Here is a 51,442-nt window from a genome sequence, read left to right on the forward strand (position 1 = left end):
AATAAATTAAGAAATAAAACAAACAACCTGACTAAATCCTTAAAAAATTTTTTTATCAATGACAAAATAGAGGAAAACACAAATAAGCCACGTGAGCTCTGGAAAATTCTCAACAACCAGCTTCCTGGATGCAGCCAGAAACTTAAAACCAGACTCACCAACATCAACATCAAGGAGGGTGACGCCCTCATTACAGACAAAATAGAGGTAGCAAGCAGACTTAACATCTTTTTCACCAGCATAGCCACAACTCTCGTTAACAAGCTATCCCAACATTCTGGTCGCTTTGGTGTAGAACACATTAAAGCCTTCTACAGAAAGCTAGGAGTAGTCAACAACAATTTCAAATTAGAAATGGTCTCAGCTAACGAGGTGCTTAATAAATTGAGCGCGCTCCACCCAAACTTGGCCACCGGCCTTGACAATATCCCCTCCAGATTCCTCATGGACTCTGCCACCACCATTGCCCCAATAATCACTCATATAATAAACCTCTCAATCAAACAAGGCCAAGTACCCAAGGATTTCAAGATAGCAAGAGTAACCCCCCTTTATAAAAAAGGAAGCAAATTAGAACCTGGTAACTACCGACCTGTTTCTATTCTCAGTTCCATTTCGAAAGTAATGGAGAAAATAGTTTATGAACAGGTTGATAGATACGTTGCTACTAATAAACTAATGTACAAATTCCAATCTGGCTTCAGAACTAACCACTCCACTGACACATGCCTTCTCTATCTGACCGACCACATCAAACATGAGGTGGACGCGGGCAAATACTGCGGCATGGTCATGCTGGACATTCAGAAGGCCTTTGACACCGTTAACCATGCTATACTGTTGGATAAGCTCCGAGCAATCGGATTCGGCGAAACCTCATCAAGCTGGATGCAATCTTACTTGGAGGGGAGGAAACAGGTGGTAGAGGTGAACGGCACCGTGTCCCCTCCCCTCTCAGTAAGCTGTGGAGTCCCCCAAGGCAGTATACTAGGACCTTTACTGTTCCTAATATACGTAAATGACATGCCATCAGCATGCCACTGTGAATTGTTCCTGTTTGCGGATGACTCGGCCCTGCTAGTATCCGGCAAGGACAAGTCACAGGTGGAACAAATCCTCAGTGCTGAACTCCTCAATATTTGCACCTGGCTCGCTGACAACAAGCTATCCATACACTTAGGTAAAACGGAATCCATCCTATTTGGGTCCCATATCAAACTTAAGAAGGTCAGTGACTTCACTATAAAAGTGGGTGACATTGTTATCACCAGGAAGGATGAGATCACCTACCTAGGTTCCATTCTAGAGGCTAATCTTTCCTGTGATAAAATGGCAACCAAGGTGATCAAAAAGGTCAACCAAAGAACAAGATTCCTCTACAGAATCTCCTCTCTGGTCAACAAAAACACCTTGAGGATTGTAGCGGGAACTCTCATTCAACCCTTCTTCGATTACGCTTGCACCTCCTGGTACACCAGCACCTCCAAAACCCTCAAATCTAGACTCCAAACATCCCAGAATAAGCTAATCCGGTTACTTTTAGACCTCCACCCCAGATCACACCTCAATCCAACCCACTTCTCCAAAGTGGGCTGGCTCAGGGTGGAGGACAGAGTAAAACAACTTGCACTGAGCCTAGTCTATAAAATCCGCTACACCTCCTTGATACCGAAGTACATGTCAAACTACTTCCTTAACGTAAATGACCGCCATAACCACAACACCAGGGGGAGCTCCACAAACCACGTTAAACCCAGATTTCGATCTAACAAAGGTCTTAACTCATTCTCTTTCTATGCCACATCAATGTGGAATGCACTCCCAACAGGTATAAAAGTAAGTGCATCTCTATATTCCTTCAAAACCGCTCTAAAACAACACCTCCAGGCAACTTCAACACTTTACTAATACCCTCCTCCATTCACATCCCATCTCCCCGGATTATAAACAACTCAAATGTACTTCTAATGTATATACTTGTTCTTATGCTATCTGAACTCACTATGTTCTCTGCTGGCTGTACATATCCTACTGTAAGACCTACACTGTTTCAATGTCCACATTTCTCTGTTGATGACCGAAGTTCTGATATCAACCAAAGCTCCTCATCCCACCCTACCGGATTGTAAATAATGTAAATAATTCAATGTACATACTATGATGATTAACTTGTGTGATGACTGTATTATGTTGATAGTATATATTTGTACCATGAATTGATTAACGTGGACCCAGACTGAAACAAGTTGAAAAACTTATTCGGGTGTTACCATTTAGTGGTCAATTGTACGGAATATGTACTGTACTGTGCAATCTACTAATAAAAGTATCAATCAATCAATCAATCAAAACACACTGCACATACGCACACGCAGATTGTATTACACGCACGCACTTCTGAAAAGTTGTATTACACGCGCACGTGTAATATAGAAATGTCACAAAAGTCTCGTGTAAGTAAACAGCCTATCGATGGTTCTTTCTGATTAGGGACGGACATCACAACTACAAACACGTACGTGGATCTGAATACGCACTCAGATTAATACACAGACAGACAAATTAGTACACACACAGTTGGATTACACACGCACAGATTGAGGTACATGTTTTCAAATAATTTTGCTACAGTAATACTTCCATAAGAATGGTTGATTTTCATTAAACATGACAGTATTACGAAAATACAGTTGGCTACTATGTTGGAATAGAATAGAATGGAATAGAAATCCATAGGCACAGTTGAAATACAATATAAACAAATAACATGTTGAAAATATATACATAAATGCATTGTAAGTTACTGGGACAGAATCATTTTAATGAAAGAAAGAAATCATGAAAACCATGTGCAGGTGTTGTACTAAGCACTGCTACTCTGCACCATACTTAGCGCAGAATGAGTCGATAACGCCAACCAGGGACGTTAAATAACTTTGTCAGAGCTGCTGATGGTGTGTTTGACGGAGAGGCGGCTGGAAGGAGATACTGCTGAATTCCACTCTCCAAGGTAAATGCTTTACATTAACATTATATTACTTAATAAAAAAAATAGTGTACTTGTTTGTATTAGACTGTATTGTGTTGTTTCATACAATATTTATAATCTCAAAGTGTGTTTTTTTTTGGTAAAAAATAAAAACTGTTACATGTTAAAGTTGTGATGTTTTGGGAGTCAAACTGTTATGATTTCGTATTGTACGGAACTCAAGATGTAGAAAAGGAGGCCAACGTGCAATTTAAAGTCTTTATTCCAAGGAGGTATTTAACCAAAGGCGACGGTGGCGAGGTAGGGAGCACACCATGGAAAAAACAGCACACAAAACACACAAGAACTGGTGGTCATACCTGGCACAGTAGGGCCAACCATACAGGCGGGAGACATCGGTGCCAACGCGGGAAGGAGCCTCGGAGGGCGAGTCACGGGAAATATTCCAGCGGTGAAGAAGTACGTCTGTTCAGGAACAGGAGCACTAAGCGTGAAGAAACCGACGCCTCCCAGCTGCCACTACTCAGCTTAAATAGCCCTGATGTGATTAGTGGCCGGTGTGCCCAAAATCAATGCCACCTGAGGATCGTCCATTGTAGGAAGAGAGAGAGAGAGCCAGAGAAGCGAGGAGAGCGAACACACCAGAGAGCAGATAATCATCACACAAACACAAGTTGAATTGCTTTGCGTTTATATCAGTGGGCGACACTTTTTCACAATAAAAGTTTTCCAAGGTACGAGCTGCGTCACCAAAGCAATCAAAGGCATATCCTGAGGTACTACTGTCATTTATATTTGACCCATGAAAGAAAACCCAAACTGAATGAAAGTTCCATTCAGTGGTGCAAAAAGAATACTTCAAATGAAATGATGTCATGCATGCCAACGATGAACTTCTGACTGTACTCACTGATGAGTAAATACATGAATTATTACAAGAAACATTAATGGGAATATGTCATTATTGTTATGCTGCCAAAGAAAAACTACCAGCTGCAGTCAATAATGATCACCACAGGCAAGTAATAGGGCCTTGGCCTAAAGACGTTATAGAATTTTCAGAATCATTTATTGAAGGGTTTAGGTGACTGGCTGAGTGACTGACCAACTAAAAAACAAACTAACTAACAAACTAACTAACTAACTAACTAACTAACTAACTAACTAACTAACTAACTAACTGAATGAGTGACTGTCTGACTAACTAACTGACTGTCTATCTAACTGACCTACTAACTGACTGACTGACATCCTGACTAACTTACTCACTAACTCACTTATTGACTTTGTGATCAAAACTTACATTATGACTGACTGACTGACTGACTGACTGACTGACTGACTGACTGACTGACTGATTAACTAACTAACTAACAAACTAACTAACTAACTAATCGGCTGACTGGCTGACTGACAAACTAATTCAGTCATTTACTCACTAACTGACTTATTGACTAAGTGGTTAAAATTTACTTAATGACTAAATGGCTGAATAATGACTGACTATCTAACTGAGTAACTATCGAACTGACTAACTAACTTACTGACTAACTAACTGACTGACTAACTGGCTAACAAACAAATGAACAACTAACTAACTAACTAATCGACTGGCAGACAAGATAACTAACTAACAAACCAACTAACTGACTTACTCACTAACTCACTTATTGACTTTGTGATGAAAAACGGCTGACTGACTAACAAATGACCGACTATCTCACTGACTAACTATTTAACTGATTAACCAACCTACGAACTGACAATTCAACGATTTAACCAACCAACAAAACTAACTAAATACACACCCAACTAACTAACTAAATATCTACCTTGCAAACTAACTAAATAACTAACCATCTAACCAACTAACTTACTGAATAACACACTAACTAACTTACTCACTAAGCAACGTAGTGACTAACTACTAGACTGACGGACTAGATTACAAACAAACTAACTAACTAACTAACTAACTAACTGACTGACTTAGTGGCCCATTGACTGATTGGATAACTAACTGACTAGATAACTGGTTAACTAGTTAACTGACTGGCTTACTAACTAACTGACTAACTGACTCATTATACTACACATTTGTACACATCTTTGGAACAAAGGCCCAAATGTTTCCAATGATGTGTGTAATGATGACAATACCTCGTTACCATGGACACCATCATTGAAATATCAACGACAGTTTGTGATTGGGCTTCAACCGTACTAGATGCTAACATGAAACAGTACCAAGCTGTGGAGGTTGAAACCATCCAGTATTTACTGGATAACGCAGAAGGAATGCCAATGGATAAGGAGTTGAAATGCATGAAGAAAAGGCGTGAATCCATCAGTGCTAACAAGGTTTCTGGAGGGTGGGGGTGACTAACGGTGAGCATGGCCTTAATCAGGATTTCATGTTGGCCTCCCTGTTGCTTTGAATGGAGGCGCTCCTCTCTGTTTGCTGATAGCGCCAGAAGTGTGAGGGCGGCAGGGTCAGGGGTCGCAGGCCGCTGAATGACGTGACGTTGCCGCTTCAGCCACTTCTGTTCACTGACCCACAAAACACAAATCCAGCCCCCGCTGAGAAGCACTTTTTGTGCTGTCATCGCCCTCAGAAGATGCTGACGAGCGGGTGAGCGGGTGGGGGGTGGAGTGCTGCGAACCAGCAGGCCGCTTGCTCTGTTCGCCCAATCAAAAGAAGACGCCCGCATTGTGTGGAGAGCTTTTGCATACTTGCGTGTTAGAGGGGGTGTTAACCTTTGACACCGTCGACTTGGCGACGACAACAGAAAGCACTTCTCGTGGGCTGCGCATTAACGCACGCCGAGGTAACGCCTCACGTATCAAAAGCGCAAAAAAAAAGGGAAGAGGAGAGAGAGGCGCTACTTGAGATGGAGGCTCGTTCACGCTGGAAAACTATAAGTGTGCTCGCACATCTCAAAGTGAAGCATTTCTCAAAGTGCTTACACTCATGAAACAAAAACAAGGAGTACATTGAAGAATCATGCAAAGCATACTTCACACAAAACCTGACAAGTAAGCACTTTGGTGCAGGGCTTTTTCAGTTTTGTCAACAATGCACAAAAGGGCATTTTAAAAATATCCATTCATCCATTTTCTATCGCTTGCCCCTCTCGGGATCGCGGGGGGTAGCTTATCCCAGCTGCACTCAGACAGGAAGCAAGGTACACCCTGGACTGGTCGCCACCTCCCCGCAGGGCCAACACAGATAGACAGACAACATTCACGTATGCGGGCCAATTTAGTGTTGCCAATCAGATATCCATCCATCCATTTTCTACCGCTTATTCCCTTTTAGGGGTCGCGGGGGGCGCTGGCGCCTATCTCAGCTACAATCGGGCGGAAGGCGGGGTACACCCTGGACAAGTCGCCACCTCATCGCAGGGCCAACACAGATAGACAGACAACATTCACACTCACATTCACACACTAGGGCCAATTTAGTGTTGCCAATCAACCTATCCCCAGGTGCATGTTTTTGGAGGTGGGAGGAAGCCGGAGTACCTGGAGGGAACCCACGCATTCACGGGGAGAACATGCAAACTCCACACAGAAAGATCCCGAGCCTGGATTTGAACCCAGGACTGCAGGAACTTCGGATTGTGAGGCAGACGCACTAACCCCTCTACCACCGTGAAGCCCGCCAATCAGATATATGTGCAGTAAATATGACAAACTCAGGAGGTCGGTTTCTATTAAAGCCTTCTAATTCTAATCTTTAAAAATTGCACATTCTTAGGTGGAACAATAAGTTACAGCACATCCGGAAAGTATTCAGCCTCATTCCAAAATGTAATAAATTCATTAGTCCTCAAGATTCTACACACAATACCCCTTAATGACAATGAGAACATTTAGTTTTTTATACATTTTGCTTATTGCAAAATAAAAAATACACATGATGGATAGATGGATGTGCATAAATATTCTTTGTTGACGCACATTTGGCAGCAATTATAGCCACAAGTCTTTTTTAATACAATGCCACAAGTTTGGCACATCTATTTTTGGGCAGTTTCGCCCATTCCTCTTTGCAGCACCTCTCGAGCTCCGTCTGGTTGGATGGGAAGCGTTTTAATCCATCCATCCATCCATTTTCTAGTGCTTATTCCCTTCAGGGTCGTGGGGGGCGCTGGAGCCTATCTCAGCTACAATTGGGTGGAAGGCTGGGTACATCCTGGACAAGTCCATGATATAAAAAAACCTGGTTGAATTTTCAATTGTGTGTAAGTATTTTTTTAATACTTTGTTATTATACTGAACAAGAATAAAAATGCAACACTTTGATTTTTGCTCCCATTTTTAATGATAAATGTGTTGTACTTGTATAGCGCTTTTCTACCTTCAAGGTACTCAAAGCGCTTTGACACTACTTCCACATTTACCCATTCACACACAAATTCACACACTGATGGAGGGAGCTGCCATGCAAGGCGCTAACCAGCACCCATCAGGAGCAAGAGTGAAGTGTCTTGCTCAGGACACAACGGACGTGACGAGGTTGGTACTAGGTGGGGATTGAACCAGGGACCCTCGGGTTGCGCACGGCCACTCTCCCTCACCGCGCCATGCCGTTGAACTCAAAGATCTAAAACTATTACTATATATACAAAAGACCTATTCCTCTCAAATATTGTTCACAAATCTTTCTAAAACTGTGTTAGTGAGGATTTCTTTTTGCCAAGATAATCTGTACCACCTCACTGGTGTGTCATATCAAGATGCTGATTAAACAGCAAAGTTATTGTACATGTGTGCCTTAGGATTCCCACAATGAAAGGTCATTCTGAAATGAACAGTTTTGCATAATTGTGGTTGTGGAAGGGGGTCAGAAAAGCAGTCAGTATCCGGTGTGACTGTCATTTGCCTCACATAGTGCAACACATCTCCTTGGCATAGAATTAATCAGGTTGTTGATTGTGGCCTGTGGAATGTTGGTCAACTCCTCTTCAATTGCGGTGCCAAGTTGCTGGATATTGTCAGGACCTGGAAGACGCTGTCGTATACGTCAATCCACAGCATCCCAAACATGCTCAATACTTGATATGTCTGGTGAGTATGCTGGCCATGCAAGATCTGGGATGTTTTCAGCTTCCAGGAATTGTGCACAGATCTTTGCAACATGGGACCGTGCATTGTCATGATACAACATGAGGTGATGATCTCGGGTGAATGGAACAACAATGGACCTCAGGATCTTGTCACGGTATCTCTGTGCATTCAAAATGCCATCAATAAAATGCATTTGCGTTCATTGTTGATAACATATGCCTGCCCATACCATAACCCCACCTCCACTATGGGCCATTAGATTCATGACATTGACATCAGCAAAACGCTCTCCCACACGTCACCACACGCTGTCTGCCATCATCTGTGAAGACAACACCTCTCCAACGTGCCAGACACCATTGAATGTTAGCATTTGCCCACTCAAAATGGTTACAGCGACAAACTGCAGTCAAGTCGAGAAACCGATGAGGACGACGAGAATGCAGATGAGCTTCCCTGAGACGGTTTTGTCGCAGTTTTTGCAGAAATTATTTGGTTATACAAACTAATTGTTGCAGCAACTGTCCGGTTGGCTGATCTCAGACAACCATGGAGGTGCACCTGCTGGATGTGTAGGTCCTAGGCTGGTGTGGTTATATGTGGTCTGTGGTTATGAGGCCGGTTGGATGTACTGCCAAATTCTCTAAAACGCCATTGGAGACAGCTTATGGTAGAATTTTTTTTACATTCAATTCGCAGGCAACAGCTCTGGTGGACATTCCTACAGTCAGCATGCCAACTGCACGCTCTCTCAGAACTTGCAACATCGGTGGCATTGTGCTGTGTGATAAAACTGCCCATTTGCGGAGAGAATGAGCACGTTCAGTGGAAGGCTCAGACTCCCAAAATGTAACACAGAATGACACAGGAGGTCCTTCATACTACAGCCATCAGACTGTATAATGCATATATTCCTTCTTGACTGCACTTAAATGTAGAATATATGTAGAATATATTTATACTATTCATCTATTATATATTTATATGTCATATATTATTTATGATTATAATTGTTTATTGTGTGTGGTGCTGAATTTCCCCCAGGGATCAATAAAGTATTTTCTATTCTATTCTATTCTATTCTATTTCAGAGTGGCCTTTTACTGTGGGCATCCTAAAGCACCCCTGTGCAACAATCATGCTGTTTAATCAGCATCTTGATATGCCACACCTGTGAGGTGGGATGGATTATCTTGGCAAAGAAGAAATGCTCACTAAAACAGATTTGGACACATTTGTGAACAATATTTGAGAGAAATAGGTAATGCATAGGCTTCACAGTGGAAGAGGGGTTAGTGCGTCTGCCTCACAATACGAAGGTCCTGCAGTCCTGGGTTCAATCCCAGGCTCTGGATCTTTCTGTGTGGAGTTTGCATGTTCTCCCCGTGAATGCGTGGGTTCCCTCCGGGTACTCCGGCTTCCTTCCACTTCTAAAGACATGCACCTGGGGATAGGTTGATTGGCAATACTAAATTGGCCCTAGTGTGTGAATGTGAGTGTGAATGTTGTCCTGCGATGAGATAGCGACTTGTCCAGGGTGTACGCCGCCTTCCGCCAAATTGTAGCTGAGATAGGCGCCAGCGCCCCCCGCAACCCCAAAAGGGAATAAGCAGTAGAAAATGGATGGAAGGTAATGCATAAATGTTACTTGTTTAAATTAAAATAAAGCAATTACAATTTATTAATACAACCCCTTCATCACAAAAGTGCCTCAAAGGGCTTCAAAGACCATCACATCGCCTGATCCGAAAACTAGGAAGATTTGAATGTACTTCTATTTATGCTGAATGTTTCCGAATGCAATTAGACAAAAGCCATGCTCGAGGAAACTTCTAGTGTTAAAGTACAAGTTTTGTTTGTCAGCTAATAAAGTGATTGTCGTCCAAAGGTCAGCACTTAACATGTTGATATTTTGTGTTTGTTTGATTAATGTACACTAACAAGACAACCGTTGATGCTTTGTTTCTTTTTGCACGCCGGCCGTCTGCTCTTGTTTTCAAGTGTACCGTGCTTCACAGAACGCGGACTTGAATCAGAAATTCCTCCAAATAAGAGTTGCTAGGCGACAGCGTGTTCTTTGTAGACACATATTCATAGACACCTTGTAAAGTTTCTTTATGAGGGACGTCTCATTAGTAGTTATATATGCATACTGGGACACATCCCCCACTTGACCCCTCCTTTCCCAGGCGTGGGAAAGACAAGTCCTTGCATGGGACTGCAAGGATATGGACAATTACTTCTTCAAAAGATTGTCCAAATGCAACACTCAACCTCAAAACTTTAATATGAATTGCATTTATTACCCTTTCGGGCAAGTAAATATTGAGGTTCGGATGGCACAAAATATAATAAATCCACCTTTATAATATTACTTAAATGTTTCAATAATTTTAATTTTTTTATATTTTATTTACATTTTTTTGAATTGATTAATAATAGTTGATTATAATAGAAATTAAGTACATAAATGTGTTAATGAATTTGTCATTTACTTATTTATTATAAAAATACATGTGTTATTTAATGATTTTCTTTTTCTTTTTCATTTTTAAGTAATATTTAATCATTTCATTAAATATTGATTTAATTGTTTCATGACATATTAACTATTTATTTAATTATTGCATGATTTATATAAAAATGTCATAAACATACAGTGTCTTTCAGCACTTCATAAATGTATTTTATATGTCCAACTTAGTCATCAAAGTCACTGGGCAGGGCTAACAAGAATCTAGTCCAATAATTGCTTTGGAGCGTTGACTATCTTTGCAAACATGGCAGCCTAGGAGGATATAATCAAACTTTTTGGGGAGTTGCTGGTAGATATTTTAAAACCTGTTGAGTATGTGAAGCAAGACCTGGTGAATCAGAGCATGCAGCATAAGAGGAGAGGAATTTATTACAGTTGTCTTAAGTTATTTCCACACTTCCAGACCAAGTACCAGCACTCCACCGCTTCGCTGGGCCAAGTTCCACAGATGGAAGTGCCAGGTAACCAATTAGGTGTTAGGACCCGCCTACTGACTTTGACAGCTGAGTTAGAAAGATATTTGAAATCAATAAATAAATCATTAAATCAAACTCAATATTGAATTAAATAATAACATTATCAAATTTACTTTTATATTAAATACATTTAATAACACAGTATGTATTTAATTAAATGTTCAATTACATGTATAGTTAATTAATTATATATTTAAGTAACCATATAAGGATGTATTTATTTACTGTATCTGATTGTGTCCCATCTGATCCTCCATAAGTAAAATTGCAGGGTTGAAATGGAAAAGTGAAGCATATTGTGTGTGACGTAGTATATGTATACTCATGTAGTATTTATTATCGCTCATGTATTTTTGTACTGATCATTTAATATGACTTTTGTTGTGTAGAGTATGAAGTGCTTCCCACAGGTCTGCAATCATTCCATAACACTGTGTTGTGAGGGTGGGAGGGCGGGTATGATGCCATTATTTAATTTGCATAATTGGCCATGACGCATGTGCATGTTATTTTAATGTATTCTTTGAAGAGACAAAAAGTTGAAAAACAGGAAATTCAAAAATGTGTATTTAAACAGACAAGTGAACCTTCTCTTATTTAAATTGTAAAACTGTAAGGATATTAGAATAGAATAGAATAGAATAGAACAGAATAGAATAGAATAGAATAGATTAGAAAGTACTTCATTGATCCCTGGGGGAAATTCAGCACCACAGTTCGCTCACAGTAGACAATAATAATAATAAATAACATATGACATATATAATATATGACTAATATAAATATATTCTTGATATATTATACATTTAAGTGCATGTGTTCCTTCTTGACTGCACTTAAATGTAGAATATATGTAGAATATATTTATATTATTCATATATTATATATATAATATATGGTATATTACTGTCTATTGTGAGCGAACTGTGGTGCTGAATTTTCCCCAGGGATCAATAAAGTACTTTCTATTCTATTCTATTCTATTCTATTCTATTCTTCTTACAGTTTAAAGTCAACAACATGGCCACTTTCAATACGCGCACAAAGCTCTTCTTGTTTTGATTTTTTCCTGTTTTACTTGCTCCTGACTCATATTACTTCATGGAAGGTAACTCTTCTCTACAACTGGCCACTGGTGCATCTGACCACTGATTGGTCAGCTGCTGTGTGCTGTCAATCATTGCGGTGTGATGCTGTCACGTTAGCAAGAAACAGCAGTGCCAATGAGCTGATCAATGATCAAGTTGGAAGTTAAAAGGGAAACGGACATTTTCCGCTTGGTGCAAGTGACTCCATTGACTACAGCGTAATTATATTTGGACGGCAAAAACTGACTTTTGACCAAAAAATTATTTTCAAATATGAAGTTATTCGACATGAGAGTTGCAGCCGTGTCCATTAAGTTAAAGTTAAAGTACAAATGATTGTCACACACACACTAGGTGTGGTGAAATGTGTCCTCTGCATTTGAGCCATCCCCTTGATCACTCCCTGGGAAGTGAGGGGAGCAGTGGGCAGCAGCGGTGCCACGCCCGGTAATCATTTATGGTGATTTAACCCCCAAAGCCAGTCATTTATTTTCATATGAAATAAATACAATATAAAACTCATATGACACGGCACAATGTAGATCAAGTATACCATTTACACACTGTAATACATACATTTATTTAAAAAAAAAAAAAAAAAAAAAAAAAAAAAAAAATATATATATATATATATATATATATATATATACTATGGTTTATGTACTTTACAGACACGTTTGTGCGGTAAACTACAGTAATTAACAAAATGTAAGTGTATTTAAAAATTCTGAAAAATGTCTGATATGTTCATGGAAAATAGTGTACTGTTCATGTTATTTACATGAAAATATGGAAAATAGTGTACTGTTCATGTTATTTACATGAAAATAATATCTCATTGGTAAAGGCATTAAGTGTGCAAAGGTGGAATGTGACAACGTGAACTCTGGTACTTTAAAAAAATTGATGTATTTGTGTTTTGTAATATTTTTTCAAACCTATTTGTTTTCTTTAAGATGTTGTAGTGTAATAGGAAATGTGCATCTAAAAATGAGCAATAACAACACTGCTGATATACTAAAACTAATACTTGTTAGACTCGTACTAGATTTTTGTTTCAGCTGACCACATAATTTTCATCCTGAAGGTCTTATATTTGTCCATGTGATGTCAGATGAAACAAAAATTGAGCTGTTTGGCCACAATACCCAGCAATATGTTTGGAGGAGAAAAGGTGAGGCCTTTAATCCCAGGAACACCACCCTACCGTCAAGCATGGTGGTGGTAGCATTGTGCTCTGGGCCTGTTTTGCTGCCAATGGAACTGGTGCATTACAGAGACTAAATGGGACAATGAAAAAGGAGGATTACCTCCAAATTCTTCAGGACATCCTAAAATTATCAGCCCAGATGTTGGTTCTTGGGCTCATTTGGGTATTTCAACTTGACAACGCCTACCGTCAATCATGGTGGTGGTAGTATTGTGCTCTGGGCCTGTTTTGCTGCCAATGGAACTGGTGCTTTACAGAGACTAAATGGGACAATGAAAAAGGAGGATTACCTCCAAATTCTTCAGGACAGCCTAAAATTATCAGCCCAGATGTTGGGTCTTGGGCTCATTTGGGTATTTCAACTTGACAATGACTCCAAACACACGTTAAAAGTGGTAAAGGAATGGCTAAATCAGGCTAGAATTAAGGTTTTTGGATTGGCCTTTCCCAAATCCTGATTTAAACGTGTGGACAATGCTGAAGGAACACCTCCATTTCAGAAAACCAACAAATTTAGCTGAAGTGCACCAATTTCGTCAAAAGAGTGGTCAAAAATTCAACCAGAAGATTTCCAGAAGCTTGTGGATGGCTACCAAAAGCGCCTTATTGCAGTGAAACTTACCAAGGGACATGTAACCAAATATTAACATTGCTGTATGTATACTTTTGACCCAGCAAATTTGGTCACATTTTCAGTAGACCCAATGTCAGCCATGACATTATGTTCTTTACAAGTGTATGTAAGCTTTTGACCACGACTATATATATATATATATATATATATATATATATATATATATATATATATACATACATACATACATGTATGTATGTGTATATATATATATATTTATATATGTATATATATATACATACATACATGTATGTATGTATATATACATATATATATATATATATATATATATATATATATATATATATATATATATATATATATATATATATATATATATATATATATATATATATATATGTACATATGAATATGGGCTTCACGGTGGAAGAGGGGTTAGTGCGTCTGCCTCACAATACCAAGGTCCTGCAGTCCTGAGTTCAATCCCAGGCTCGGGATCTTTCTGTGTGGAGGTTGCATGTTCTCCCCATGAATGCATGGGTTCCCTCCGTTTATTCCGGCTTCCTCCCACCTCCAAAGACATGCATAGGATAGGTTTATTGGCAATACTAAATTGGCCCTCGTGTGTGAATGTTGTCTGTCTATCTGTGTTGGCCCTGCGATGAGGTGGCGACTTGTCCTGGGTGTACACCGCTTTCCGACCGATTGTAGCTGAGATAGGAGACAGCGCACCCCGCGACCCCAAAAGGGAATAAGCCGTAGAAAATTAATGAATGGATATATATATATATATATATATATATATATATATATATATATATATATATATATATATATATATATATATATATATATATAAACAATATCAACAGGCACTTCTTTCTGACTGAAGGCCACCATGCTTCCTCGCGAACAGGTGTCGCCCCGCCCCCCACCCCGCTCTGTGACTATGGGATCACATCCGCATTCCACAGGGGGCGGAGCTATGACGCCACCTGTTTCTGTGAATGGTCTGCCCGGCTCGTGCAGCGTTCAGTGTGGCGCGAGGCGCGTGGGAGCTAAAGACGGAGGGGGAAACATCGTGAAAGTTTTCTTTATAAAACATGGATCTCCCTCGACGACAATTCTTCTCGTTTTTATTCTTCAACACTATATTCGTCAGCCTCCAGTCCAAAGAACGTAAGTGACGTTTTTTTTTAAATTGTCAAACCATAAAAAAAGGTAAAGTTTTAACCAATGACTCGTGATGAGTCAGGAGATTGGAATTTGAACGTCGTCAATTCAAGTGTGAATTTTCTTCCGTAAGACTGGGAAAGACAAGTGTTTGATTTTTTCTCACTGCTTTACTTTAAAAAGAAAACGTGCAGGTCCATTTTCAATGTTATACATGACATATTAGCAGTGAACAATTTTGAATGACGTTTTGATACATAGTTACAGACAATGAAAAGCTCTACTGTATAATCTTGAGCATCCTTTGTCAATGCCCTTCTAAATCAGGGCTCTCAAACTTGTGGCTCTTGGATCATTTGAGGCTCGCATCCCCATATTTTGTGGCCCTCTACTTAAAATACCAGTAGAAAGAAAAACAAGTTGACTCTATATGCTTGATTGTGTTTCATTGTATCCATTAGAGGTTGACTGAAATGAAATTTTCGTATTAAACGGGAATAGCAGGTCCATTCTATGTGTCAAACTTGATCATTTTGCGGTATTGCCATATTTTTGCTGAAAGGATTTAGTAGAGAACATCGACGATAAAGTTCGCAACTTTCGGTCGCTAATAAAAAAGCCTTGCCTGTACCGGAAGTAGCAGACGATGTGCGCGTGACGTCACCGGTGTGAGGGCTCCTCACATCCTCACATTGTTTATAATGTGAGCCATCAGCAGTAAGAGCAATTCGGACCGAGAAAGCGACGATTTCCCCATTAATTTGAGCGAGTATAAAATATTTGTGGATGAGGAAAGTTGGAGTGAAGCACTAAAAAAAGAAGAAAAAAGAAAAGGCGACAGCTCCAGGCGGCGGCAGTGGGAGAGGTTCAGATGTAATTAGTCACATTTACTAGGACATTTATGGAAAATCCCTTATCTGCTTATTGTGTTAATAGTATTTTAGTGAGATCATGAAGTCATACCTGAAAGTCGGATGGCTGCGGTGAACGCCAGTGTCTCTGAGAGAAGCCGAGGAGCCAAGATCACAGCTGCCTTTTTGAGCTGCAGGATGAGGTCGCGTAATCCACTCAAGTCACCGGTAAGAGCCGACTTAATATCACAATTTTCCCATCCAAAAACTTGCTGGTTGACGTAGAGAAACATGTTCGCTTGACCGCTCTGTGTTAAAGCTTCACAACAAACAAAGAAACACCGGCTGTGTTTCGGTGCTAAAGGCAGCTGCAATCCACCGCTTTCCACCAACAGCATTCTTATTTGACGTCACCATTATTAATTGAACAAATTGCAAAAGACTCAGCAACACAGATGTCCAAAATACTGTGTAATTGCGCGATGAAAAGAGACGACTTTTAGCCATAAGTGGTGCTGCGCTAATATGTCCCCTCCAACCAATAACTTCACAAACACGTGTCATAATACGCGTCATCATTCCGCAACGTTTTCAACAGGAAACTCCGCGGGAAACTTAAAATTGTAATTTAGTAAATTAAAAAGGCCGTATTGGCATGTGTTGCAATGTTAAGATTTCATCATTGATTTATAAACTATCAGACTGCGTGGTCGGTAGTAGTGGGTTTCAGTAGGCCTTTAGAACGTATTCGATTGGATTTCCAAGTCTTAAAGTATGTGAAAATCTAAAGATCACAAAATTTAATATGGACAATTTCAATTTTGAATATTCCGCTTCGAATGTCTTCGGCAATTCCCGTAGATCTGGGTTGAGGTGACGTCACAATGTGAACGCTTCTGCACTCCGACCATGTTAGATCAGTCATACTGGAATTATGCAAAAATTACAAAATGATGTTTGGATTGATTGAATCTTTTATTAGTAGATTGCACAGTACAGTACATATTCCGTACAATTGACCACTAAATGGTAACTCTCGAATACGTTTTTGAACTTGTTTAAGTCAGGGTCCACGTTAATCAATTTGTGGTATGTGTTGTCTATCATTCACAATCCCTTTCTAAGACATGAAGACATGTTTTTCTTTTTTTTCCTGCACTTTATGTCACATCTATGGATCATGTTTTGTTTTGTCATGTTATGTTTTTGATTTTGGACAATCAGTCACGTTTTGCGCTTCCTGGTTTTGTTTGTTTCCATGCCAACCTCATTAGTTTTCACCTGTCACGTCCCTGTTCTCAGCCTCACCTGTTTTCACTAATCATCAAAGCTATTTAAGTCACTCTTTTTCTTGTCTTCGTCCTGGGATCCTCACACTCGCACGCACCCTATCCATGCTGTTCAAACCTCCACGTCCACAGTTTCATGCCGAGTAAGTTTATGTATTTATGCCACAGTGCTATTTTTGTTTTGTATGTTCATAGTTCATTCATGCCAATCGAGCAAGTGTTTTTGTTTCCTGTTTATATTTTGTAGCCAAGTTTTATACCTCCTTGTGAGCGCCCTTAGTTTGATTATTTTTGATTACAGTGTTTGTTTATTTAATAAATCATGTACCTGAATTCATGCCTGACTCGTCCCACATCATCCTTGCATCGAGGAAGCACAAACATCCACAGCCCAAACTTGACACTTTAAGTCGTAAAAAAACCCCATAAAAAGTCAGCTAAAAAGTGAGTCAATGGGGGCTCTCTATTTCGCCCACAACGCTCTATAAACAATCATCCAAAACCCACCAACAATACTTTTTGCATATGGTGACCTGGATATTAACCAATTAGCAATATTATTATTACTATGTTTTAGCGGTCCACTGATAGCAGGGAGGTAACTCACTTTTTCTGCGGCATTGAGACGCCAAGTATGGTGCTGCTGCATTGTCGCTGCAAAGTTATTCTAGATCATCTGAATCAATTGCGGGAATCTCTGTCAGATTGATAATATTTTTATCATATCTATTTGCACGCAAACTTTGTAAGTCTTTTGGTGTTATAAATCAGATGTATATGATAACAACTTCAAAATAGATGCAACTTTTTTTTTTTCAATTTTACTGGTACTTCACCTTCCTAGTTTAGTGTAATTTTGTGGCCCACACAGCCTGCCAGGCTAATAGCTAAATCTATTATGGTAGTCTTAAAATCCCACTAAAAAGAACAATAACCACAATAACGATGCAATCACAAAACATACAGCTCAGCAAACAAACAAAGAGTAACTTCCTGTAACCAAGCTGAAGTGTCTTTGACCATTTCTCAGGGAACTTAACAGTGTCCAAATGTATAAGGTTAACCTTTATTTGAAATTTAAGGCCTATAATTGCTCAGGGTCTCGGGGGCTGCTGGTAGAAGTAAGTTCACTGTAATAATAATGGATTATATTTATATAGCACTTTTCTAGACACTCAAAGCACTTCACAGAGAAGTGGGAACCCATCATTCATTCACTCCACATTCACACCCGGTGGTGGTAAGCTACATTTGTAACCACAGGTGACTGATGACAGCGTGACTGCCAGTTTGCGCCTACGGCCCCACCACCCATTATTCATTCACCAGCGTGAGTGGCACTGGGAGCAAGGGTAAACGGTCCTGCCCAAGGACACAACAGCAGTGATTTGGATGGCAAGAGGCGGGGAGCGAACCCGCAGCCCCCAAGTGTCTGGCGAGGCTGCTCTACCCACCACACCATTTTTACTGTACATGATTTATTCTGCAGTGATGGGAAAATAATTACAAAGTCCTCACAATACTGCAAACAAGGGCATATGGGATAATGCCCAATGTTAGGGCTGTCTAATTTAACGTGTTAACTCATGCGATTAATCACTAAACATTATTGCATTATCATGTATAAGTGTAGATTAATCGCAAAATGTATATGCTCCTTTAGCTTGACCGCAGATTTTTACCTGAAAGGCAGAGCATGTTGCTTTACGGTGATCAGATCAATGCATACGTCAGTGCAAAAATAAGTGAGAGGATTCCGACTAGTGTGTTTGCTTGCAAATTTCACTTGAAAACAAACCCTTACGTGCATTCCAGTAAAGCATTTTAAAAATGTTCTTCAATGTAATGAAAATGCATTTGTGTCAAAATATGGGGGTCTTTTTTTATATAGCTAATTTATATCATGCAATATTTTAAAACATTGTTTGACATCACTATTTGTAACACAACCCCTAAATTGCTAGCATTTAAATTCTCCCCTCATCGCTAAAATTAGTATAAATATAAAGCTATTTTTCAACAAAAGAGGAAAGATTTTACCTACATTTAAGGTAACAACATTGCTAACACATTTTGCATATCAATATATGGAGTAAAACTTCTAATGTACTAAAAACCCATGACAACAACGGTGTCTGTATTATTATTATTTTTTTGTTTCGTATTTATTTGTTCCTCAGGTTTAGAATAGTTTACCTAAATTCCGCATGTTATGGAAATAGCTGATCAATGGCATCGGGGCGTGGGAGCACCTGTGTGATGCCCAAACATGTCCCGTTTAGTTTCACTCGTCCCACACATTCTTGCTTTTATTCTGCCATGGTGTCCATGCCTTGTTTTTGTAGACACGATTAGAGATGTTTGTTGGTGGTGGGGGACACGCTTAATAAGGTGTTTAAATCTTACCGACATGCTTGATTAAACTGTCAAAGGGCGGCATGTGGCCCCCCCGCCCCCATTAAGCTGATGGCCCCTAAACTCACCACTATGGACACAGGACACATTTTGCTTGTGTCCTCCTAGCATTCCTGTGCCAATGAGCATATTAGGAGAACAGTGTGTCAAATACAGCTGGAAAAAAACTTTTGTGCCGTTTTTTTGCTCACCCTTGACTCAGTCATAGGAAGTAAAAGGTCAATTTCTTTTGCCATTAAACGTGCTAAAGTTATATATTTATCTTACATTTTTTCAAGGTGTAACAATGTAAATAAGTTTTATTGTAACTCATTGTAAGGATTTTCTGTTTGTGTTTAGATATATTGCTGGATATGAGGTCTTCAGGAGGAGAGCTGGGCTGGCTGACTTTGCCATATGAGAACGGGGTGAGTATTTATACCTCAACAAGCATTTTTAAGACCGCGGGTCAAAGACTTTCTCTCTGTGATGTGCTAACTGACGACTACCAGGGCCCCTCTCCTTGTTATTTACCTAAAAAGTTACCTTTTGGGAGGCTTTGTTGTATTTAAATCTTTTCTAGGTTCGTCAATATTGCATTTGAGAGTGTTTTCATATGAACACAACAATCCAACTTGGCAGTATGTTTGTAGAGTTGCGGGTGCCAGTAACATATCTCTATCTATAGTTTAGTGGTTTTCTATCTAAAAAAGGCAGCAGGACGTGGCTCTGTCGACTGTGTGGGATGTAGATAGTAGCTGCGCTCTAAAGAACAAAACTTATTGAATGTTCTTTGGCCCAGGAATTCCCCTCCCTTCCCTGTCGGAAGTTTTGCTTTCATTTCAGTGTACTTACAGCGTATAGCTTTGTTTTGATTACTGTTGTACATCACACCACAGAAATTATAGTATTTAGTTCCTATTCAGTAACTAAGAAGAACTCATTTGACAGTAGATAAAATCTACTGCTAAAAGTATGTTTCATTGCACTCATTTTAATTCCCTGATATAAGTTTTTTTTTTTAAATAATACGGTTTTCATATACCATCTTTGTTATCGCACAGCCAAACAAATCTGTTTGCCTCGAATCAACATACAAGTAAAAACGTGTTCGACTTTTGTACGCGACACTTTTTGTATGTTTCAACTATTTTCTTATACTCTTGGTTATTGTACGGCCAAACATTTCACATAACGAAGTCGTCCGTTAGTCTGCCTATAATTTTATGAAATTGAGTACCCAAACAAAGAAACCACGCATCTCTCACAGGTGCAGGAAAAAAAATCAATCCACATCCTAATTGTTATTATTTATTGCAATTCTTAATTAATTAATTGATTTTTCAAACTTTTTTTAGGCCATCTTGGCGTTTACTCAGCGCTTGTAGATGTTAAATGTCAGCAGCCAAGAAGAGCTTTTGTAACCTGTTTTGAAAAGGTTTTATTATAATTTATATACCAAATAATATATTCCAAGAACTGCCATGAATCGAGAATTGATTTTGAATTGAATCATCACCCCAAGAATCAGAATGGAAATTAATCATGAGTTATTGTAAGATTCACATCCCAACTGTCTCTGTACTTTTTTTCCCCACAAGCTTTCAAAAATATCAAAGTGACGTTAAATGTTGATTTCAACAGTTCATTCATCATTTTATTGTATGATATTATGTTGATATTATATCATTTATATGTACATATTTTGGTTGTCTGGAACAAATTAATTTATGGGGAAAAAAAAATTGGTTTTCATGTGTTCCGGTTTTCTTTAGACTTTTTGGAACAGATTACTTCTAAAGTAAACCAAAATAATAATGTTCTACTTTAATGCACCACAGTCTGCAACTTAGGTAATAATAACTCTGTACTACGCTTCATTTTCTATCTTTAATTCAAGCTAGTTAAATGTGTCCCACTATTCCCGTAAAAAAGTAGTTCAATTTCAATGCTGAGAAAGAAGTATTTTCATCTTACTACCAGTCATTGCTTCCCTATCTCTTAAAAGTCTTTAATTGCAGCGCAACAGCAACTATAAAGCGCAATGTTAGTTGGTGTATCCACAGTAGTGATTGTTGGATTTGTGTGTGCGTCACACACAGTGTGTTTGTGGAAACCCACACACGGAGACTCACACACACACACGCGGAGAGCAGCACATGTCCAGGCCAATAATCCTCGTGTGTAAAAACTGTGCTTTATGGGCTCCTCACTCAGCGGCCAAGGACGAGGTGTCTGCTTCTTGAAAGCAACAAAACTTAGGAAAAAAATGTCTTTTTTTTGTGGTTGTGACCTCTCAAAGTTGACAATGTCCCTGTGTCTTCCAGTGGGAGATTATGCAGACGGTGGTGAACGGCTCCCTGTTCTATACCTATAGCGTATGCAGCATAGACTCCACGGAGCAAGAGAACTGGCTGCGCACAACTTTCATCCAGCGGCGCCCGGGCACTGCGCGCGTCTCTGTGGAGCTGCGCTTCATCGTGCGGGACTGCAACACCATTGACGGTGCTTCCGTGTCCTGCAAAGAGACCTTCAACCTTTTCATCTCTGAGGTGGACGCCGATGTGGGGACCAACTTCCGCAAAGGGCAGTTCCGCAAAGTGGCCACCATCGCTCCGGATGAGGTCACACGCGGTGTGCTAAAGGTTAACACAGAGACCAGGACGGTGGGATCCTTGTCCAGGAAAGGCTTCTACCTGGCCTTTCAGGACATGGGTGCGTGCGTAGGAATCCTCTCCGTCCGCGTGTACTACAAGACCTGCCCATCCACGGTGAAGAGCCTGGCGGCCTTCCCAGAGACGGTGGCAGACGCTCTCAGCGAGGTAGAGGGTGCCTGCGTGGAGAACGCAGTGAGTGGGTCCACCCCACGCATCTACTGCACGGCAGAGGGTGAATGGGTGGTTCCCGTGAGACAGTGCCAATGTCTGGCAGGCTACGAAACCACCGGGGACTCGTGCCAAGGTAAGAAGCACTTACACATGCTGTCAGTCATGTACAGTAGGATAAGACACAACCGCTGCTCGCGATAGCTGTGAATAATGTGTGCGGAGGAGGAATGTTTATTATTAACATGTCTGCTTTGTTTGTCTGACACCCTGCTAGTAAATCATGCTGAGACATGGAACAGACCTGTTTGGTTTCATTTTGGTTGGCAGCAGTTACAGTTGCTTCAGTTATATTTACTTCAGTCAGTTACTTTAGTGACAGCTACTGCAGTCACAGTTGCTTCATTCACATATATTTCAGTTAGTTCATTTAGTTACAGTTACCTCACTCAGTTACTTCAATTACTATTGCTTCAGTTGCATTGGCTTCCGTTTGGCCGTTAAGAGACTGTGTTGCTGTTTTATGGACTCGATGTGGCCGAGCACAGCCCACAGAGATGTACGCTGCATCATACCACATCTACTTTTAGTATGTTGTACTTTTACGGGAAGAAGTATGATTGTCCAAGTTCTCTGTGAAGATGAAAGAGCTGCTGGAATGGGAAAAAACCAATAGAAAAACCTGGCAAAGATTCAAAGTAGATTTTTGCACCTACATTTAATTTATATGGATGCAAGTAGTGAGTCACACTATAATCACTCTTCAGTTTCCCCTAAATCTTAATCCGTGTTCTTAGCAAAGACATTTTGGACAATTTTATGCTTCAAACTTTGTGGGAATAATTTGGAGAACGCTCATTTCTATTCCAGCACGAGCGTCACACAGCAAAATTGTAGCATCCATAGAGGCAGGCTATATTTTACCACTGGTATTCCAACGCTACAAAATGATTATTATAATAATAATAATGAATCAGACAAATACTGAAAGGCTCTAAGATAGCTTGAAATAACAGAATGAATAAGTGTGTGTTAAGAGTGTTAAAGCAGAAAGTAAGCAGATATTAACAGGCTACACAAAAGGGGAGGTTAGATCAATCCATTTATCGGTAGTGTCGATACCATGGGTAGTATCATTATATGATCGATACTAGAGTAATTACATTGATATTTTAATTTTTACAAAATAATCGTTAGCTAATTTTTTATGTATACAATTTCAGGGAATACTTCCCTGGTCAAAGGAAGCCATTAAGGGCACATACTAAATGATTCAAAAGAGTATAGATAGTAGAGGTGGGAATTTTTTTTGGCCCCGAACATTTAGATTCCGATTGAGGTATTCGAGTCGAAATAACAAGATTGTGATTTTTTGGGGTATAAATTGTAATAAAACATTTTCAAAACAGGTTGCAGGTTGCAAAAGGTCCTCTTCGCTGCTAACGTACGACTTACTGTATACGTGCAGTGTTGTCCTAAAAAATATATTTTTTTACATTTTATTTAAAAAAAATCACCCAATGTTATTTAATCTTATAAAAAAAAATTGAGCAACCTCAACTCCAACCCAGTCCCAGCTATATCATAATTAGGACAGAAATTTACCAACCATTTGAGAAGACATTCAAATACAATGTTAATTATATACGATACTAAAAAAAGGAAAACTATCCATCCATCCATCCATCTTCTTCCACTTATCCGAGGTCGGGTCGCGGGGGCAGCAGCCTAAGCAGGGAAGCCCAGACTTTCCTCTAAAAATGTGTAAAAGTATCAAAAATAATAATAATGGCAATAATATTTTTTTTAATCCAAAAATATATCCGTAAAAAAATTTTTGCAAAAAAAAAAAAAAAGTATATATATTACTTTTTTTAAATCGATTCTCAAAAATGTATGAATCGATTTAGAACCAGGATTAATAGAAATTGCAGTTTGGACGTGAATCAATTTTTTTGAAGTTTGTTGTCCCTGAGGGAAAGGAGCACCATCTTATTCATTATAAAAACAAACAGAAGTGGAAAAATAAAATACATAACTGTGGTGTTGCTACTGTATGTGTTTTTGCTGTGAGGGTGGAAAATGGCCTTTCTTTGGCATGCCAGGGTGTGGTGTATGTGTGAGCTCTGTGGAGGAAGTGTGGGAGGACAGGAGGGAGAAGAGGAAGGAGGGAGGAAGGGCACGGTTCTGTGCGGGGATTTCTGAAAGGAATTCCTTCACCCTGGCGTCACCTTGCTGCTCTGATTGACTAAGGAAAGGCCATGTGAGTTTGTCAGAGTGACTACCTGAGCGCCGCCGCTTCTCCTCGCATAGCATTTGTTTGCGTTGGTTGCCAAGGCAACCAGAACCACAGATTACAGGGATGGGGCTGGCACGCCTCTCTTGAGTCAGCCTGTGGTTTATGACTCCTGCTCTTTCCAGTCACCTTGACTGGCGCACTCTCCATTCCTCCATGTGATCATTCAGAGCACTGACGGGCGATGAAAAGCATTTCACAGAGGGAGGGGTTCTTCTACTGAAAGCGTGGAGGAAGTTCTGGCAGAGGAATGTTCTCTCTTGACCACTGACAAACTCTGAGCCGAGCTCCGGAAACACACGTTGTGCATGAATAGTTGAGAGGAAGACAGCAAATATTTCCGAGGGATTAAAAAGATTTCAGGGCTCGGAGTTTGACCTGGTATTGGGAATGAAAACACTGCCGGCCTTTGTTTCACTACTGTAACGCCACCACTTCATTCCAGGCTTTAGGTGTCAGGGAAAGTGATCTTCCCGTTGACTTACGGTCTGCATGTGTCTTCACTGAAGAGCCCAACTGTCGTGGGAACAGGAAGCGGGCAAGCAGAGGAGGAATGCTGACTGACACAAATAAGCAGGTTGTCGGACGCTGCAGTTGGCGCTGGGAGGGCGGTTAGGTCCATGGCCGCTTAGTTAGGTGTGGAGTGTAATTTAGTCAAGAGGATTAGTGGAGCAACAGGACAGCTGTTACTTGGCTCGCTTTGCTTCCCTGTGCTCTTTCATCCGGTTGTTAACACACGCAACCAGCAGCCTAATCCGTGTTCCCTTCGTTAGAACAATAGAGTGACACAGCCAACGAAAGATTCAATTAACAGATGCAACGATGCGGAACTCCAGTCCTTTTCACTTGTGTGCTGTGGTCAAAAGGAGTGCGGGACAATTAGAAGCTTAAACGTCCGTCAACTGGTGAAAACAAGTTTAAGGAATGAAGCTTTCAGTGCAGACATTGCTCTAAGGACACAGCTCAACTCCACATTCAGGATGTTGTTCACGCGTGGCACACATGGCGCTCTTTTACGAGCAATGTAACATGTTTATGGCTCCACTCTGCCCAGACCGACACACAATAGATGAATGGAGCTGGACTTTGTGCTATGTGACAGAGGTCCTGGCACTGCAGCTCAAGATTAAAATGGGCTGGCCCCCTTTTCTTATGCAGAGAGACCCCCACACCCACCCAGTGATCCCCCAGAGAGAACTTCTGTTGGTGCCCCACTTCAGCACTTTTCCTCACATCCCCTTTAAGTCTTTCTATTCATCTTGATTCTGCCTGCTCCTTTTGTGTCGCCACGGTAACACTTTATAGTATGTATGTATACGTATAGGTTGATCAATGGACTACAGGGTGTCTAGCTCAATGATCAATACTCCTTACAATGATCTGATAGTGCACTGCTGGATGGACAGATGCTTAGGAGGCAACCAGTGGATGCTTCACGAATGGGGAAGAGAATTTCTTATTTGACTGTGATGAGAAAGTATGCATGTTTCCATGCACACTAAAAGTCACACTGGGCTCCAATTGCGTTTCCTCTTCCTGAAACTCTTCAAGCATACGTGTCATCGTTTGCTGTGAGTGGAAAGAAAGCGGAAAGAGAGGAAGCGTCCGTGCATGCCTGCTTTATGTCCAGTCGCCACCTTCTCTAACCTCTCATGGCCCGGAAAGGCTGCTGGCTTATCGCTAAAGCGAAGATGTCCACCACTGCATGCCACCAGTGTCTGATGTGGCGCTTCCTTTGGCAAAAACACTCAGGTTATCTGCCAGAGCTCACATTGCCTGATGGATTTCATGTGTGACCTGAGAGCAAGCCTTCAGGTGGAAAAGGCAAGTGCAGGCACATCGTGAAGGAAATCCCTCTTCATTCCTGGGCATACAAAGAGCCAGTGATTATAGGTTACTCACAACAAAAGCTTCCTGTTGGCTGAAAGAACTAGCATTACACACACAGCCGCATTGTTTCCTCTTTTTGCCCTCATTTAATCCGAATTCAAGCTAACACCTTCTTTTGTCTCTTTGACACAGAATGCAAGCCGGGCTACTTTAAACCGTCTGTGAGCACGGAGCTTTGTCAGGTGTGTCCTGACAACACCAAACCATCTGCAGCTGGCGCCACACTCTGCCATTGTGAGGACGGTTTCTTTCGCTCGCCGTCAGACCTGCCGACATCTGCCTGCTCTGGTAAAAAAAAGGCACTCGCTGATAACATTAGCAGTTGCTACCTCGAGCCGTTCAGACTAACTCCCCTGTCATCCATTTGTTCCTAAAGCTCCACCCAGTGCTCCTCGTGACCTGACCTGCACCACCCTGTCAGCAGACGGCAGGCTCCAGTTGTCCTGGAGTGCACCACGGCTGAGCGGAGGGCGCAGCGACCTGAGCTACAGCGTGCGATGTCAGCAGTGCGAAAGGGCCTCATGCGCCCCTTGCGGCGAGAAGATCCGCTTTGAGCCTGGTCCCACTGACCTGCAGGACACCACGGTCATAGTCAGTGACCTGGACTCTCATCTCAACTACACCTTCACCGTGGAGGTTCACAGTGGAGTGTCCCAGTACAGCACTTTGAGGCCCACTGCCACCATCACCACTGCTCTGGATTACACTGGTGAGCTCACTCTCCCACTCAGCAGCTGAGTTCACTAAGAAATAATGTTTCCATGCAAGGAATACTAAAGCTGAAACGTGTTGAAATGAATCACTAACTGCTCCTTACCCACCAATGACCTTAGACCCCCCGAAGGTTACCTTGATCCACGTGGATGACCGCAGTCCCACCAGCTTGTCTCTGTCCTGGGCTTTGTCCCGCAGACCTCCTGCCCACGTCAGTCAACGCTACGAGCTGATGTACCGCAAAAAGGTAAGATCAGCACTTATCATGTTCTACCTTCTGGAAGATGATCTCATTGCTTCTGTTTGTGAAGGACGGAGATGGAGCGCGTGACGTAACCTCCTACACAGTCCTGATTCTGGACAAGAGCTCGGTGCACATCAACGACCTGACACCGGACACCACGTACATGTTCAGGGTGCAGGCGCTCGGTCCAGAAGGCGGCGTCGGCAGCTACAGCGCGGAGTACGAGTTCCACACCTTGCCATTAGGTAGAGCTGTCCGTCCTGCCAATCAAGTCAAATACTTTTATGTCGTCTCATTGAACGACTTTTAATTTTCTTCTTCACAGCCGAGTCCCAGACCCAGAACTCTTCCACAATGGTGATGGGGTCTGTGGCAGGACTTGCCCTCATTCTGCTGGTGGTGGTCATCGTGCTGCTGCTGCGCAAAAGGTTGCTCTTAGATAGTACTGTAGTACTAATTGTCCAAATACATCTACTCATTTTTAAATATCCTGCTGCTACCTTACTAAATATTACTTTCCTTATATTAGGAGGCTGAGGTCTCACCACAGAGGAGCCGAGGATCCTTACTTTTCATCAGGTACAAACTCATACTAGTAATATTAACTGCCATTTGTAATACACTCCTTACAAAGTCTAACACTGCAGTATAGTGTTGCAAAGGTAATAGTACCGTGTTGTTTTTCAGATCAGTTGAAGCCTCTGAAGACGTACGTTGATCCTCATATGTACGAGGATCCCAACATCGCCATCCAGAAGTTCGTGACAGAGATCGATCCAAATGCCGTCAGCAAACTAAAAGTCATTGGCGTAGGCAAGTTTTTGTGGTCGCTTAGCATTCTTTCTAAGCTCGCCGAGGCCACGAAAGTCACCCTCCTCTTGTGTTCTTGCTAGCAGGGGAGTTTGGGGAGGTGTTCCGAGGCACGATGAAAACGTCCGGGCGAGGCGAGGTGGCGGTGGCCATCAAGACCCTCAAGCCGGGCTACTCGGAAAAGCAGAGGCAGGACTTCCTGAGCGAGGCCAGCATAATGGGACAGTTCTCACACCCCAACATCATCCGCCTGGAGGGAGTCGTCACCAAATGTCAGTCTGGGAAACAGCAGCAAAGAAAATCTTGAAGCATTTTACTCAACTTTTTCTTTGGCTTTACAGTCAAGCACACCATGATTGTGACAGAGTACATGGAGAACGGAGCTCTGGACATTTACCTGAAGGTACACACAAGCTAATGCTGGAGCATAACATTTGTATCAGGTTCTGCTGGGGTACATCTGACCAAAGACGTTTTTCATGGCGGACGTGTTTTTGAACCCCACAGGGCCGTGATGGAGAGATTCCCACCTACCAGCTAGCAGGAATGTTGCGTGGAATATCCGCGGGCATGAAGTACCTCTCAGACATGAACTACGTGCACCGAGACCTGGCAGCCAGGAACGTTCTGGTCAACAGCGACCTGGAGTGTAAGGTGTCAGACTTTGGTCTGTCACGTGTCCTGGAGGACGACTCTGAGGGGACCTACACAACCAGAGTGAGTCAGTGCTCCTCTTGAAGATCTTTAGTGGACTTTCTATTTAAAATAAATCCCACGATAATGGTATGCAAGTGTCAGAACTTTAGACTGTTTCAAGGTGCTTTTAGTAATCCCAGGTGTGTGTGAGCCCGCGTGCGTGCGTGTGTGCGTGTGGCTTTAAGGCTAACGAGCTGTGTTTGACTCTGACAGAGTGTGTGTCTCCTAGAAGGACTATTGCTTACTTGATCCACTTTAGACTGTAGAACGCTTGTGCAAGCCTGTTTTTTTACAAAGTGGTGGGTGGGCCCATCCAGCTAGGGGCAGGTCAAAGGTGGCATCATGTCAATGAGAAGAGGTTTTTACTTCATGGCGTCATCCTGAAAAGATGCAAGTTGTAAAGCGAGGATTTTAACATCTCATCACACAAAAGTGACGGCGATGATAAATTTTGATAATGTTTGGTGTTCAAAAACACATATTAGTGTTGCAATATTATGGAAATGTCACTTTTGCATGACTTTTAGTGTTTTTGTGAATTAAAAAATTACTCAAAGTGGCTTTTCCATCAGGGAGGTAAAATTCCCATCCGATGGACGGCGCCTGAAGCCATCGCGTACAGAAAGTTTACGTCAGCAAGCGACGTGTGGAGCTTTGGCATCGTCATGTGGGAAGTGATGGCGTTTGGAGAAAGACCCTACTGGGACATGAGCAACCATGAGGTAGTCTTTGTCACCTCGGCAAAGTCCGAAGCTGCAGACTTGTGACGTCAGACAGCAGCAAGACAGTCATTCATCCATCTAAGCTGTGATGTCATGATTAACAGGTCATGACCGCCATCAACGAGGCCTTCAGGCTGCCTGCGCCCATGGACTGCCCCTCTGCCATCTACGAGCTCATGCTCCAGTGTTGGCAGCACGACCGCGCCACAAGACCGCGCTTCTCCGACATCGTCAACATCCTGGACAAACTTCTGCAGAGTCCTGAATCTTTGACCACCATCGCAGACTTCGACCCACGGTTCGTCAGTCACTGTGCTTTTCAACTAACTATCCAACATTTGTCAGCTGCATTTCTTTTTTAATACTAGGATCAAATTGCAATTATATTTTGACCCTTAAAATTTTAAACATTCTGGCCTTTAATTTATAAAGAGCTTTAAAACAAGCACAAGAAGGTGAGGCAGACAAAACATCAACGCCAAACACAAACGTTAGCTACAAGAGTGAAATGCATTCAATAAAAATAGTCAACCTATTTTATTGATAAAAGAATACAAACACTTTGTGTGTACAAACATGAATATTGACACATTAAGCAATTCGGCAGCAAAGCACACTTGCAGAAAACAGAAAAAAATATTGCTGCCTGCTTTAAATGGGAGAGAGTAGCACTATCTGGTAGTAGTCCCAACAGAAATGGTAGCAAAGATTTGCATTTGTTTATGTTCAGATAAATGTGGGATCAAACATAACATTTAATCAGTGGCCTAGTGGTTAGTGTGTCCGTCCTGAGATCGGTAAGTCGTGAGTTCAAAACCCCGGCCAAGTCATACCAAAGACTATAAAAATGGGACCCATTACCTCCCTGCTTGGCGCTCAGCATCAAGGGTTGGAATTGGGGGTTAAATCACCAAAAATGATTCCTGGGCGCGGCCACCACTGCTCCCCTCACCTCCCAGGGGGTGAACAAGGGGATGGGTCAAATGCAGAGGACACATTTTGCCACACCTAGTGTGTGTGTGACAATCATTGGTACTTTAACTTTAATTTAAATTTTTGGTCACAAGGATCAAGTGTGACACTTTTTGTGTGGCTTTGCTTTTTTAGGGTAGGTAGAAGAATTACATTTTTAAAAGTGTCTTCAAACTACAGAATTCATAAAATGTACTCGATTGGAATGGATGCCGAATTTGGTAATTTCTAGTTACTACCGGGTACCGATTTACGTAAAATCAAACAAACAGGAGCATTTTTCCAATCATTTTTTGTAAACTCAAACAATTGGCAGGCAAACAAGTGTATTCATGGCGGAATGCCTCTAAATCCGTGATTCTCAAACTGTGGTACGGTAAACACGAGTTGTGCATGGGCTCCATTTAGTGTTACACAAAATAATTACTTGATTGAAGTACAGTGTTTTATTTTACTAAATTTAAACAGTGTTACTGGTCATACTGCTTGTATACTGGTTACATTAATCATCAGCCTTGTTTTTAATTAAGACTTAGGCCTACTATGTTACTGTATTTTAATGTTGGTCATTATGGTGTTACTTGGAGAGCCACATTTTTTCTAAGGTGGTACTTGATGAAATAAGTTTGCGAACCGGTGCTTTAAATAATGTCATTTTTATTGTCAGCAAAGCAAGCATGCCTTACAGAAAAGTAAGGCTCAACTTTTCAAAATGTGTGCACATGATGCTAATTTACATTGGATATGCCATATACGTGCTACAGATTAGCATTAGTGAGTTCAACACCACAACTAATGAAAAAAGCAACTAAGAGGCAAGTCACAATCAAACAGTAGGTGTGTAATAAGTACAATACTTACACTATAAACACGTTTTAGGACTCAAAAAAACTGGAATGAATGCATACTTGCAAATGATTCTACGATGTGTAAGAAAACAAAATACAGGTCAACAAAGTACAGTTATCAGTTTACTGTTAGATCCATCCATCCATCCATCCATTTCCTACCGCTTGTCCCTCTCGCGGGGGTGCTGGAGTCTATCCCAGCTGCATTCGGGCGGAAGGCGAGGTACATAGAGGTGTGGAAAAAAAATCTATTCGAATTTGAATCACGATTCTCACGTTCTGCGATTCAGAATCAATTCTCATTTAAAAAAAATCTATTTTATTTTTTAATAAATCCAACAAAACAATACACAGCAATACCATAACAATGCAATCCAATTCCAAAACCAAACCTGACCCAGCAACACTCAGAACTGCAATAAACAGAGCAATTGAGAGAAGACACCATGAATCGATTAACCATGAATTGATTAACGTGGACCCCGACTTAAACAAGTTGAAAAACTTATTCGGGTGTTACCATTTAGTGGTCAATTGTATGGAATATGTACTGTACTGTGCAATCTACTAATAAAAGTATCAATCAATAAATCAAACACAAACACGACACAGAACAAACCAAAAGTAGTGAAACAAAAATGAATATTATCAACTACATTATCAATAATAGTTATAATTTCAGCATAGCAGTGATTAAAAATCCCTCATTGACATTATCATTTGACATTTATAAAAAAAAAGAACATTAGTGTCACTGTGGCTTACACTTGCATCGCATCTCATAAGTTTGACAACACACTGTGTCCAATGTTTTCACAAAGATAAAATAAGTCATATTTTTGGTTCGTTTAATAGTTAAAACAAATTTACATTATTGCAATCAGTTGAAGGGCTTCACAGTGGAAGAAGGGTTAGTGCGTCTTCCTCACAATACGAAGGTCCTGAGTAGTCCTGGGTTCAATCCCGGGCTCGGGATCTTTCTGTGTGGAGTTTGCATGTTCTCCCCGTAAATGTGTGGGTTCCCTCCGGGTACTCCGGCTTCCTCCCACTTCCAAGGACATGTACCTGGGGATAGGTTGATTGGCAACCCTAAAAAAATTGTCCTTAGTGTGTGAATGTGAGTGTGAATGTTGTCTGTCTGTATTGGCCCTGCGATGAGATAGCGACTTGTCCAGGGTGTACTTCGCCTTCCGCTCAATTCCAGCTGAGATAGGCGCCAGCGCCCCCCCGCAACCCCAAAAGGAATAAGTGGTAGAAAATGGATGGGCAATCAGTTGATAAAACATTGTCCTTTACCATTATAAAAGCTTTTTACAAAAATCTACTACTCTGCTTGCATGTCAGCAGACTGGGGTAGATCCTGCTGAAATCCTGTGTATAGAATGAATACAGAATCCTTTTAAATCTGGAAAAAAATCGTTTTTGAATCTAAAATCATGTTGAATTGGGAAAAAAAAATTGATTTTGAATCAAATCGTGACCCCAAGAATAGATATTGAATTGAATCGTGGGACACCCAAAGATTCGCAACCCTAGAGGTACACCTGCTTCACACTAACTTTCACACATTAGGGCAAATTTACTGTTGCCAATCAACCTATCCCCAGGTGCATGTCTTTGGAAGAAGCCAAAGTCATTTAAATATCAATAAACGGATTATTAACGATTATCATATGAACACAAAAAAGTACAGATAATTGGTATCGTTGAGTACTGGTATCGGTTTCAAAGTTCCGGGAATTGGTTTGATTGATTGATTGATTGAGACTTTTATTAGTAGATTGCACAGTACAGTACATATTCTTTAAAATTGACCACGAAATGGTAACACTCGAATAAGTTAGTGAACTTGTTTAAGTCGGGGTCCACGTTAATCAATTCATGGTACCGTGTCAGTTGAAATGTGAAAGTTACCATGGCTAATCTTCAGAGAGGATCAAGCAGTGACGTGCTGTCCAAATAAGATCCGTTTGACGGACTACAAGAGTAATCAATGACCACTGCTGTCCTCGTGCAGCGTATCCATCCGCCTGCCCAGCACCAGCGGCTGTGACGGCACTATGTTCCGATCTGTCCCCGAGTGGCTGGACTCCATCAAGATGAGCCAGTACAATGAAAGCTTTGCACGAGCGGGCATCACAAGCATGGAGCAGGTGCTCGCCTTGAGGCATGAGTGAGTGCACGCCATACAGAAAACCTGGGTATTTCATTTCTTGTAGCTAACGCGGCTTCTTCCTCCCCGTTGCAGAGACATCAGGAATATTGGCGTCCGCTTGCCGGGTCACATGAAAAGAATCGCTTACAGCATCCTCGGCCTGAAAGACGAGAGCAGCCCTCTGAGCGTGTTTGCAGTGTGACGCGCTGAGCGCGGGTCCAACACGGACGTGCACTGAAGCCCTAAGAGGACTAAACCCGGAGCCTCAATCTCCTCCTGGCTGAACACAGGAACAAGACTGAAAACACTAACGTACTTTAAAACCATCGTCATCGTCACACAAACTTGTGTTGGACTGAATTATGCGCTTTGTCATGAACAGCTCATTTTTATGATCTCTAGAACTTTGGAACCACGCTTCCACTCAGGGTAAAGAATCACAGGATCCTTTTTTGAATTTACATTATGTCTTAATACCGCCATAAATGTTTATTTAATATTTATTTTCTTTGATATTTATGCTATTTGTTGGTGGTAAATAAAGTCAAAAGTTATGATTGCTGGATCTTCATACACTCAATGACACAGCATTAGGTACACTTGCAGATATATGCTTGCTGCCACAGAGGAGGGAACAATACAGCGTGCTTGTAGTTTTACTACGTTTGACCTACTGCAGCATTATTAGCAGGAATTTAAGGATTTAAAAGATAATCTTATTAAAGCCTCTTAAACAACCTTGAATACTTTTGACCTTTGACCTGTGCTGCGTTAGAAAGTTTACAATGAACATGATAATGCTGTAATAAAAAACAAAGCATTGACAACGTGTAATTAAAAAGTAACAAGCAAATTTTTTTCAGATCTTTTCAATAACTTTGGACATGTAGCTGAGATAGGCGCCAGCGCCCCCCGCGACCCCGAAAGGGAATAAGCGGTAGAAAATGGATGGATGGATGGATAATCTGGGGTTTTTTGCCATCAAAAATGCCCAAAACCAGTTACGCCTTTTTTAAAAGGCAAAGCCGACACTTATGTATTCATGGGGGAAAGTACGATTACATAACATGTCATGATAACAGTACATTAAAACAATGCACTCATAACAGTAGGAATGTGTCCAAATCAGTCTTGATAGAAAAAAAAACATTTTTTTAAATAGTGTTAACAAAATACAAAAGCACAACCTGGCCAAGGTTCATGCAATTATCCTCAAAACCAACCTACAGTATATATTTTAGAATGTTCACTTTGTAGTGATCTACTGTATATCATATTTAGATTACCATTTTAAGACTAAGCCCTTGTATGAAGCAAATCCTGTGTGATATGACATAGATATTAATGTTCATGGGTCACTGAGGAGCAAATTAGCATATAGGTTTATACACTGGGGCAAAAAAGTATTTAGTCACCAAAATGATGACAGAGGTCTGTAATTTTCATCATAGGTACACTTCAACTGTGAGAGACAGAATGTGAAAAAAAATCCAGGAATTCACATTGTAGGAATTTTAAAGAATTTATTTGTAAATTATGGTGGAAAATAAGTATTTGGTCAACCATTCAAAGCTCTCACTGATGGACAGAGGTTTTGGCCTTAAAATCTCACGATACATGGCCCCATTTATTCTTTCCTTAACACGGATCAATCGTCCTGTCCCCTTAGCAGAAAAACAGCCCCAAAGCATGATGTTTCCACCCCCATGCTTCACAGTAGGTATGGTGTTCTTGGGATGCAACTCAGTATTCTTCTTTCTCCAAACACGACAAGTTGAGTTTATACCAAAAACTTCTATTTTGGTTTCATCTGACCACATGACATTCTCCCAATCATCTGCTGTATCACCCATGTATCCATTTTGGTATAAACTCAACTCGTCCTGTTTGGAGGAAGAAGAATACTGAGTTGCATCCCAAGAACACCACACCTACTGTGAAGCATGGGGGTGGAAACATCATGCTTTGGGGCTGTTTTTCTGCTAAGGGGACAGGACGATTGATCCGTGTTAAGGAAAGAATGAATGGGAACATGTATCGTGAGATTTTGAGCCAAAACCTCCTTCCATCAGTGAGAGCTTTGAATGGTTGACCGAATACTTATTTTCCACAATAATTTACAAATAAATTCTTTAGAATCACTACAATGTGAATTCCTGGATTTTTTTTTCAAATTCTGTCTCTCACAGTTGAAGTGTACCTATGATGAAAATTACAGACCTCTGTCATCATTTTAAGTGGGAGAACTTGCACAATCGGTGGATGACTAAATACTTTTTTTGCCCCACTGTATGTCAGACAGACAAAGGCTTGCAGAGATATTCCAACCTATATTTGTATTCACTGTGCTGCTGCAAGGAAGAAACACCTGCTTATTTTTATTTGACAATTCCAAACAATGACATCAAACGATGTCCCTCAGGGTTCGCCACCTTTCATGAGCTTTAAAACCCTGTTGGAATGCATTCTTGTCTTCTTTTCATTGGTAGGGAATATGTCACTTCGTGTTTAGCTGCTTTTAGTCATTCAGCTTTGAATTGTTGGGGGGGGAAAAACAAATACCGAACGCAAGAGTTCAGTAACCTCAGATATATTCCTCGGATTAATTTTCATCACATTTAGGTTGAAATCAAATGTTGAGTCTAAATAAAATTAAATGTTAAATATAAATCTTAAAGATGAATCTGTGTTGAATCTAAACCTAAATGTGAGCACTAAATGGTAAATGTGAGCACTAAATGTTAAATCTAAATGTGAAAGCTAAATCTCTCGCCAAGTGTAAAGACGAATATTTATAGGATGTCAATATTCCACCAAACAGACCCTCTCAGCCACAAAACCACACCCACAGAAACTCCTACACCTCTCTTACTGCGGAAGCAGGAAACATGACGGATGCTTAATGACACATAATGCCAACAAAGTTGCATATTTTTTACAAAAGTTAGCTCCAAGCATGTGATTGTGCATGGTGTGTTGCATAAAGACCATTAAACACTCAAACACGTTGACGCTGCACTTTGACAATGACTGGAATGTCTCCTAATATAGACTGAGGCATTCAGTTTGCATGCACACACCTACCCTATTTTCCGGACCATAAGGCGCACCGGATTATAAGGCGCACTGCCGACGAATGGTCTATTTTAGATCTTTTTTCATATATAAGGCGCACCAGAGTCCCTAAGGAGTCATATTTGCTGGTGGTGGCCATGATTGTAAACAATGTGAGGATGTGAGGAGCTCCACAACCCTTGCAAGGCTTTTTTATTAGCGACCAAAAGTTGCGAACTTTATCGTGGATGTTTTCTACTAAATCCTCTCAGCAAAAATATGGCAATATCGCGAAATGCTCAAGTATGACACATAGAATGGACCTGCTATCCCCGTTTAAATAAGAAAATCTCATTTCAGTAGGCCTTTAAAGTCCTTTTAAATGACGCTGAGGCTCGCCCATCAACCGGACAGTGGTGCTGTGACGAGCAAGAAGATGAAAAAATAAGCATATTAAAATCCAAACAAACCTCTGACCAAACACTGACTTCATACTCACTTAAATCATATTCACACAAATAAGCTCACAATCAAGACATATCTTTTAGAACTGATCCAAAGCGAGCGTGTCAGCGGCAAATTTATACGACAGTGACCACGTAGTTTACAGCGATAGTACAGTTCATGTGACACAATCATGAAGTAAGATGAAATGATGAAAGTCACATACGAATAGAAATAGGTGTATTCATGCACACTGCATGCCTCGGTGTAATTAGAAGTAATTCCATTCATTGTCAAACACGGAAGTGCAGTGTCAACATGTCATTACTTTGTCATTAAACATCTGTTATGTTTCCTTTGAAGTTAAACTAATAACTCCTATCATGTTTTGGCTATGGTGAGAATTTATATCCATTTTGAAGAAGGCGAACCACCAAGTTTGAGTAAATAGTGGTATTTAATTTTGAGCATATACGACAAGGTCTCTTAGTTTGCTATTCGCAGGTGGATTGGAATGCACAAGTGATAGCCCTATACCTGAGAAGAGACTACCCGTCTGCTCAAAGCCAAGTTTTGAAGACACTTACACATGAACATGTCCTTACATGGTCAGGTGGTGTTCTTCTGAATTAATCAGATGCAGGAAGAAGGAATATAATACTGTGGTTTGGTCTCTCCAGGTTAGAAGTGCCTCATTTTTTTTTTTTTACTTAACCTTCTCCTGGTACTGCAGTTATAAATAATTACGCTGACTTGTAATAAAGCAACTTTTTGTTCTCCAACGTCTCTTTTGATCCAAGTCGGTGACAAGACCAGAAACACACTTCACCTTCTTCCACAGTAACAAAAATGTAGGAATGTCCTCAGTGCAGAGATGTGGGCGTGGCTTTGTGAAATATTGACATCCTATAAATATTCTTCTTTAAACCTGACGAGAGATTTAGCACTTACATTTAGTTTTAACATTGATTTTTAGATTTGGGTTTATTTTTTACATATTGCTTTATATAGAACACCTAGATTCTTATTGAGTATTTAGGTTTCGATTTAACAGATTTATACTTAACATACAGATTAATATTTAAGATTAGTGTTTAGATACGTAGATATAATATTTAGAGACAGTTTTTACTTTCAACTTAAATGTGATGAAAATGAGCTTAGTCTGAGAAATGTGATTTAAATCTGAGAAATATATCTGCTAAAAAGTGTGACTTTTACATTCGGCACCCCGTACAGTTGTTCACTTGAATGTTATATGATCGCCGAGCCCTGCAGGTTTGGCGACATCTGGTGGCGGATAACATGAAAAACGACCATACGCCCAAACAAACTGAATAAAATTAAATATTACACCATCAAATCAACACGTAAAAATATTTCTAAAATTTATGAAAAGTCTATAAAACTACATTAAAGCGATAAGGCAGTATTTTCTTGCAAATATTGTAGTTAATGAATTATCTTCTAACAATCATTTGAGGTCAAAACGACTGCGATTAAAATAACTACTTGTTAAAACCAAAAATGTAGATTTATGTCAGGTTTTAGTGTGATATGTGATCATAAGTTATTCTTTACGGGGTGTCACCGAAGTGCATGGTCCACAACTTTTTAAGGAAAACGTCAATGCAGTACTTCTTGTGCGAGCTATATATACTTTTTTTTTTTCCCCAAAAAATATAATATAAATAATTTTGATATCAAACGGACAAGAGTTGAAGGGGTTTATTAATAAAATGAATGTTAAACTTAATATAACATGTATTCAGGAAACACATGGCTCAAGCCAAATTTGAACTTTATAGTAAAAGGATATACTCCAAAACCAGTGAAGTTGGCACGTTGTGTAAATCATAAATAAAAATAGAATCCAATAATTTTCAAATCCTTTTCAACCTGTATTCATTTGAATAGACTATAAACACAAGATATTTGATGTTCGAACTGGTAAAATTTGTAATTTTTTGCAAATATTAGTTCAATTGGAATTTGATGCCTGCAACGCGTTTCAAAAAAAGCTGGCACAAGTGCCAAAAAGACTGAGGAAGTTGATGAATGATCATCAAACACTTATTTGGAACATCCCACAGGTGAACAGGCTAATTGGGAACAGCTGGATGCCATGATTGGGTATACAAGCAGCTTCCATGAAATGCTCAGTCATTTACAAAACAAGGATGGGGCGAGGGTCACCACTTTGTGAACAAATGCATGAGCAAATTGTCAAACAGTTTAAGACCAACATTTCTCAACAGGACAAATGTTGCAATTAATTTAAGGATTTCGCCATCTACGGTCTGTAATATCATCATAAGGTTCAAAGAATCTGGAGCTGTAAGTAAGCGATGATATTACAGACATTCGATCCTTCAGGCGGTACTGCATCAAAAAGCGACATTGGTGTGTAAAGGATATCACACATGGGTTATGGAACACTTCAGAAAACTACTATCAGTAACTAAAGGTGGCTGCTACATCTGTAAGTGCAAGTTAAAACTGTACTATGCAAAGCGAAAAGCCATTTATCCACAACACCCAGAAACGCTGCTGCCTTTGCTTGGCCCCGAGATGGACTGATGCAAAGTGGAAAATTGTTCTGTGGTCTGATGAGTCCACATTTCAAATTGTTTTTGAAAACTGTGGACAACGTGCCCTCTGGAACAAGAAGGAAAAGAACCATCTGGACAGTTATAGGCTCAAAGTTGAAAAGCCAGCATCTGTGATGGCATGGGGGTGTATTAGTGCCCAAGGCATGGCTAACTTACACATCTGTGAAGGCCCCATTAATGCTGAAAAGGTCCATACAGGTTTTGGAGCAACATATATTGCCATTCAAGCAACGTTGGCACCCCTGCTTATTTCACCAAGGCAATGCAAAGCCACAAGTTACAACAGTGTGTTTTCATAGTAAGAGTGCGGGTACTAGGCTGGCCTGCCTGTAGTCCAGACCCGTCTCTCATTGAAATTGTGTGGTGCATTATGACCCCGCACTGTTGAACATTTTAAGCTGTACATCAAGCAAGAATGGGAAATAATTCCACCTCAAAAGCTTCAAAAATTGGTCTTCTCAGTTCCCAAATGTTTACTGAGTGTTGTTAAAAGGAAAGGCCATGTAACACAGTGGTAAAAATGCCTCAGTGCTAACTTTTTTGAATTCTATTAAATTTTAAGTTAATAATAATTTCTCAGTTTGATCGTTAAATATCTCGTCTTTGCAGTCTATTCAATTGAATACAAGTTGAAAAGGATTTATTAAGGAGACTCCTCCTACCCCCACCAAGGGACTACGAGGATGTCGTAGTCGTGATGGTTTGTTTGTAGAGTCCTTTGAGACATTTGTGATTTAGGGCTATATAAATAAACATTGATTGATTGATTGATTGACAACGTGCCAACTTCACTGGTTTTGGGTTTTGTAGAAGAGGTATAAGTGTTTAAATAGTTAAGGAATATGGTTTGATTATATATGAACTGGTCAATCCACATCAATGAAGTTGTGGAGAAAAGTAAAAAAGGTGTTAAATAGAATGAATGTTTTGAGAAATAAAGATTTGGGGGTGATTGACAGGCACTGAAAGCAATAAATAATTTTATTAAATCTGCAATTGATTATGGCTGCATCATTTATCAGTCTGCTTAAAAAACATTGCTTTAGAAAATAGACAGGCTCCAATCCCAGGCATTAAGGTTATGTTACGGGTAGAAATGAATTAAAAAACGGTTAGAAATGAGGAACTCGACTGTCAGCAGTTTATTGGGCAAATTTCAAAAGTGTCCATGGAAGGACGTCCAACTCAGCAGGTACTAATTAATTACTAAGAAAAAGAAAAAAGATTAAGACTTTCAGATGGATAATAAAAGATTTATGTAAAATTAATCTTGAAAATATAGTAAACACACCACAGTGGGTGTACGACATACCAGATGTATATATATATGCAAGTAATAAAGAATAAAAGTCCAAGCCATTATTAGATCGAAATATGTTTTGAGGAAAAGTATTCAGTAGGCCCAAATATATACAGACGCATTAAAACTATAAATCATAAAAGTAGGCATTCAGCAGTTATTCCATCGGGGAATCAATAACAATTTACATTGCAGTTAATTGGGTAAAGGAAAACAAAGCAAGTAAAGTAGTCGTATGCTCGGACTGTAGTCGTACATTAATCAGCATAGTACACATAACTTCTCAAACAAGGTAGGTTTTGATGTATGAAATAGTACAGACAATCTTTAGGTTAAATAAAGCAGAAAGTGTGGTAACAGTTCTGTGGGTCCCTGCTCACGCAGGAGTTGAGGTGAACAAACCAGCAGATAAGTGTGCAAAGCAAGCAACAACTAAAACATGTTGATCACTCACAGTACAGCAGAAGTGAAAAGTATAAATAAGATACGAAAGAACTAAATAAAAAAAATGGTAACAAAAGGTAGGCAGTACAAAGTCCAGAGGAGTGTAGGAGTAATAAGAGGAGGCAATATAAATAGGAAGTAGGAAGATATCATTACTAGAATGAGGTTAGAACAGACATATCTCATTGAAATGAATAGATATCAAGATACAAGGCAGTGTGCTTGTCATCTGACAGAGAAAGCAGAGCATGTAATAATCAAGTCTAGAAAATTTAAATGAATTAAATCAATCAATCAATCAATCAATGTTTACTTATATAGCCCTAAATCACTAGTGTCTCAAAGGGCTGCACAAACCACCACGACATCCTCGGTAGGCCCACATAAGGGCAAGGAAAACTCACACCCAGTGGGACATTGGTGACAATAATGACCCAGTGGGACGTCGGTGACAATGATGACTATGAGAACCTTAGAGAGGAGGAAAGCAATGGATGTCGAGCAGGTCTAACATGATACTGTGAAAGTTCAATCCACAATGGATACAACACAGTCGCGAGAGTCCAGTCCAAACACAGCAGCGAGAGTCCCGTTCACAGCGGAGCCAGCAGGAAACCATCCCAAGGGTAGCGGACCAGCAGCGCAGAGATGTCCCCAGCCGATACACAGAGGGACATAGAAGAAAAAGAAAAGAAACGGCAGATCAACTGGTCTAAAAAGGGAGTCTATTTAAAGGCTAGAGTATACAAATGAGTTTTAAGGTGAGACTTAAATGCTTCTACTGAGGTGGCATCTCGAACTGTTACCGGGAGGGCATTCCAGAGTACTGGAGCCCGAACGGAAAATGCTCTATAGCCCGCAGACTTTTTTTGGGCTTTGGGAATCACTAATAAGCCGGAGTCCTTTGAACGCAGATTTCTTGCCGGGACATATGGTACAATACAATCGGCAAGATAAGATGGAGCTAGACCGTGTAGTATTTTATACGTAAGTAGTAAAACCTTAAAGTCACATCTTAAGTGCATAGGAAGCCAGTGCAGGTGAGCCAGTACAGGCGTAATGTGATCAAACTTTCTTGTTCTTGTCAAAAGTCTAGCAGCCGCATTTTGTACCAACTGTAATCTTTTAATGCTAGACATGGGGAGACCCGAAAATAATACGTTACAGTAGTCGAGGCGAGACGTAACAAACGCATGGATAATGATCTCAGCGTCTTTAGTGGACAGAATGGAGCGAATTTTAGCGATGTTACGGAGATGAAAGAAGGCCGTTTTAGTAACGCTTTTAATGTGTGCCTCAAAGGAGAGAGTTGGGTCGAAGATAATACCCAGATTCTTTACCGTGTCGCCTTGTTTAATTGTTTGGTTGTCAAATGTTAGAGTTGTATTATTAAATAGAGTTCGGTGTCTAGCAGGACCAATAATCAGCATTTCCGTTTTTTTGGCGTTGAGTTGCAAAAAGTTAGCGGACATCCATTGTTTAATTTCATTAAGACACGCCTCCAGCTGACTACAATCCGGCGTGTTGGTCAGCTTTAGGGGCATGTAGAGTTGGGTGTCATCAGCATAACAGTGAAAGCTAATACCGTATTTGCGTATGATGTCACCTAGCGGCAGCATGTAGATGCTGAAGAGTGCAGGGCCAAGGACCGAACCCTGGGGAACTCCACACGTTACCTTAACGTAGTCCGAGGTCACATTGTTATGGGAGACACACTGCATCCTATCAGTAAGATAAGAGTTAAACCAAGACAGGGCTAAGTCTGACATACCAATTCGTGTTTTGATACGTTCTAATAAAATATTATGATCGACGGTATCGAAAGCAGCGCTAAGATCGAGGAGCAGCAACATAGATGACGCATCAGAATCCATCGTTAGCAATAGATCATTAGTCATTTTTGCGAGGGCTGTCTCCGTGGAGTGATTTGCCCTGAAACCGGATTGAAAGGTTTCACATAGATTGTTAGACGCTAAGTGTTCATTTAACTGCTCCGCAACAATTTTTTCAAGGATTTTTGAAATAAAGGGAAGGTGAGACACCGGTCGGTAATTTACCATGAGGTCAGGATCGAGGTTAGGTCTTTTAAGAAGAGGATGAATAACCGCTTTTTTGAATGCTAGGGGAACAGTGCCCGAGGAGAGTGATAAGTTTATAATATTTAGCACTGATGGACCTAATAATACAAAAAGCTCCTTGATCAGTTTCCCAGGAAGAGGGTCAAGTAAACATGTTGTCTGTTTTATTCCATTTACACGTTGTAACAATTCCTCTAATGTTATTTCCTCAAAACGAGAGAAACTATTTTGGAGGGCAGTATCCGCCGTATATACAATCGTGTCAGTGTTAATAGAACCCTGTTGTAGCTGGGACGCATTGTCTTTAATCTCCTTTCTAATGACTTCAATTTTCTTATTAAAGAATTGCATAAAGTCATCAGCTGAGTGGGTTGAGCTACTGGAAGGAATCCCTTGTTGGGTTAGCGATGCTACCGTACTAAACAAAAATTTAGGATCGTTTTTATTACGGTGGATGAGATTTGAGTAATATTTAGCTTTAGCTAAGGTAAGCATGCGTTTATAAGTTATTAAACCATCACTCCATGCTTGATGGTGCACCTCAAGTTTAGTCGTGCGCCATTTGCGTTCCAGCTTTCTACATAATAATTTCTGAGCTCTAGTTTCTTCTGTAAACCACGGGGTGCGCTTTTTTGGAGCCTTTTTTAACTTTAGCGGTGCTATGTTATCAATGGTTTCGCGCAGGGCGTCGTTAAAGTTGTTAGTGAGGTTATCAATAGAGCCCACATACTTTGGGAATGGTGCCATTACCGAGGGCAGTAGGTCAGCAAGAGTTGTCGTTGTGGCTGTATTAATGTTGCGGCTGCTATAGCAGGTATTATTATTATTAGTTTGACGAACATGCGTCTGAACCTTGAATTTTATAAGGTAATGATCGGACAATACTTTAGTATACGGGAGTATCGTAACTTTGGAAACGGTGATGCCCCTGACAAGCACTAGGTCTATCGTATTACCGTTGCGATGCGTGGGTTCATTTATTATTTGTGTGAGACCACAGCTATCAATTACAGTCTGGAGCGCTACGCACGGTGGGTCCGATGGGGTATTCATATGGATATTAAAGTCCCCCATTATGATTATATTATCGGCGTGTGTCACTAGATCAGCAACGAACTCTGAGAATTCATTAATAAAGTCCGAATAGGGTCCTGGGGGGCGGTAGATAAAAGTAAGGTTTGTTTAGCAGTGGACGGTATATTAAGGTTAAGTTCAGAACATGTAGGGTATGAAGTAATACAGTGGTACTCAACCTTTTTTCAGTGATGTACCACCTGTGAAATTTTTTTTTAATTCAAGTACCCTCTGATCAGAGCAAAGCATTATAGGTTGAAAAAAAGAGATAAAGAAGTAAAATACAGCACTGTCATCAGTTTCTGATTCATTAAATTGTTTAACTGTGCAAAAATATTGCTCATTTGTAGTGTTCTTTCTTATAGATAGATAGATAGATAGTACTTTATTTATTCCTTTAGGAGAGTTCTTTCAGGAAAATTAAAATTCCAGCAGCAGGGTACAGAGTTGAGATCAATTTAAAAAAGTAAAAAGTAAATAATGGTTGTTTAAATGGAAACAAATTGGAGAAATATTACAATAAGAATAAAAATAAAAAGCAACAATGGGAATAAAAATATAACAGTAGGAACTAGGCAGTAGTGACCATGTTATGAAAACGTATTGCACTGTTATTGTTTTGCATCCCCTGTCATCCTAGTATCCCTACCCCCTCCCCAGAGAGGAGTTGTACAGTCTAATGGCGTGTGGGACAAAGGAGGTTTTTGAGTCTATTAGTCCTGCACTTGGGATGAAGCAGTCTAGCACTGAACAGGCTCCTTTGGCTACTGATAACTGTATGCAGAGGGTGACTGGCATCGTGTTCTTGAACTATTTGGAAAAAAAGAATACAAATAACTAAAAACTTGTTGAAAAATAAACAAAAATTTCAATTATAAATAAAGATTTCTACACATAGAAGTAATCATCAACTTAAAGTGCCCTCATTGGGGATTGTAATAGAGATCCATCTGGATTCATGAACTTAATTCTAAACATTTATTCACAAAAAAAATAAAATCTTTATCATCAATATTTATGGAACATGTCCATAAAAAATCTAGCTGTCAACACTGAATATTGCATTGTTGCATTTCTTTTCACAGTTTATGAACTTACATTTATACTTTGTTGAAGTATTAATCAATAAATACCCTATTTCCTTGACTTGCCACAGGGCATATAGTATGCGCCTGCCTTGAATTACTGCCGGGTCAAACTCGCTTCTCAAAATAATTAGCGCATGCTTAGTATTACCACCTGGTCAAACTCGTGACGTCACGAGTGACACTTCCCCTGTCATCATTTTCAAAATGGAGGAGGCTGATTTCAATATCGGTAATTTGAAATCGCATAAAGGGAAGAAGATTAAGAGCTATTTAGTAGGATTTAAGGTCCAAGCTTACATCACACTCAAATTTTTACTGCATACCTTTGGTAAGTGCCGGAGTGAGAAGAGGTTTTAAAATAATTAGCGCATGCTTACTTTTACCGCATGCCTTTGGTAAGCGCAGGAGTGAGAAGAGGTTTTAAATTAATTAGCGCCCCGGTGGCAATTCAAGGAAATACGGTATATTCATAAATGATTTTCGAATTGTTGCTATTTTTAGAATATTTTTTTAAAAAAAATCGCACTTTCTGCTTGGCATACCTTCAAGTACCCCCATTTGAGAACCGCTGAAGTAATACATACTCTTTTTTTTTTAAGAAAGAGGGTTGTGAATGTGAGTGTGAATGTTGTCAGTGTTGGCCCTGCGATGAGGTAGCGACTTGTCCAGGGTGTATGCCGCCTTCCGCCCGATTGTAGCTGAGATAGGCACCAGCGCCTCCAAAGGGGATGAGCGGTAGAAAATGGATGGATGGGTTGAAAAAAATAGAGTAGGGCAGTGGTTCTCAAATGGGGGTGCGCGTAACCCTGGGGGTACATGAAGGTATGCCAAGGGGTACGTGAGATTTTTCAAAAAATATTCTAAAAATAGCAACAATTCAAAAATCCTTTATAAATACATTTATTTAATCATATTTCAACTAAATATGAATGTAAGTTCTTAAACTGTGAAAAGAAATGCAACTGCAATATTCAGTGTTCACAGCTAGATTTTTGTGGACATGTTCCATAAATATTATGTTTAAAATATTATTTTATTGCGAAGAAATGTTTAGTATCAAGTTCATGAATCCAGATGGATCTCAATTACAATCCCCAAAGAGGGCACTTTAAGTTGATGATTACTTCTATGTGGAGAAATCTTTATTTATAATTGAATCACATGTTTATTTTTCAAAAATTGTATTTGTTATTTTTATATATTTTTTTCCAAATAGTTCAAGAAATGCCACTACAAATGAGCAATATTTAGCACTTTTATACAATTTAATAAATCAGAAACTGATGATATAGTGCTGTATTTTACTTCTTTATCTCTTTTTTCCACCAAAAATTCATTGTTCTGATTAGGGGGTACTTGAATTAAAAAAAATATTCACGGGGGTACATCACTGAAAAAATGTTGAGAACCACTGGAGTAGGGTTCCATCTTGATTCATACTCCATATCAGTAGGTGGCGGTAATACACCACCAGGTTACGATCGTCATTTGAAGAGAGAAGAAGACCGTAAGCATGTCGAAGAAGTGGCTCGTTGTCATGGGATACCGAAGTGTAGCTGCTTGTTTGTCCCCGCATTGTCTGAGGACTATTTACTGCTTTAAATGTAACATGAATAGTTAACTCGGCCGTTTTATAGGCAAACATTCTTGAAGTGGCGAGTGTGATGCTAGTTTTAACGACACGATGGCAGAAGTCCGCCAAAGTCTGCTGTTCGCTGACTGGCATCGACGCAAAGACAGCAAAGATTATTTCAGCACAATACTACAAAAGAAGAAACGAAAGATTTTTGGTATGTTGATAAAAAAAAAAAACACTCACCCGTGGAATTAAGAGTACTTTCTTTAGCGCGTGCTTCGTGATTTACAGAATTGACAGAAAAAAAAAGAACACACTATTTGTATTTCATGTTAGCAATTAGCACAGCAGCTAGTGCGAGTAGACCAAGCAGTATCGAGGCCTGTGATTGGCTCAGCCTGCGGCAGCGTTACTGTTTTGGAGCATTAGAGCGCATAGGTGACCACATGGTGGTACTTCATGTCTAAATGGCTCTGACAATGGCAACAACGTATTCAAATAGTCCAAGTTAGCTATCCAGTTGCTGATAAACTGTGCAAACTGCCAGCTGGCAATTAGCGCCACTGTACTGTATGAATATCTCCATATTGTACACTAAATTGGCCCTAGTGTGTGAATGTGACTGTTGTCTGTGTTGGCCCTGCGATGAGGTGGCGACTTGTCCAGGGTGTACGCCGCCTTCCGCCCGATTGAAGCTGAGATAGGCACCAGCTCCCCCCCGCGACCCCAAAGGGAATAAGCGGTTGAAAATGGATGGATGGATGGATGTACAGTAATGTACCACCAATTGAATTTATCCATCCATTTTCTACCGCTTATTCCCTTTGGGGTCGCGGGAGGCGCTGGTACCTATCTCAGCTACAATCGGGCAGAAGGCGGGGTACACCCTGGACAAGTCGCCACCTCATCGCAGGGCCAACACAGATAGACAGACAACACTCACATTCACACACTAGGGCCAATTTAGTGTTGCCAATCAACCTATCCCCAGGTGCATGTCTTTGGGGGTGGGAAGAAGCCGGAGTACCCGGCGGGAGCCCACGCATTCACGGGGAGGACATGCAAACTCCACACAGAAAGATCTTTAGCCCGGGATTGAACCCCAGACTACTCAGGACCTTCGTATTGTGAGGCAGACGCACTAACCCCTCTTCCACCGTGAAGCCCCAATTTAACTTAAAACTATTTAAATAAATAGATATAAATGTAGTAGGTCCCTGCTCCATTAACATCAGTTTGGGGAACCTTCGATTGGAAAACTTTGAAGATTCATGTTGTGAAGCAGGGATCCCCAAACTACGGCCCGCAGGAAGTCCCAATTTAAAAAAAACAAAAACAATTTTTTTATTTTTTAAATCTGTTCTTCCTAATCCATTTCTACCGCTTGTTACTCAGTGTCTCCTAGCCGCTCAGGCAAATCATGTCTAAAAATGCATTTTCCCCATCGATAACGTGACAATCAGCGTCAAATGCACACTCTTCCAGTCAATTAGTGTGTGAGGAATGAGATATATATATATATATATACACACACACACCACACCCCAATGCAGCCCCCCCCCAAGTCAAAAAAGTTTTCTGTTCTATAGTATCTTTAAAACACTTTTTTTTTTTGCTGACAAAGCAAGTTAGTATAATACTTACAGCCATCCATTTTCTAGCGCTTGCCTCCTTGGAGTCACGGTAACCAATGTATTTTGTTAAAAAATATGAGTTACAAACCAAAATTGTCAATCAGGTTGAACTTTGGACTCCTGGTCTTAAAGGTTATGGATGTCAGGTGAAAAAAAATAAAAAATACATGGGAATGTTTGATTGGATAAAAAGGTAGTACTGGTAAATGTGTTGCAGGTCTTCTGGAGTCTCCTCTGATGCCTCCACATGGGTTTGTGGACACGGCGCACTACAAAATCTTCCTGTCGGGCAAGAGTGGTGTTGGTAAAAGTGCTCTTGCAGCCCGTCTAGCTGGTGTGAAAATACCCAGCATGCATTACGAGACCACAGGTAGGATCCTGCACACTTCAAGGCCCTTCGTGCTGTGATCAAAATTTGAGGTTTTGTTGTTCCAAAAGGTGTTGAAACCACACAGGTTTATTGGCCAGTGAAGCTGAGAGAAAGCAGCCGGGTTCTTTTCTTTCGCTTCCAGCTGTGGGACTGTGGAGAGAACGCCTTGCGTCGATTTGATCATCTGCTCCCGGTAAGAAGCGCCTCAATGCCCAAAAAGATATTTTCAAAACATCTCTTGTCCTTCCAGTCCTGTAAGGAGCAGTTGGACGCCGTCATGCTCCTGTTCTCCTTCACAGACAGGATGTCCTTTGACCAGCTGGCTTCTCAAATCCCCAAGTGGACTCAAGCACCTGAAGGCCGAGTAGTGACTTTGGTGGTTGGAACCAAGTATCTTTTTATACGATGTAGTTACATAAGTTTAACCCTGGAACAGGCAAATCTCCCATCAATTCAATTCCTTCACTGGGATGCTTCTCAGGTTTGATCTTTTTATGCACTGCGACGTGACAGAGAAAGACGTGAGGGACTTCCAGGACACATGGAAGGTACCACTGCTACGTACAGGCGGTGAGGCCAATGATGGGCTGGACGACGTAGCGCCCATCTTGGACTGTCTGGCGGAGAACTTATGGCGTCAGGATTGTGTCACGTCTGTGCCTGCTACAGCTGGGGGACTACAAATTCCCACATAGACTTTGTTAAGACTTCAGTCCTACAGCTCCTTTCAGTTTCACAATTATTGGACTTTTCCCACAAAATGACAGGATTATGGATACCAAGAATCACCGCCCACAACCACAAGAGGGGAATATTTCTGAGTCACTAGGAAGTATTAATCCATTTTTAATCTGTCATATTATTTGTACACAATGTGTACAAGTACATTGCTATCTGATGATACATCACCAGGGTCAAAGGTTGTATTTTTTTCCCAAAATAGTGCAAACAAAGTTCATTTATAAAAAATAAAAAAAATAGATTTTTGTGTTTCATACATTCATTAAAATATGACTACACAGCTGTTAATTTTCCTTTACTTTCAGGTGTAAGGTAAAGATTAGCTAATGGAAAATGATTAGTATAAAATAAATCATTTTTATTTCATGTAACCCCCGTCTTTAAAAATTGTTATGCAACGGTTTCAAACTTTGATCAAGGTTCCCAGAGCACACCAGTTATGTGCTATGGGAAGCAAACATGACGCTTTCCGATGCTACATATATTTTTTCTACCTTCGATCACCTCATCCTGGTTCCCAAATGTTCGGTGCTTGGTTTGAATGCAGGAAAGTAAACTTTAATGGATTTATGACGTTTGATGATTGCATACAGTGCATCCGGAAAATGTTGTCAGCGCTTCACTTTTTCCACTTTGTTAGCTTTATTCTTAAATGGAATAAATTCATGTTGGCAACATTCTACACACATTACCCCATAATGACAATGTGAGAAGTTTTTAATTGCATTTTTTATGCAAATTTACTAAAGCTAAAAAACGGGGGGGGGGGGGGGGGGGGGGACAAAACACATGTACATAAATATTCAGCCTTTCCTCAATAGATTGTTGATGCACCTTTGGTAGCAATTACAACCTCAATTCCTTTTGCATACAATGCCACAAGCTTAGCACAGCTATCTTTGGGCAGTTTTGCAGCACCTATCAATCTCCCTCAGATTGGATAGGAAGTGTTTGTTTTCATCCAGGATGACCTGGTACATTGCTTTATTTATCTTAGTCTAGTCAGGGAGGTGACCAAGAATCTCACGGTCAATCTGCCAGCTTTAGCATTCGTCTGTGGAAAGAGAACAACATTCTCTGCAGGCCTGTATGGTATAATGGCCAGATGGAAGCCAGTTCTTAGTAAACATTTGCCAACATGAACCTGAAAGGCCTACTGAAACCCACTACTACCCACCACG

The 51,442-nt window shown here is 40.4% G+C and overlaps 3 protein-coding genes across 3 annotated transcripts in view; 2 read left to right on the plus strand and 1 right to left on the minus strand.

Moving 5' to 3' along the window:
- h6pd (hexose-6-phosphate dehydrogenase (glucose 1-dehydrogenase)) overlaps positions 1 to 3,503 on the minus strand; it is a 60,877-nt gene extending 57,374 nt beyond the window's left edge. Inside the window, exon 1 of the mRNA XM_061874605.1 lies at positions 3,349 to 3,503. The gene's annotated coding sequence lies outside the window, so the exon portion shown is untranslated. The remainder of the gene's footprint in view (positions 1 to 3,348) is intronic.
- Positions 3,504 to 14,986: 11,483 nt separating this feature from the next.
- Positions 14,987 to 34,403, plus strand: epha2a (eph receptor A2 a). Its single transcript, XM_061874621.1, has 17 exons — positions 14,987 to 15,146; positions 20,035 to 20,102; positions 22,002 to 22,635; positions 26,818 to 26,973; positions 27,062 to 27,394; positions 27,519 to 27,646; positions 27,711 to 27,888; positions 27,969 to 28,071; positions 28,173 to 28,222; positions 28,331 to 28,456; positions 28,540 to 28,725; positions 28,795 to 28,856; positions 28,961 to 29,170; positions 29,722 to 29,871; positions 29,976 to 30,169; positions 33,709 to 33,864; positions 33,940 to 34,403. The coding sequence occupies exons 1-17, from the start codon at positions 15,071 to 15,073 to the stop codon at positions 34,046 to 34,048; spliced, it is 2,919 nt and encodes a 972-aa protein (XP_061730605.1). The 5' UTR covers positions 14,987 to 15,070; the 3' UTR covers positions 34,049 to 34,403.
- A 13,024-nt stretch (positions 34,404 to 47,427) lies between these two features.
- Positions 47,428 to 50,506, plus strand: cplane2 (ciliogenesis and planar polarity effector 2). The gene is made up of 5 exons (XM_061874622.1): positions 47,428 to 47,730; positions 49,368 to 49,520; positions 49,589 to 49,713; positions 49,771 to 49,910; positions 50,002 to 50,506. The coding sequence occupies exons 1-5, from the start codon at positions 47,625 to 47,627 to the stop codon at positions 50,213 to 50,215; spliced, it is 738 nt and encodes a 245-aa protein (XP_061730606.1). The 5' UTR covers positions 47,428 to 47,624; the 3' UTR covers positions 50,216 to 50,506.
- Positions 50,507 to 51,442: the final 936 nt, after the last annotated feature.

Source organism: Nerophis ophidion, linkage group LG16 (genome assembly GCF_033978795.1).
Source record: "Nerophis ophidion isolate RoL-2023_Sa linkage group LG16, RoL_Noph_v1.0, whole genome shotgun sequence".
NCBI lineage: Eukaryota > Metazoa > Chordata > Actinopteri > Syngnathiformes > Syngnathidae > Nerophis > Nerophis ophidion.

Coding starts and splice junctions, on each gene's coding strand:
- epha2a (XM_061874621.1), top strand. CDS start 15,071: ATGGATCTCCCTCGACGACAATTCTTCTCGTTTTTATTCTTCAACACT. Junction 26,974..27,061: donor GCCGACATCTGCCTGCTCTG/GTAAAAAAAAGG, acceptor TTGTTCCTAAAG/CTCCACCCAGTGCTCCTCGT. Junction 27,889..27,968: donor GTTCCACACCTTGCCATTAG/GTAGAGCTGTCC, acceptor TCTTCTTCACAG/CCGAGTCCCAGACCCAGAAC.
- cplane2 (XM_061874622.1), top strand. CDS start 47,625: ATGGCAGAAGTCCGCCAAAGTCTGCTGTTCGCTGACTGGCATCGACGC. Junction 47,731..49,367: donor GAAGAAACGAAAGATTTTTG/GTATGTTGATAA, acceptor AATGTGTTGCAG/GTCTTCTGGAGTCTCCTCTG. Junction 49,714..49,770: donor GATTTGATCATCTGCTCCCG/GTAAGAAGCGCC, acceptor TTGTCCTTCCAG/TCCTGTAAGGAGCAGTTGGA.